Raw genomic sequence first — 63,766 nt, forward strand, 5'->3', positions numbered from 1 at the left:
TTATTCCTTAATTTGTTAATGTGGTATATGACATTGATTGATTTGTGTTTATTGAAGAATCCTTGCATCCCTGGGATAAATCCCACCTGATCATGGTGTACGATCCTTTTAATGTGTCATGGATTCTGTTTGTTAGTATTTTGTTCATCAGTGCATCTATGTTCATCAGTGATATTGGTCTATAATTTTCTTTTTTTGTGATATCTATTTCTGGTTTTGGTATCAGGGTGATGGTGGCTTCAAAGAATGAATTTGAGAGTGCTTGTCCCTCTGCAATTTTTTGTAAGACTTTGAAAAGGATCGGTGTTAGGTCTTCTCTAAATGTTTGATAGAATTCAGCTGTAAAGTCATCTGATCCTGGACTTTTGTTTGTTGGAAGATTTTTAATTACGGTTTCAGTTTCATTACTTATGATAGGTCTGTTTATATTTTCTAATTCTTCCTGGTTCAGTCTTGGAAAGTTGTACCTTTCCAAGAATTTGCCCATTTCTTCGTGGTTGTCCATTTTATTGGCATAGAGTTGTTTTGTAGTAGTCTCTTATAATCCTTTGTATTTCTGAAGTGTCAGTTGTGATTTCTCCCTTTTCATTTCTAATTTTATTGATTTGCGTCCTCTCCATGTTTTTCTTGATGAGTCTGGCTAATGGTTTATCAATTTTGTTTATCTTCTCAAAGAACCAGGTTTTAGTTTTATTGGTCTTTGCTATTGTTTTCTTTGTTTCTATTTCATTTATTTCTACTCCAATCTTTAAGATTTCTTTCCTTCTGCTGACTATGGGTTTTCTTTGTTCTTCATTCTCTAGTTGTTTTAAGTGTAGGGTTAGACTGTTTATTTGAGATTTTTCTCATTTCTTGAGATGAGATTGTATTGCTATAAACTTCCTTCTTAGAACTGCTTTTGCTGTGTCCCATAGGTTTTGGATCGTCATGTTTTCATTGTCATTTGTTTCTATGTATTTTTAAATTTCTTCTTTGATTTCTTCAGTGATCTCTTGGTTATTTAGTAGTGCACTGTTTACTCTCCATGTATTTGTGTTTTTTACAGTTTTTTTCCCTGTAATTGATTTCCAATCTCATAGCATTGTTGTCAGAAAAGATCCTTGATAAGATTTCAATTTTCTTAAATTTACTGAGCCTTGATTTGTTACTCAAGATCTGATCTATCCTGGAGAATGTTCCATGTGCACTTGAGAAGAAAGTGTATTCTGCCACTTTGGGGTGGAATGTTGTATAAATATCAATTAGGTTTATCTGGTGTGTTGTGTCATTTAAAGCTTGTAGCTCCTTATTTATTTTCTGTTTGGATGATCTGTCCATTGCTGTAAGTGGGATGTTAAAGTCCCCTACTGTTTTCTTACTGTTGATTTCTCCTTTCATGGTTGTTAGCATTTGTCTTATGTTTTGAGGTGTTCCTATGTTGGGTGCATAAACATTTATTATTGTTATAACTTCTTCTTGGATTGATCCCTTGATCATTATGTAGTGTCCCTTCTTATCTCTTGTAAGAGTCTTTATTTTAAAGTGTATTTTGTCTGATACAAGTATTGCTACTCCAGCTTTCTTTTGATTTACATTTGCATGGAATATCTTTTTCCATCCCTTCACTTTTAGTCTGTATGTGTCCCTAGGTTTGAAATTGATCTCTTGTAGAAAGCATATATATGAGCCTTGTTTTTGTATCTCTTCAGCCAGGCTGTGTCTTTTGGTTGGGGCATTTAATCTATTTACATTCAAGGTTATTATTGATATGTATATTACTATTACCATTTTCTTAATTGTTTTGGGTTTGTTTTTGTGGGTCTTTTTCTTTTCTTGTGTTTCCTGCTTAGAGAAGTTTCTTTAGCATTTGTTGTAAAGTTGGTTTGGTGATGCTGAATTCTCTTAGCTTTTGTTTGTCTGAAAAGCTTTTGATTTCTCCATTGAATCTGAATGAGATCCTTGCTGGTAGATTAATCTTGGTTGTACGTTTTTTCTCTTTCATCACTTCAAATATAGCCTGCCAATCCCTTCTTGCTTGCAGAGTTTCCATTGAAAAATCAGCTGATAACCTTATGGGGATTCCTTTGCATGTTATTTTTTGTTTTTCCCTTGTTGCTTTTAATATTTTTCCTTTGAATTTAATTTTTGCTATTTGATTAATATGTGCCTTGGTGTGTTTTTCCTAGGGTTTATCCTATATGGGACTCTCTGTGCTTCCTGGGCTTGATTAACTATTTCCTTTCCCAAGTAAGGGACGTTTTCAACTATAATCTCTGCAAATATTTTCTTAGACTCTTTCTTTTTCTCTTCTTCTTCTGGGACCCCTACAATTCGAATGTTGGTGTGTTTAGTGTTGTCCCAGAGGTCTCTGAGATTGTCTTCAATTCTTTTCATTCTTTTTTTCTTTATTCTGCCCCTCGGCAGTTATTTCCACCATTTTGTCTTTCAGCTCACTTATTCGTTTTTCTGCATCAGTTATTCTGTTATTGATTACTTCTAGTGTATTTTTCATTTCAGTTGTTGTGTTGTTTATCTCTGTTTCTTCTTTAGTTCTTCTAGATCTTTGTTAAACATTTCTTGTATTTTCTCAATCCATGCCTCCATTCTATTTCCAAGATTCTGGATCATCTTTACTATCATTACTCTGAATTCTTTTCAGGTAGATTGCCTATTTCCTCTTCATTAATTTGGTCTTGTAGTTTTTTTACCTTGCTTCTTCATCTGTGATATATTTTTTGCTGTCTCTCTCTCTTTTTTTTTTTTAATGAGTGGGATTGTGTTCCTGTCTTACTGTTTTTTTGGTCCAAGGCTTCCAAAACTGGGGTTTGTAAGCTATTGGGTAGAGCTGGGTCTTGGTGCTGAGATGAGAAACTCCATGAGACTTCACCCCGATGAATATTCCCTGGAGTCTGAGGTTCTCTGTTAGTCTAGTGGTTTGGACTCAGAGCTCCCACTGCAGGAGCTTTGGCTGGACACTGGGTTCATGAACCAAGATCCTGCAAGCTTCCTGAGGTGGCAAAAATAAATAAATAAATAACAAAGTAAAAACTAAAATTAGACTAGGAGACTAACAAACATGTTGGAAGAATATAAAAATTAAAATATAGATGAGTTGACAACTGGATGGTACATCAGTACCACAATAGTAAAAAAGAGGAGGAGAGAAAGAAAGAAAAAAAAAGGGGGAGGGATGGAAAGGCCTTGGCTGTGTTGGGCAGGGCCAATGCTCAGGATCCACAGGGCTGGAAAAGGCCCTGGGGGCTGTGGGGTGTGGGGCTTAGGCTCAAGGAACAGAAGAGACCCTGGTGTGCCCCCAACCCATGGTCTCAGCGGGCAGGGGACCTCACCTGGGAGCCCAGCAGGTTTATTGGGCTCTAGTGGGTGGGGCAAATGCCCTCCTCTCCTCTCCTTCTCCTCTGGTCTGGGAGGGCCCCTCCTGTCTGCCTCTCCTGATCTCCCTGACCTCCCTCCTATGCCCCCAAGGACCCATGCAGTCCAGAGGGGGCTTTGGAGGGCAAAGAGCTGGACTGGAAGCTCAGCAGTCTCCCCAGCCCAAGTGGGCCAGGCAATCGCCCTCCATTCCTCTTCCGCTCTTCCTGGAGAGTCCCTCCCACCTGCCTTTCCTGATCTCCCTGGCGTCAAGGGCACCAATCCTGCCTGGCCTCCACTTCTCCTCCCCCCTCAGTCACCCTACATCCTACCAGTTCACTTTGGGGTTCCTTCCATCTCTTTGGGCATCAGAGTCTCCCACCAGTGGCCAGCAGGTGCCCTAGTTGTAGGGAGAAGCTAACTCCACATCTTCCCACACCATCATCTTGACTCTGCCTCTCTAAGACCCCTTTTATAAGGGCACTAATTCCTTTTATGAGGGCTCCAGACTCATGATCAAATCATTTTCCATGGCCCCCACCTCTTAATACTGTTACATTGGGGGTTAGGTTTCAACATATGAATTTTAGGGGGACACTAACATTCAGTTTATAGCAACCATTTAACATACATATACACCAAAAGTGTATAAAAGTTCTAGTTCCTCCATAATCTTGCCAACATTTGGTATGGTGAGTGTATTAGTCAAGGTTCTCTAGAGAAACAGAATCAATAGAATATATACATATATAACTAGAATGAGACTTATTATAAGGAATTGACTCATATGATTATGGAAGCTGTAAAGTCCCACAGTCTGCCGTCTGCAAGCTGGAGAACCAGGAAAGCTGGTGGTGTAAATTCCAGTCTGAGTCTGAAGGCCTGAGAACCAAGAACACTGATGGTGTAAATCCCAGTCCAAGGGCAAAAGACAAATGTCTTAGCTCAAGCTGTCAGGCAGAGAGAGCCAGTTCAACCTTCCTCTACCTTTTTGTTCTATTCAGGCCCTCAACAGATTGGGTCATGCCCAATGACAATGGGGAGAGCAATCTACTTTACTCAGTCCACCAATTCAAATGCTAATCTCTTCCAGAAACACCGTCACAATACATTCAGAAATAATGTGCAACCAGATATCTGGGCATCTCATGGTCAAGTTGACATAAAACTAACCGTCACAGTGAGTATTTTTAATTTTAAAGGATGTTTAAATGTATCTCATTGTAGTTTTAATTCAATTTCCCTAAAGATTAATGAAGTTGAGCATCTTTTCATTTGCTTAGTTGACAGCCTTATATCTTCTTCGATGAAGTGTCTATTTAAACTTTTGTCCATTTATTTTATTGGGTTGTTTGTTTTTTTATTATTTAGTTTTGAGATTGCTGTATTTTCTGGATATAAGTCCTTTGACAGATACATAGTTTGCAAAAAATTCCTCTCTGTGGCTTTTCTTTTCATTCTCTTAACAGTGTCTTTTGAAAAGCAGAAGTTCTTAATTTTGGTCAGTTCGGATTTGTCAATTTATTCTTCTGTGGATTGTGATTTTGGTGGTGTGTCTAAGAAATCTTCATCTGCCACAAAATTAAAAATATTTGACAAATATGTTCTCTTATGTTTTCTTCTAGAAGTTTTATAATTTTAGGTTTTACCTTTAGGTCACGATCTATTTTGAATGGATTTTTAAAATATGGTACAATGTATGAATCAAAGTTATTTTTCTATTTTTTCCTTTCCTTTCTCTCTCTCTCTCTCTCTTTTTTTTTTTTTTTTGACTGCATTGGGTCTTCATTGCTGCACACAGGCTTTCTCTAATTGCTGCGAGTGTGAGCTACTCTCTATTGCAGTGCACAGGCTTCTCACTGCGGTGGCTTCTCTTGTATTAGAGCATGGGCTCTAGGTGCATGGGCTTCAGTAGTTGTAGTGCGTGGGCCCTAGAGCATGTGGGCTTCAGTAGTTGTGGTGCATGGGCTCAGAAGTTGTGGCACACAGGCTCTAGAGTGCAGGCTTGGTAGCTGTGGTGCACAGGCTTAGTTGCTTCACAGCATGTGAAATCTTCCTGGACCAGGGATTGAACCCATTTCCCCTGCACTGGCAGGCAGATTCTTAACCACTGCACCACCAGGGAAGTCCCTCCTTTCTTTTCTTTCTTTCTATTTCTTTTTCTTCCTTCCTTTCTTTATCTTCTTTTTCATATGGATATTCAATTATTCTAAAATAATTTGTGGGGAAGACTGCCCTTTATGCACCTCATTTCTTTTGTGCTTTCATCAAAATCCATCTGTCCATATATGTGTGAGTCTGTTTCTGGACTCTCTATTCTATTCCGTTGATCTGTTTGTCTATCTTTAAACCAATACTACACTCTTCAACTCTATATTCATAATTATTATTTGTACCTCTCCAATTTTGATTTTCTTTTTCATAGTTGTTTCACCTATTTAGGTTTTTTGCATTTCCATTTTAGAATCAGCTTGTAAATTTCTGTTAAAATCCTGCTGGTTATGAGTAATTATACAACTACAAATTAGACAACTTAGAAGAAATGGATAAATTCCTAGAAACATACAACATACAATGTACATATATACATACAGTGTTTCTTCATCATGAAGAAATAGAAAGTCTGAACAAACAAATAGTGAATAAGGAGATTGAATTAGTAATCAACAATTTTCCAACACATAAAACCCCAGGACCAGATGACTTCACTGGTGAATTCTTCCAAGCATTAAAAGAAGAATTAATATCAATCCTCAATCTCTTCCAAAAAATAGAACAGAGAATACTTCCAAACTCATTTTACAAAGTCAGTATTACCCTGATACCAAAACCAGACAAGGACACCAGAAGAAAAGAAAATTACAGAACAATATCCCAGATGAACATAGATGCAAAATTCCTCAACAAAATTTTAGAAAACCAATTCAACAATACATTAAAAAGATCATACACCATGATCAGGTGGGATTTATCCCTGGAATTCAAGGGTGGCTTAACATCTGCAAATCAGTCAGTGTGACACATCACATTAATAGAGTGAAAAGTAAAAATAATATGATAATTTCAGTAGATGAAAAAAATTTTGGAAAAATTATCATTAATTCATGATAAAAATTCTCTAAAAAATGGATATAGAGGGAATGTACCTTAACATTATAGAGGCCATATATGACAAGCCCACAGCTAGTGTCATACTCAACAGTAAAAACATAAGTTCCTCTAAAATCAGGAACAAGACAAGAATGTCCACTCTCACCACTTTTATTCAAGGTAGTACTAGAAAACTTAATACTAACCAGAGTATTTAGACAAGAAAAAGAAATAAAGGCATTCCAATTGAAAAGGAAAAAGTAAAGTTCTCTCTGTTTGCAGATGACATAATATATGTAGAAAACCCTAAAGGCTTCACCAAAATACTCTTAGAAGTAATAAGCAAATTCAGTAAAGATACAGGGTACAAAACCAATCTGCAAAAATCATTTGCACTTATATACACTAGTAAACTATCAGAAAGAGAAATTAAGAAAACAATCTCATTTACAATTGAATCAAAAAGAATAAAATATCTAGGAATAAATTTAATTAAGGAGGTGAAAAGTCTGTACACAAAAACTATAAGACATTGATGAAAGAAAGTGAAGAAGACACAAATCAATGAAAATGTATTCCATGCCCATGAATTAGGAGAATGAATAGTTAAAATGCCCATACCATCCAAAGCAAACAATAGAGTCAATGCAATCCCTACGAAAATTCCAATGACATTTTCACAGAAATAGAAAAAACAATATAAAATTTATATGAAACCAAAAAACACCCTGAATAGCCAAAGCAATTCTGAGAAAGAAAAGCAAATCTGAGGCATTACAAGTCCTGTTTTCAAACTATATTACAAAGCTATAGTAATCAAAACAGTATGATATTGGCGTAAAAACAGACACATAGATTAATAGAAAGGGTAAAGAGCTTAGAAATAAACTTTATGGCCAATTACTTTGTAACAAAGGAGCCAAGAATGTGCAATGAAGTAAGGATAGTCTCTTCAATAAATTGTATAGGGAAAACTCGATATTCACATGCAAAAAAATGAAACTGGACCCCTAGTTTACACCATACCCAAAAATCAACTCAGAATGGATTAAAATATAAAACCTGAAACCATAAAACTCCTAGAAAAAAGCATAGGCAGTAAGCTCTTTGACAGCAGTCTTGGCAATGATTTCTTGGATTTGACACCAAAAACAAAGGCAACAAAAGAAAAAAATCAAACTAAAAATCTTCTGCACAGTGAAGGAAATAATCAACAAAATGCAAAGAAATCCTAAGGAATTCGAGAAAATATTTGAAAAACACATATATTATAATGGATTAGTATCCAAAACATGTAAAGAACTCATACGAGTCAATAGCAAAAAAACCCCAAACAATCCAATTTAAAAATAGGCAGAGGTACTAACTAGAAATTTATCCAAAAATGGCATACAAAAGGCAAACAGGTACATGAAAATGTGCGTAAACATATCTGATATTTTCACAGTAAGAATCTTTGCTGCAAGCAGTTTCATCACAGCAGTTTTGTTGCCCAACTAGTTAGCCATAAGACAATTTTGCCATAAAAGAAAATAACAAAAACAAATCAAAGACAGACATAAACAAAGACATAATGAAACATGAAAAATCAATAACAAAAGATTTTATTGTGAAACAAATGAACCTGTCTATGAAACAAAAACAGACTCACAGACATAGAGAACAGACTTGTGGTTGGCAAAGGGGAGGGGGAGTGGGAGAGGGCTGAACTGGGAGTTCAGGGTTAGCAAATGCAAACTATTATAAGTAGAATGGATAAAAAACAAGGTCCTAGTGTATAGCACAGGGAACTATATTCAATACCCTGAGATAAACCACATGGAAAAGAACATAAAAAAGAATTATAGGTTTTGTGATGAGAGAGGAATAGTGGTAGTTCAGAGTACAGATCTCGAGATACACCAGAAATACATCTGCATGTGGAACAACTCCTACAGAACACCCACTGAACGCTGGCAGAAGACCTCAGACCTCCCAAAAGGCAAGAAAGTCCCCACGTACCTGGATAGGGAAAAAGAAAAAAGAATAAACAGAGACAAAATGATAGGGACGGAACCTGCACCAGTGGGAGGGAGCTGTAAAGGAGGAAAGGTTTCTACACACTAGGAAACCCCTTCGCGGGTGGAAGACTGCGGGTGGTGGAGGGGAAAAGCTTCGGAGCCGTGGAGGAGAGCACAGCAACAGGGGTGCGGAGGGCAAAGCAGTGACATTCCCGCACAGAGGATCAGTACCTACCGGCACTCACCAGCCCGAGAGACTTGTCTGCTCACCCGCCGGGGGCGGGTGGGGCTGGGAGCTGAAGCTCGGGCTTCGGTCAGAGCGCAGGGAGAGGACTGGGGTTGGCGGCATGAACACAGCCTGCAGGGGGTTAGTGCCCCACGGCTAGCCGCGAGGGAGTCCGGGAAAAAGTCTGGACCTGCCGAAGAGGCAAGAGACTTTTTCTTCCCTCTTTTGTTTCCTGGTGCGGGAGGAGAGGGGATTAAGAGCGCTGCTTAAAGGAGCTCCAGAGATGGGCGCGAGCTGCGGCTAACAGCGCAGACACCAGAGACGAGCATGAGACGCTAAGGCTGCTGCTGCTGCCACCAAGAAGCCTGTGTGCGAGCACAGGTCACTATCCACACCTCCCCTTCTGGGGAGCCTGTGCAGCCCACCACTGCTGGGGTCCCGGGATCCAGGGAAACCTTCCCCCGGAGAACGCACGGTGCGCCTCCGGCTGGTGCAACATCATGCTGGCCTCTGCCGCCGCAGGCTCACCCCGCATCCGTGCACCTCCTTCCCCGCGGCCTGACTGAGCCAGAGTCCCCGAAGCAGCTGCTCCTTTAACCCCGTCCTGTCTGAGCGAAGAACAGACGCCCTCCAGCGACCTACACGCAGAGGCGGGGCCAAATACAAAGCTGAGCCCCGTGAGCTGTGAGAACAAAGAAGAGAAAGGGAAATCTCTCCCAGCAGCCTCAGAAACAGTGGATTAAAGCTCCACAATCAACTTGATGTACCCTGCATCTGTGGAATACATGAATAGACAACGAATCATCCCAAATTGAGGAGGTGGACTTTGAGAGCAAGATTTAGGATTTTTTCCCCTTTTCCTCTTCTTGTGAGTGTGTAAGTGTATGCTTCTGTGTGAGAATTTGTCTATATAGCTTTGCTTCCACTATTTGTCCTAGAGTCTTATCCATCCGTTTGTTTGTTTTTCTTCTTTTAAAATAATTCTTTTTTTCTTAATAATTATTTTTTATTTTAATAACTTTATTTTATTTTATTTTATCTTCGTTCTTTCTTTCTTTCCTTCCTTCCCTCCCTCCATCCTTCCTTCCTTGCTTCCTCCCTCCCTCCCTCCCTCCTTTCTTTCCTTTTCTTTCTTTCTTTCTTTCTTTCTTTCTTTCTTTCTTTCTTTCTTTCTTTCTTTCTTTCTTTCTTTCTTTCATTCTTTCTTTCTTTCTTTCATTCTTTCTTTCTTTCTTTCTACTTTTTCTCCCTTTCATTCTGAGCCGTGTGGATGAAAGACTCTTGATGCTGCAGCCAGGAGTCAGTGCTGTGCCTCTGAGGTGGGAGAGCCAACTTCAGGAAACTGGTCCACAAGAGACCTCCCAGCTCCATGTAATATCAAACGGCGAAAATCTCCCAGAGATCTCCATCTCAACACCAGCACCCAGCTTCACTCAACGACCAGCAAGCTACAGTGCTGGACACTCTATGCCAAACAATTAGCAAAACAGGAACACAACCCCACCAATTAGCAGAGAGGCTGCCTAAAACCATAATAAGTCCACAGACACCCCAAAACACACCACCAGACGTGGACCTGACCACCAGAAAGACAAGATCCAGCTTCATCCACCAGAACACAGGCACTAGTCCCCTCCACCAGGAAGCCTACACAACCCACTGAACCAAATTTAGCCACTGGGGACAGACAACAAAAACAATGGGAACTACGAACCTGTAGCCTGCAGAAAGGAGACCCGAAACACAGTAAGATAAGCAAAATGAGAGGACAGAAAAACACACAGCAGATGAAGGAGCAAGGTAAAAACCCACCAGACCTAACAAATGAAGAGGAAATAGGCAGCCTACCTGAAAAAGAATTCAGAATAATGATAGCAAAGCTGATCCAAAATCTTGGAAATAGAATAGAGAAAATGCAAGAAACATTTAACAAGGACCTAGAAGAACTAAAGAGGAAACAAGCAAATGCTGAACAACACAATAAATGAAATTAAAAATACTCTAGAAGGGATCAACAGCAGAATAACTGAGGCAGAAGAACGGATAAGTGACCTGGAAGATAAAATAGTCTAAATAACTGCTGCAGAGCAAAATAAAGAAAAAAGAATGAAGAGAACTTAAAACAGTCTCAGAGACCTCTGGGACAACATTAAACGCACCAACATTCGAATTATAGGAGTCCCAGAAGAAGAAGAGAAAAAGAAAGGGACTGAGAAAATATTTGAAGAGATTATAGTTGAAAACTTCCCTAATATGGGAAAGGAATTAGTTAATCAAGTCCAGGAAGCACAGAGAGTCCCATACAGGATAAATCCAAGGAGAAATACACCAAGACACATAGTAATCAAACTGTCAAAAATTAAATACAAAAAAAACACATTAAAAGCAGCAAGGGAAAAATAACACACAAGGGACTCCCCATAAGTTTAACAGCTGATCTTTCAGCAGAAACTCTGCAAGCCAGAAGGGACTGGCAGGACATATTTTAAGTGATGAAGGAGAAGAACCTGCAACCAAGATTACTCTACCCAGCAAAGATCTCATTCAGATTTGATGGAGAAATTAAAACCTTTACAGACAACAAAAGCTGAGAGAGTTCAGCACCACCAAACCAGCTTTACAACAAATGCTAAAGGAACTTCTCTAGGCAAGAAACACAACAGAAGGAAAAGACCTACAATAACGAACCCAAAACAATTAAGAAAATGGGAATAGGAACATACATATTGATAATTACCTTAAATGTAAATGGACTAAATGCTCCTACCAAAAGACACAGATTGGCTGAATGGATACAAAAACAAGACCCATATATATGCTTTCTACAAGAGACCTACTTCAGACCTAGAGACACGTACAGACTGAAAGTAAGGGGATGGAAAAAGTTATTCCATGCAAATGGAAACCAAAAGAAAGCTGGAGTAGCAATTCTCATATCAGACAAAATAGACTTTAAAATAAAGATTATTACAAGAGACAAAGAAGGACACAACGTAATGATCAAGGGATCAATCCAAGAAGGAGATAATAACAATTGTAATTATTTATGTATCCAACATAGGAGCACCTCAATACATAAGGCAAATACTAACAATCATAAAAGGGGATATCGACAGTAACATATTCAGAGTAAGGGACTTTAACACCTCACTTTCGCCATTGGACAGATCATCCAAAATGAAAATAAGTAAGGAAACACAAGCTTTAAATGATACATTAAACAAGATGGACTTAATTGATATTTATAGGACATTCCATCCAAAACCAACAGAATACACATTTTTCCAAGTGCTCATGGAACATTCTCCAGGATAGATCATATCTTGGGTCATAAATCAAGTCTTGGTAAATTTAAGAAAATTGAAATTGTATCAAGTATCTTTTCCCACCACAACGCTATGAGACTAGATATCTATTACAGCAGAAGATATGTAAAAAATACAAAAACATGGAGGCTAAACAATACACTACTTAATAACGAAGTGATCACTGAAGAAATCAAAGAGGAAATAAAAAATACCTAGGAACAAATGGCAATGGAGACACGAAGACCCAAAACCTATGGGATGCAGCAAAAGCAGTTCTAAGAACGAAGTTTATAGCAATACAATCCTACCTTAAGAAACAGGAAACATCTTGAATAAACAACCTAACCTTGCACCTAAAGCAATTAGAGAAAGAAGAACAAAAAAACCCCTAAGTTAGCAGAAGGAAAGAAATCATAAAGATCGGATCAGAAATAAATGAAAGAAATGATAGCAAAGATCAATAAAACTAAAAGACTCGTTCTTTGAGAAGATAAACGAAATGGATAAAACATTAGCCAGACATATCAAGAAAAAAGGGAGAAGATTCAAATCAATAGAGTTAGAAATGAAAAAGGAAAAGTAACAACTGACACTGCAGAAACAAAAAAGATCATGAGAGATTACTACAAGTAACTATATGCCAATAAAATAGACAACCTGGAAAAAATGGACAAATTCATAGAAATGCACAACCTGCCAAGACTAAATCAGGAAAAAAGTAGAAAATATGAACAGACCAATCACAAGCACTGAAATTGAAACTGTGATTAAAAATGTTCCAACAAACAAAAACCCAGGACCAGATGGCTTTACAGGTGAATTCTATCAAATATTTAGAGAAGCGCTAACACCTATCCTTCTCAAACTCTTCCAAAATATAGCAGAGGGAGGAACACTCCCAAACTCCTTCTACGAGGCCACCATCACCTTGATACCAAAACCAGACAAGGATGTCACAAAGAAAGAAAACTACAGGCCAATATCACTGATGAACATAGTTGCAAAAATCCTCAACAAAATACTAGCAAACAGAATCCAACAGCACATTAAAAGGATCATACATCTTGATCAAGTGGGGTTTATTCCAGGAATGCAAGGATTCTTCAATATACGCAAATCAATCAATGTGATACACCATATTAACAAATTGAAGGAGAAAAACCATATGATCATCTCAATAGATGCAGAGAAAGCTTTCGACAAAATTCAACACCCATTTATGATAAAAACCCTCCAGAAAGTAGGCTGAGAGGGAACTTTCCTCAACATAATAAAGGCCATATATGACAAATTCACAGCCAAAATCATTTTCAATGGTGAAAAACTGAAAGCATTTCCACTAAGATTAGGAACAAGACAAGGTTGCCCACTCTCACCACTATTATTCAACATAGTTTTGGAAGTTTTAGCCACAGCAATCAGAGAAGAAAAGGAAATAAAAGGAATCCAAATCGGAAAAGAAGAAGTAAACTGTTTGCAGATGACATGATACTATACATAGAGAATCCTAAAGATGCTTCCAGAAAACTACTAGAGCTAATCAATGAATTTGGTAAAGTAGCAGGGTACAAAATTAATGCACAGAAATCTCTGGCATTCCTATATACTAATGATGAAAAATCTGAAAGTGAAATCAAGAAAACACTCCCATTTACCATTGCAACAAAAAGAATAAAATATCTAGGAATAAACCTACCTAAGGAGACAAAAGATCTGTATGCAGAAAATTATAAGATACTGATGAAAGAAATTAAAGATGATACAAATAGATGGAGAGATATACCATGTTCTTGGATTGGAAGAATCAACATTGTAAAAATGACTCTACTACCCAAAGCAATCTACAGATTCAATGCAATCCCTATCAAACTACCACTGGCATTTTTCACGTAACTAGAACAAAAAATTTCACAATTTGTATGGAAACACAAAAGACCCCGAATAGCCAAAGCAATCTTGAGAACGAAAAAAGGAGCTGGAGGAATCAGGCTCCCTGACTTTAGACTATACCACAAAGCTACAGTAATCAAGACAGTATGGTACTGGCACAAAAACAGAAAGATAGATTAATGGAACAGGATAGAAAGCCCAGAGATTAACCCACGCACATATGGACACCTTATCTTTGATAAAGGTGGCAGGAATGTACAGTGGAGAAAGGACAGCCTCTTCAATACGTGGTGCTGGGAAAACCGGACAGGTACATGTAAAAGTATGAGATTAGATCACTCCCTAACACCATACACAAAAATAAGCTCAAAATGGATTAAAGACCTAAATATAAGGCCAGAAACTATCAAACTGTTAGAGGAAAACATAGGCAGAACACTCTACGGCATAAATCACAGCAAGATCCTTTTTGACCCATCTCCTAGAGAAATGAAAATAAAAACAAAAATAAACAAATGGGATGTAATGAAACTTCAAAGCTTTTGCACAGCAAAGGAAACCATAAACAAGACCAAAAGACAACCCTCAGAATGGGAGAAAATATTTGCAAATGAAGCAACTGACAAAGGATTAATCTCCAAAATTTACAAGCAGCTCATGCAGCTCAATAACAGAAAAACAAACAACACAATTCAAAAATGGGCGGAAGACCTAAATAGACATTTCTCCAAAGAAGATATACAGACTGCCAACAAACACGTGAAAGAATGCTCAACATCATTAATCATTAGAGAAATGCAAATCAAAACTACAATGAGATATTATCTCACACCAGTCAGAATGGCCATCATCAAAAAATCTAGAAACAATAAATGGTGGAGAGGGTGTGGAGAAAAGGGAACACTCTTGCACTGCTGGTGGGAATGTGAATTGGTTCAGCCACTATGGAGAACAGTATGGAGGTTCCTTAAAAAACTACAAATAGAACTACCATATGACCCAGCAATCCCACTACTGGGCATATACCCTGAGAAAACCAAAATTCAAAAAGAGTCATGTACCAAAATGTTCACTGCAGCTCTATTTACAATAGCCCGGAGATGGAAACAACCTAAGTGTCCATCATCGGATGAATGGATAAAGAAGATGTGGCACATATATACAATGGAATATTACTCAGCCATAAAAAGAAACAAAATTGAGCTATTTGTAATGAGGTGGATAGACCTAGAGTCTGTCATACAGAGTGAAGTAAGTCAGAAGGAAAAAGACAAATACCATATGCTAACACATATATATGGAATTTAAGAAATAAAAATGTCATGAAGAACCTAGAGGTAAGGCAGGAATAAAGACACAGACCTACTGGAGAACGGACTTGAGGATATGAGGAGGGGGAAGGGTGAGCTGTGACAGGGCGAGAGAGAGGCATGGACATATATACACTAACAAACATAAGGTAGATAGCTAGTGGGAAGCAGCCGTATGGCACAGGGATATCGGCTTGGTGCTTTGTGACAGCCTGGAGGGGTGAGTTAGGGAGGGTGGGAGGGAGGGAGATGCAAGAGGGAAGAGATATGGGAACATATGTATATGTATAACTGATTCACTTTGTTATAAAGCAGAAACTAACACACCATTGCAAAGCAATTATACTCCAATAAAGATGTTTAAAAAAAAAGAATTATATATATATATTTATATAAAATTATATATATATATAGAATTTTGCTCTACAGCAGAAATTAACACAACAGTGTAAATCAGCTACACTTCAATTAAAAATATTTTATTGTGGAAAATAAAAGTACAAAAATATTTGAAAACATGTTAAATGTGTAGATTCATGATTGTAGCTGTATTTAGGTGTATCTTAAATTGAAGGATGATACTTCCTTTCTCAAGGTCAGCCATTAAGGATTCAGGATCCAATGTTGGATCCAATGTAAGTTGTTTATAATATAAGAAAGTCTGCTGTAAGTCTCTTCAGATTTCCCTAGAAGCAAAATGAACAGATGAGGAATGTTGTTATCTCTTATCAATGCATATAACCTATACAACTGGTAGAACACATCTGGACTACATTTAAATGTTCCATCACATGCCCAGTCCTCATATTTCACCAAATCATCTAAGCCATATTCCATGCCAAATGCAAAAATCTACATCACATTCTCCACTCTCAGGTAGAAAAAATTTCCACTATTTTCAAGAAACTTATACTCATCAGGAATCTTGTAATTTGGCAGGGGTAGGGAAAGTTTGATTCTTCTGTCATCTCCAACATCTAATATTGCTTGACACATTTGGTAAAGATGAGATTAGAGAACAAGTGGATGTATCTAAATCAGGCAAAGAATTGATAATTAATGCTCTTGAAGACTGTTGTGAATTACTAACCACCTCTTTTATATTTGCTATAGTTTGGTAAACTTTTCGTTTTGTTGGAGAGAGGGATGACTGTGCTCACCAAAGGATTTTTCAGTTTTAGTTTTTGCCACAGGTTTTCTCCAGATAGTATAGTAATCATCACAGTGATTATGAAGAACTAGGCTATAGTAGGGTCTACATGTTTGTAATTATTACTTGTTTAATATAATTACAACATTTTATTATATGTATTTAGAGAAATTTATTTACTAAATAAAACAAGTGTCTTACAATGTTCAAAAACAAAAATACCTACTGGGATTTTGAGTGGGATTTTGTTGGATCTATAGATCAATCTGGGGAGAACTAACATCTTAACAATATTGAATCTTCCAACACATCAATAGGCATTCCTTCCCACTTATTTCTAGTTTCCAGTATCTTTTGTCAGATTTATCCTTAAGCTTTCATCAAATTTATCTGTAAATATTTCATATTTTTGATCTCCTCTCTACTTCAGTTTGAATAGTTTTTATTGTCTTGATGTTCACTGACCCTTTCTTCTGAAGTGCTTATTCTGATATTAAGTCCATCTAATTAAATTTGTTTCATATATCATATTTTTACACTTTAGAATTTCAAGTTGGTTCTTCGTTGGGATTTTGATTTCTCTCTGGAAACAGGCCATCTTTTCAAAGTTTCAACACATTTTCCTGTAAATTCTTCAAAATATTTACAGCAGTTGTTTTAAAGTCTTTACCTGCTATTTCTCAAACCTGCTCATCTGTAGTTTATTTCTATTGATTTAGCTTTCTCCTGATTATGAATCACATTTTCTTGCTTCTTAACAATTCTCATAATTTTTATTGTATTCAAATAGTTGTATAAAAGAAAATATATTGTTAAGTATAATGCTTTTTTTGTTTGTTTTACTTTATTTATTTCCCTAGGAATGCAATCCCTTCCCTCTGCCTGTCATTTTGAGTGAGAAGGTGATCATTAATATTCTCCTTAGAATTAAATTGAGCTGGGATAGTGTCATAGCTTTAATTAGATTCAGTTCACTTACAGTTAGCCTAACCCCCAACCTCCTTCACCACCACTGCCTTTCAGATCTTACTAATATTTGAAGTGGGAAGGGGTTGGGCTGTAGTTTCATTATTTTTGGTTCATTTTTATATTAAAACTCCAACTACATGTGTCATACAATCTGTCTCTGTTTTCCAGATCCTTCTCAGTGCCACTTTCTCAGCAAAATTCTGGAGGGCATGGGAAATGTTGGACAAAAAGAATTTGTTTTTGCACTGGAGGCTTTTCCAGATTCCAGCTTGTCCTGCCATCCCACAGGGTCACCTAAGTTTTATCTAATCTGTCTGTCTTCTCAAATTTTCTGTCTGTCGCAGACTCTCTCTTCTATTGGTCTGTACCCCAGACTGGCCTCCTGCCCCAGATCTCAAGCTATTTGGCTCTTTGCTCATCTACAAAGGGCACATCAAGAGAAGAAGTCTCAAAAGCTAGTATCTTCTTGATAAAAAAAAATACACTATTGTGTGGCAGGTTAAGGCTGAAAGACAGAGATAAGACACTGGTTCAAGCTTAAGAGAACATAAGTCCTTGAGTAAGATACCAATATAGGAGTTCTTGTCTATGGCCATATCACCCTGAATGTGCCGTATCTCATCCAATAAAGGAGTTCTAAAGACATACACATGAGACCAAGCAAGAGTTTTAAATGCAAGAGACGAAGAAACATTTTTTCAGAGACTGAGGAAGGGAAAAACAGGATACAAAGTCAGGTTTCCAGCAGCTCTTGGCAACTTCATAGTCTTTCTTCCTTCTCTGTACAACTAATACAAGATAGATGTGTGGTTTTGCAAATGTATTAATTACATATTTCAGGAAGATATTCTTGCTAAAACTGTGAAAGTAATATGGTTTTATCTTGTGAAAGGAAAAAATAAAACTGGGAAATTTTATTTTTATTTTAATCCTTCTTTGGTCTCAGCTTCCCAGTTCACTATATCTACATAAAGGCACTCAACTATTCAATAATGAATAAGTATATATGGAGAATGAGGAGCAGGATTGTTTTATGAATGACTCCAGATGCTCAGGACCCCTAGAAATGAGCTAGCTGGCTGAGGGAAAGGCTGCATAAAATCTTACTTCCCCAGGTCTCAGGACCTATCTCCTCAGTTTTCCCAGCACTTCCCAAAACATCTGGGTCCAAGTTCAAACTGCTTAGCATCTGGTCCCAAATATTTACTCATATTACCACTCTCCAACACACCCCACACAGACAAGATCCTTGTTATACTTCTAACAGGGATTGGCTAGGAGCATAACTAGAGGAGTATCCTAGAAGTATACTAGAGAACAGTCCTGTGTTACATCTAGCTCAATCATAACATATTTATACAAATTATACATTATATATATTATTTATGTATATACATATATACATTAAAATGTATAATATGATTTATATATTATCTGATAATATACATTATATTACTATTACATATAATATAATTATTATACAGTATAAATAATTTTACAGTTATATACAATTATAAAATTGTATAATAGAATTATAAATATTATTATTACATGCAACTATAATTATGTAATATTAACTGCTACCACTTATTAAGCTCCTATAGTGTTAACACATTCTTCCTATTCATAATCCCTACCACCTTTCTCCTAATAATGTTAACTTACTCTTCAGACCTGACTCAGCTTTGTTGTCAGTTCCTTCAGGAAGCCTTCCCCACACTGTCCTAGTCTGGGTTAGAACTCCCCGCTGCCCTCTCAGTTCCCATTATTTTCTCTTTGGCAACACTTATCACACTATATTGCCTGTTAATATTGATCTCCCCAACAAGAATATGAGCTCCATGAAAGGAGGGTGATCAATTGCTTTGTTGTTCTTTATATTGCCAGTGCCCAGAAGAGTGTCTGACACATAGTAGGCATTCAATAAATATTTGTTGAAAAAATAACTAATTATACAATAGAAAAAAAAAACTAACATGTCCTTCATCAGCTAACTCACTTCCTTTCTGCAATGCCTACTATAAAAAGGGGCATGAAAACAGAAGTGAGACTGATTCTCTGCTAGAAGAGAGTCATACTTTTACACAGAAGTTTATACTCTGGAAGAAGATGGCTCTTCACCACCTATGGATCTTGCTCCTTTGTCTACAAACCTGTGAGTTCTGACCCTTGATGATCCCCTCCTAATTTTCTGTTGTTTTAGAAATTTCCCTTAAGGAAGACATTGAATTGCCCTTTTGATCTGCTTTAACAGAAACACCCTGGGTCTCAAAAGGAATCCAACTGACTGGGGAGAGACCTAAAATCCAAACCTAACTGTTTTTCAGCTTTAGAGTTTATATTTCTGAATTTTATTTGTATTCAGTCTCTAAAGATCTGAGACAAACCATTCTGCTCAGAAGAGTCAGCATATGGTAGACCTGCCCAGAAAACCAACAGAGGAACAGATAATCCAAAACCTTGAAAAACTTAAAAGCAATTTTCTTTTGGTGTTAGAATGTGTTATATAGACTTTAACAGAGATAGACCCTTCTCAATTATTTCATTTCTCCAGCAGATTAGAGAGATGCATGACTATAATTATCATTGTAAAAATTTCATTGTTATAAGCCCCCTTTATTTTCAAAGTAAATTCAGAGCTATTGCTCTGCTTCTGTCCTCCAAAAACCCTAAAATAAATGGAGAAGAGATTATCATCCCTGTTCTACAAATAAGTTAGTTCTCAAAAAAGAAACAGAGAAGTTGAACTGAAAATTCTGTTTTTCTTACTTATGGCTTAACAGTAAATTATAAAGGTTAAATGCATATTGGTTGTTGTTAGTACAAAGAAAACTTATGTAACATCAACATAGTTCTGGAAGTGCTTTGTCATTGCATATATTATCTCATTGAATCCTAACAATTGCCTTATTTATGTAAAAACTGACTATATTTGGCATTTCTAAATCTACTTATAGTGTCTCTTACCAGCTTTGGAAATGCATTAGCAAATTCCTGGCATAAGTTAGAACACAGAGAATCTAGTGGGTTAGGATTTCTTGAAAAGGTAGAATCCATGCACTTTGGTGTCTCTGGTTCCCTTAACCATTTAAAACTGTGGCTCATTTAATGTGAGCTTCATAGGTATTGTATCCACTGGGCAGGTCAGGGTTTTAGAGCCTATGTTAGTCATCCGGACATACAAGTAGAAGATGCAAGTAGATGGGGAAAAAAGTTGAATAGAACCTAAGTGTAAATCTAGGGATGTCCCCAATCTTCCAAAGAAGGGCTGGACAGGGTGGTACTTGATACCACTTAACTTGGAAAGCATTTTACAATTTTTATGCCCACATTCTTTTGTGATACATACTAAAATCATTTAAATAAGCAAGATAGATATTATTAATTCCATTATGCAAAAAAGTGTAATCTAAGATTCAAGTTAAACAATTCACCTGAAATTTCACAACCTGAAATTGGTAGAGCTGGAAATGGACATTTGTTCCGTTAACCCCAGGGCTATAGTTCTTTCTGCTGCACACTTTTCTGACCTCTTCACTCATTCAGTTTCCACGTCCTTGATACTCTTCAAAGGGCAAAACATGCTACGATGAAAGGCAGCTCTAAGATACACTTGCCTCATCTACTGAAACTGAAATCGAAGTTGTCAAATCAGCTAGCAGTGAATCATTCATCCATTAGTTTTAGGACTTTGGGAAAGTTATATAAACTCCACCTGTTGTCAGGAAGAGGACTATTTCCCCTCTTCCCCCTCTTGAGTTCTTGTGGCTGGACTAATAATAAAATTGACACAAGACAAATTGTAGGAGAAAAGAGACAAATTTTAATTTGTGCACACAGAAGTCTCATAGAAATTAGACCTAACAAGTGGCCAACACAAACAGCTTTTATACTTTTTAGACAAAGAAAAAATAAACTTGTGAAGAATCAACAGGACAAAGAAGCTTAGGCTTTGGGTGCTCAATCAGTGAAGAATGTAAACAGAGTTTGGGCTTGAAGTAGTAAATTAAAGTAACAAGGTTTGTTTATACAAGCTCCTTGCCCCAAATTCCCTGTCTCTGGTGATAAGGATGTCCTTGTACCTCCAGATATAGGGAGTGCACCTTTCATATGGGAGATTTATTTTCTGCTTTCAGGGGGACAGAGAAGAGTCAGAATTTCCCTCTTGCATTGGCTGCTTCTTAAGGAACTTCAATTCAAAATAATCAACATTGGGAGTTACCTGGTGGCCTAATGGTTAGAATTCGGGCTTTCACTGCCATGGCCCGGGTTCAATCCCTGATAGGGGAACTGAGATCCCTGCAAGTGGCACGGCCAAAAAGTAATAATAATAATCAATATGCCATTGTGGCATATTTGGGGACAGCCCATCCTGGGCCCCAAAAATGTTATTTAGATTTCAAAATGGGAGAACTATTAGTACAATAGGATTGTTTTGAGAACCAAAATGATAATCCATGTACAACACTTGGCACAGTATCTGAATATAGTAGGTGCTTAACAAATATTAGCTAATGCTGTTGTTTTTCACACTTGCTTTTCACGTGGTTTTAGGAGGAGCCAGGGCTTTCTTGCACTGAGATCCTGGGCGAGACTCCTCTGTTTAGGATGATCCAAGGAACATGAGCAGATGAAAAGATGGTGGGAATTTGAGCTTGGGTGTGGGATTTTGGGGTTCCATAAGAGAAAACCGGGGATGAAATATTCATTTTGTCAGGGATCCATAAATGAGGGGTGGGGACTTGTTTTTATAGCAGCAAAACTAAAAGTACTTTCAGGTACAATTTGCCTTTGCTGAATGGATCTGTTTACCTTTTAAAATTTATTCCACCAACATTTCCTGAGTCAAAAATATACCCGAAATCCCTCCTGCTGCTATTCCTGGCAAAGGTGGTCCCTTATATTTAGCACTGGGCTTAGACATCAACACTGACTTTACTTACTTCCCTGGAATTCAGAGCAGTGGAAGCAGCTGAAATGCAGTGGGAAAAGGGGGTTGGAAATCCCATTTTCCCTTGAAATCACTGAAATAAGAGGAGTCTGAGTGTGCAAAGCTCATGACCATTCCATGTTGGAAAAGTTTTCTCTAAGAACCAAGACTCACAGTCTTATGCTCTATAATCTCAACTTCCTCATCATGACCTGTGAACACTGTGACTCTGACTGTCCCTCCAAGTATTCTGCTAGCTACCTACCCTTTGGGGTAGAAAACAAGAATCCACTGCTTTTGCTTCATGCTCCTCTATGTGCTCTTTCTCACACTCCTTTAATTCTTCCTTTTCTCCATACCTTTCTCACTTCTCTTTCTTCAGCCCCTCCACTTGCTCCCTTATCCTCTCTCCTGTCAATAATAGTAATAATTAACCATTTATGAAGCAATCACTACATGTCTGGCATTACTCTAAGTAGCGTATGTTTGTTATTTTGTCTAATCCTCACAACACCTTATGAGATGGATACTATTAATATCCCAGTTTACAGATGAAGACATTAACACAGAAAATCAGAAGTCATTTAGCCAAAAAGTGGGGGAAGTATGATTTGAACTCCAGTGTCTTTAGGCTTAACCACTGAGCAGTGCTGCCTTCACCCACTTTGATGCTGAAGTGGAATTGTCCCTGAGATTGATGGTTATCCCACTTTGGGATTTATCATGAATGGTGATTTATTCCCAACAAGAAAGGATTATTCAGCAGAAGCTGGGCCTATCTCTATACCTACCTACAGAAGAGGATGGGGGTTAGAGGCCAGACCTTTGCCAATATCAGAAGTTTAGGCAGGCCAGCAAGGCAGAATATCCAAGGAAATGACCATATCCAGACATGGTTCAGGTATCATTCACATGAACATGGTTATGTGTTGACTTGAATTTTCTTCTTCAGAACAAACAAGGGTCCAGTATCAACAAGGTCTTGATGTCTTGTTGAATGTAGAGCACATCATGGTGTGTTCCAGCAGGTGATACTTAAAAGTACAAGAGAAGTGAGCGGGCCCCTCTGGATATCTGTTCCTGGATAAGTAGGCCCCAACCATCATCCTGGGGGTTAGGGAGAGGACTTCATGCCTGAAGAAGGGTCCTGGCAAGAGTCAATTTGCCACTAGTCCAAAGTCCTAATGAAGAGGGGCCTTCAAGATAAAGACCAAGCCTCTGTTCTAGAAAGCGATTTGAGCAGACTACTACCATAGACACTCAGAAAGGGCTTAAAAGCAAAAGCCCAAACTAACACACCATTGTAAAGCAATTATACTCCAATAAAGTTGTTAAAAAAGAAAAACAAACTACTATGTATAAAACAGACAAGCAAAAGGGTGTATTGTATAGCACAGGGGAATATAGCTATTATTTTCTAATAATTTTAAATGGAGTATAATCAATAAAAATATTGAAAAATATAAATAAATAAAGCAAATCATTGTAAAGATTCCATGATACAGAGCTTAGCACAAATGTCTGGCACATAGTAAGTGCTCAATAAATATTGGCTATTGCTCAAAAAAAAAAGAGCAAAAGCCCAGTTATAGACAAGAAAAAATATATTAAGTATGGGGAAAACTAGGTGTCAGGACATTAGCTTAAACATCCAGTCTCCAAGTAGAGGCTCGAAGCTGCATACTTGTGACAACACAGGACTCCAGTAGAGGGGGTAGTGACCCACCACACCAACCCAATCCACAAAGCAGCCCTAGAGACCAATATGGTGACCCACAAAGCAACCAGAGTGCCTTCACAACAGGAGCCCAAAAGTCAGTGCTAGGCCACTTGGGTTACTCAAGTATTTTCTAAATCAAACCTTTCTTCTCTTGAACCTAAGAGAAGGATGAATCTGTAAGTTTGGGGGTATCTAAACTCATCTACGTGGAAGTTGGAAAAGAAAGAGGTGTGAACAATCAATTGGGGAGCTGATGTTAGTAGAGATATGTACCCACATTTCCTTTGTTATACTCGATTTTTGATTATATGCTTACAGTGCTGAGTAGTGATAAAACAATGGGTGGTCAGGACCCCATCTCTGTTTTGAGAATCTGTGTGTGTGTGTGGGTGTGTGTGTTTTGCAGAAGTGGAATCAAGTCAACCCAAATCTCAATAAAGATAATATAAAGTAAAGAAAAAAAAATCCAGCAGAAAATAGCATACTATTGTATGGGGGTGGTAGGTTCCTTTTTTTTAAAACCTCATAACCAAGGACTTTCCATGCTCATGGAGAATAACACAAAACTTCTGGCTGCTAACACTTTGTTTCCTCTTTGTCTGCTACTTCACTTCACTCACAATAACTGGTTACAACCACCTCTCTTCTGGGTGCCATTGGGTGGTGCTACGTCTGGTCACCCTTCCAGGCCTGGAATATTCAGGCAGGCAGTGAATGGGAGGAGAGGAGGGGAAGGTTAGCTGGAGTCAAAAAAGGACAAGAAATACTGACTTGAAGAATCCTAAAGAAGTGAGGGGGTTTGGGTCACTATTAAGCAAGAGTCTACCCTTCCTTATTTCCACTCCCATGAATAGCTTCATGTTGGCCTTCTCTAACATCTCCCCAATACTGCAGCTCTTCTTTTGGAACACATAAAAGTTGTCTGGGGATATTATCTTAATCTCTGTAATAATGCTTTCATTTTACATAACAAACACATATGGTGCCTAGTATATGCAAGGTACTTTTCCAAAAGGCTTACAAATATTAACTTGTTTAACTCTCATAACGCTTCTATGAAGTAAGTGCTACTATTAGTCTATTGGCTTCATTTAGAAGCTGATAAAACTGAGACACAGAGAGGTGATTAAATTTCCCAAAGTCTCATGGCTAGAACCTGGCAGAAGCAGGATTCAAGCTCAGGCAGTCTGGATCTTCATCACTAAGTCATGGTGCTTGACACAGGGGCAGAAAGAGGGTGCTCTTCATGGCAAGACTCACTTAGGGGGTTCTAGATCCTTCTCTGTTGATATATACATCTGAGAGCACTCTAGTGTCATTTGTTTTTGGAATTTTTGAATTTTATTTTATATTTTTATACAGCAGGTTCTTATTAGTTATCCATTTTATACACATCAGTGTATACATGTCAATCCCAATAGCCCAATTCAGCACATCACCATCCCCAAACCCCCGCGGCTTACCCCTCTTGGTGTCCATACGTTTGTTCTCTACATCTGTGTCTCAACTTTTGCCCTGCAAACTGGTTCATCTGCACCATTTTTCTAGGTTCCATGTACATGTGTTAATATATGATATTTGTTTTTCTCTTTCTGACTTACTTCACTCTGTATGACACTCTCTAGATCCATCCACATCTCAACAAATGACTCAATTTCATTCCTTTTTATGGCTGAGTAATATTCCATTGTATATATGTGCCACATCTTCTTTATCCATTCATCCATCGATGGAGATTTAGGTTGCTTCCATGACCTGGCTATTGTAAATAGTGCTGCAATGAACATTGGGGTGCATGTGTCTTTTTGAATTATGGTTTTCTCTGGGTATATGCCCAGTAGTGGGATTGCTGGGTCATATGGTAATTCTATTTTTAGTTTTTTAAGGAACCTCCATATTGTTCTCCATAGTGGCTGTATCAATTTACATTCCCACCAGCAGCGCAAGAGTGTTCCCTTTTCTCCACACCCTCTCCAGCACTTGTTTGTAGATTTTCTGATGATGCCCATTCTAACTGCTGTGAGGTGATACTTCATTGTAGTTTTGATTTGCATTTCTCTAATAATTAGTGATGTTGAGCAGCTTTTCATGTGCTTCTTGGCCATCTGTATGTCTTCTTTGGAGAAATGTCTATTTAGGTCTTCTGCCCATTTTTGGATTGGGTTGTTTGTTTCTTTAATATTGAGCTGCATGGGCTGTTTATATATTTTGAAGATTAATCCTTTGTCCATTAATTCTTTTGCAAATATTTTCTCCCATTCTGAGGGCTGTCTTTTTGTCTTGTTTATGGTTTTCTTTGCTGTGCAAAAGCTTTGAAGTTTCATTAGGTCTCATTTGTTTATTTTTGTTTTTATTTCCATTTCTCTAGAAGGAGGGTCAAAAGGATCTTGCTGTGATTTATGTCAAATAATGTTCTTCCTATGTTTTTCTCTAAGAGTTTTATAGTGTCCTGTCTTACATTTAGGTCTCTAATCCATTTTGAATTTATTTTTGTGTATGGTGTTAGGGAGTGTTCTAATTTCATTCTTTTCCATGTAGCTGTCCAGTTTTCTCAGCACCACTTATTGAAGAGACTCTCTTTTCTCCATTGTGTATTCTTGCCTCCTTTGCAATAGATTAGTTGACCATAGGTGTGTGGGTTTATCTCTGGGCTTTCTATCTTGTTCCATTGATCTATATTTCTGTTTTTGTGCCAGTACCATATTGTCTTGATTATTGTAGCTTTGTAGTATAGTCTGAAGTCAGGGAGTATGATTCTCCCTGCTCCGTTTTTCTCCCTCAAGACTGCTTTGGCTATTCGGGGTCTTTTGTGTCTCCATACAAATTTTAAGATTTTTTGTTCTAGTTCTGTAAAAAATGCCATTAGTAATTTGATAGGGATTGCATTGAATCTGTAGATTGCTTTGGGTAGTATATTCATTTTCACAATATTGATTCTTCCAATCCAAGAACATGGTATATCTCTCCATCTGTTGGTATCACCTTTAATTTCTTTCATCAGTATCTTATAGTTTTCTGCATACAGGTCTTTTGTCTCCCTAGGTAGGTTTATTTCTAGGTATTTTATTTTTTTCTTTACAATGGTAGATGGGAGTGTTTCTGTAATTTCTCTTTCAGAATTTTCATCATTAGCGTATAGGAATGCAAGAGTTCTAATTTCTATTGTGGTCAGAAATGATGCTAGATATGATTTCAATTTTCTTAAATTTACTGAGGCTTGATTTGTGACCCAAGATGTGATCTATCCTGGAGAATGTTCCATGCGCACTTGAGAAGAAAGTGTAATCTGTTGTTTTTGGATGGAATGTCCTATAAATATCAATTAAATCTATCTGGTTTATTGTGTCATTTAAAACTACTGTTTCCTTATTTATTTTCATTTTGGATGATCTGCCCATTGGTGCAAGTGAGGTGTTAAAGTCTCCCACTATTATTGTGTTACTGTCGATTTCCTCTTTTATAGCTGTTAGCAGTTGCCTTGTGTATTGTGGTGCTCCTATGTTGGGTGCATATATATTTATAATTGTTATATCTTCTTCTTGGATTGATCCCTTGATCATTACGTAGTGTCCTTCCTTGTCTCTTGTAGCATTCTTTATTTTAAAGTCTATTTTTTCTGATATGAGTATTGCTACTCCAGCTTTCTTTTGATTTCCATTTGCATGGAATATCTTTTTCCATCCCCTCACTTTCAGCCTCTATGTGTCCCTAGGTCTGAAGTGGGTCTCTTGTAGACAGCATATATATGGGTCTTGTTTTTGTTTCCATTCAGCAAGCCTGTGTCTTTTGGATAGAGCATTTAATCCATTCACACTTAAGGTAATTATCGATATGTATGTTCCTATAACCATTTTCTTAACCTTTTTGCATCTGTTTTCGTAGGTCCTTTTCTTCTCTTGTGTTTCCCACTTAGAGAAGTTCCTTTAGCATTTGTTGTAGAGCTGGTTTGGTGGTGCTGAATTCTCTTAGCTTTTGCTTCTCTGTAAAGCTTTTGATTTCTCCATCGAATCTGAGTGGGATCCTTGCTGGGTAGAGTAATCTTGGTTGTAGGTTCTTCCCTTTCATCACTTTAAGTATATCATGCCACTCCCTTCTGACTTGTAGAGTTTCTGCTGAGAAATCAGCCGTTTACCTTATGGGAGTTCCCTTGTATGTTATTTGTCATTTTTCCCTTGCTGTTTTCAATAATTTTTCTTTGTCTTTAATTTTTGCCAATTTGATTACTATGTGTCTTGGCGTGTTTCTCCTTGGGTTTATCCTGTATGGGACTCGCTACGCTTCCTGGACCTGGGTGCTATTTCCTTTCCCATGTTAGGGAAGTTTTTGACTCTAATCTCTTCAAATATTTTCTCTTGTCCTTCCTCTCTCTCTTCTCCTTCTGAGACCCCTATAATTCGAATGTTTGTGCATTTAATGTTGTCCCAGCAGTCTCTTAGGCTGTCTTCATTTCTTTTCATTCTTTTTTCTTTATTCTGTTCTGCAGCAGTGAATTCCACCATTCTGTCTTCCAGGTCACTTATCCGTTCTTCTGACTCAGTTATTCTGCTATTGATTCCTTCTAGTGTAGTTTTCATTTCAGTTATTGTATTGTTCATCTCTGTTTGATTGTTCTTTAATTCTTCTAGGTCTCTGTTAAATATTTCTTGCATCTTCTCGATCTTTTCCTCCATTCTTTTTCCGAGGTCCTGGATCATCTTCACTATCATTATTCTGAATTCTTTTTCTAGAAGGTTTCCTATCTCTACTTCATTTAGTTGTTTTTCTGGGGTTTCATCTTGTTCCTTCATCTGGTACATAGCCCTCTGCCTTTTCATCTTGTCTATCTTTCTGTGAATGTTGTTCTTTTTCCACAGGCTGCAGGATTGTAGTTCTTCTTGCTTCTGCTGTCTGACATCTGGTGGATGAGGCTATCTAAGAGGAATGTGTACGTTTCCTGATGGGAGGGGCTGGTGGTGGGTAGAGCTGCCTAGTGTCATTTAATCTTCATAATTCCTCAAAGTGGTAGAGGAATTTTATTTCATTTACAAACTAGAATCCTGAGGTTTAGCAGGTAAGTGACTTAGTCATGGTCATTTAGCTGGTTGGCAACAGAGCCTTGACTAGAACATGTTTCTTGATCCCTAGTTCAGGACACTTTTACTAACCATGCTATGAAGCCCCAGCCTCTGGACCTATGCAATTTTTTTGTTGTTGTTAACAACATGAGAATATTGGAATGGAAAGTAGTTACAATTAGCCAACTGCTCCTTCTTATTAATCAGTTTACACCATGGACCTTCCACACCAAGACCCAGAGACCAGTAGAGTTATCTCTTGCCCTCACTCTTTCTTGCTCTGAGTTTTCTACCTTGCTTTTTATTGCTAGAAAAAGGGCAACTGGGTCAGTAGCCAAAAAAGTATTTAGTTTTTCAACAAATATTTAATAATCATCCATTAATTGTTAGGGAAATACTAGTGACCAAAAAAGACAAGGACTGCATGGCAATTATATTCTCATGGGGGTGCAAAGTGGGGAAGACAATAAGTAAATATGCACATACAATGCTTTAGTAGTCAAAACTGCTATGAGGAAAAATAAAGTAAGGCAAGGCCATAGGGAGTGATGGGAAGGAGACTGCTACTTAAACATGGTGTTTAAGAAAGCTCTCTCTGATAAGATGACATTGGAGCAGAGTTTCACAGTAAGGGAGTGCCAGAAACAGTGTAGAAAAGGAGGACAGCAAGTATAAAGTCTCTAAGGCAACAGCAGCTGGTTTGAAGAATGAGGAAGTCAGTGTGGTTGGAGTGAGTAGGGGAGAGAAGGGTAGGAGAGGAGGCAGGAGAGCAGGGGCAGACCAGACAGGATCTAGCAGATGGTGGCAGTGTATATGAAAGGAGGCTAGGGAGACCCTCAAAATCCCAAATGTACACTGTCTTTGTTTTTAATAGACTCTAAGGAGAACTATGAGGTTTAAGTCTAAACACCCTCTTTGTTGTCATCAATATTTGATATTTCAAAATCTCTTTAGATTCCACCCAACACTTCTTAGTAAGTTTCCCTTGCTCAGCTATGAAGAATTTGGATAATTCCCTCCTTACCACCCTTCCCCCACCAATACCTTCTATTTTAAAACAAAACCAAATAGTAGTTTTGCTTGACCCTCTAGCTATTATTCTATCTTATAACATTTCTTTCACTATTAAGCTTTTCCACTTCTTTACCACATATTCTATCCTCAATCCTCTGTACTCTGGGCTCCATTTGAATCATCTTAACTTGCACTACATTCTCAAGCACCATCAATAACCTCCTAATGGACAAATCTAGGGATCATTTTCAGTCTTTATCTTACTTGAAGACTCTGAATCATTAGACATCAGTTACAGCCCCCTTCTTGAGATTTTTTTGTCCTCCTGGATTTCATGATATTGTCCACTGTTGGTTCCTCTCTTGCCACTCCTACCACTTCGTCTATTCAGTTTCTTTTGACAGTGCCTCTTTTAGAACTGTGAGCACTGTTCACAAGGCTCAGCCTTGGACTTCAGCCAACTCTTCCTGAGTGACCCTCTTCTTCAATCATCTCCTCTCCATAGATGATTCCTAAACCACTTGAATTTCAGTTTGATGGCAAATGACAGAGACTCAAAAAAAAAAAAAGAATTCCTTAAAGAAGAAAAAAGTTTATTTCTTGCTCATGTAAAATGTCTGGAGTTGGCAGTTCGGTTGGTAGAATAGTTCACAAGGTCATCAGGAATCCATACTTTTTCAGTCTTCCTGCACCACAATTCTCAGTACTTGGCTTCCTCTTCTTGATCCAAAATGTCCAAGATCCAGTTGTCATGGCATTCCAGCCTGCAAGAGACAAGGAAGAGATGAAGAAAACAAAGCATCCTCTTCTTAAAGATATAAAAGTTGATACAATACTTTCAGTTTCATCCTATGGACCTGAACTTAGTCACATGACCAAACTGAGCTAGCAGAAGGCTGGGCAATGTAGTCTTTTTTTTTATTTTTTTAACATCTTTATTGGAGTATAATTGCTTTACAATGGTGTGTTAGTTTCCACTTTATAACAAATTGAATCGGCTATACATATACATATAACACCATATCTCTTCCCTCTTGCATCTCCCTCCCTCCCCCCCTCCCTATCCCACCCCTCTAGGTGGTCACAAAGCACCGAGCTGATCTCCCTGTGCTATGCGACTGCTTCCCACTAGCTATCCTTATCTTTCTGCTGCATGCTATGGTTTTGCAGCTGCCTTAGACCTCAGATGGAATGTCCAAAGGTGCATATTATGTTTGTGCAAGCCCTACACCTTTTCTCAGCAAGCCCAGGAATCTCATCCCCAACACCACAGCACAAAATAGCAACAGGGCTTCCGCTAGCTTAATGTATCTGCCACCCCCACTGCCTTATCCTTTGATGCCCCAGCATCACTTCCTGAATGACTTGCTGCAGAAGACAAGACAAACTTCAAAAACAACACCACACACCAATCATTTTGTGACCACACAATTGTGTTCCTATTAAGAAAGCCTCAGCCTTAGCAAACTTCCCACCACTTCCTGGGGTTTGATAAGAGAATTATGAGTCTTCTCACACTGAACCTGAATCCAAAGAACAGAATGGAAATTAGGCACAAGGACCTGACTAAAAAAAAAAAATCCTTATGAGACGTGGGAGATCTGGCACCAGGACCAGCCATATAATTTGTGGAACCCAGTAGAACATGAAAATATGGGGTCCCTTCTTCAAATAATATTAAGAAGTTCAAAGTGACATGGCAGCATTAAATCAAGTTCAGGTCCTTCTGAGCTCAAGGCTCTGTACGACTGCACAGGTCACATGTCCATATCCGGCACATCCAAGAATTCAGGCTGGGAAACTCTAAGTGCCCCTCTACCCGACCTTATCAGCCCAGCGGAAGAGTTTTTCTGGGGAGAATTAATGTTCAAGGAATAGATTTTAATAAACTCTGACTCCTGTCACTGAAGGCAAGCTTAGTTTCTCCTGTTCCCCTAGTGGTTTGTTCCTTTTGCTTTTACCATTTAGTACTCATCATATTGTATTATTGTTTACTTGAATGCTCATGTGTCTTATTCTCTGGGCTGTGAGCTCCTCAGGGCTGCCACCATGTTCTATTCATCCCTGAGTCCCTAACACAGCATCTGACACTTAATTAGCACTTAATAAATGTTTGTAGATAGGGATCATTTGTGTCGCTCTTTCCCTCAGGGCCCTGTTATGTCTCATTCTGTACTTAGCCCACCCCACCTAAGTCACCACTCCTTGCCTGGGATATTCCTCCTAAGGGAAAATCTTGGATGTTCTGAAAGGAAAGACGTTTATATTAGAAGTCCCTGGCTCATTAAGTAGTTACTGTGTTGGAGAGCGGGGGTGGCCATAGTGAGACAGCACCATCAGGTTAAGAAATATCTTTGCTTTTCTGACACTTCAAAATGACTTGTATTCTCAATGACCTTTATTCTTGACCTCTTTTCTGTTTTTAATTAATTTATTTTTATTTTTGGCTGTGTTGGGTCTTCATTGCTGCTCATGCGCTTTCTCTAGTTGTGGCGAGCGGGGGCTATACTTCGTTGTGGTGCACAGGCTTCTCATTGTGGTGGCTTCTCTTTGTTGTGGAGCACGGGCTCTAGGAATGCGGGCTTCTGTAGTTGTGGCACATGGGCTCAGTAGTTGTGACACACGGGCTTAGTTGCTCCATGGCATGTGGGATCTTCCCAGACCAGGGCTCGGACCTGTGTCCCCTGCATTGGCAGGCAGATTCCTAACCACTGTGCCACCAGGGAAGCCCTATTCTTGCCCTCTTTATGCCAAGCCTGGATAAAATTTAGTGTCAGCCTGAACTCACTTACATGGGAAACTTTTGTTCTGTTCTTCGTGGCTTGCATGCAACCAGTACTCATCAGAATAGCCCTGTTACTCTTTATGGCTGAAGCCCTACTTGATTGGTCAGGGCCTGTATTTATTGGTTATTAAGCAGTTTGAACATCATACATGCTGGCTTAATACACTATTTCACACTATATAGCTCAGTGAGAATAACAAAGTGATGAAAGAATAGAAGGAAAACGAGAAAAAACACCCTATAATTATATTGCCTTTCATTTTACAAACTATGTATTAAATCAATTTATCTTCATAAGGTAATAGAGGAGAAGAGAAAAAAATAAACATTTCATTTTTTTCCGTGTTAGATTTTAAAAGCATTCATCCTTCAGCTTTTACCCGAAAGTATTGCTGGATTCCCAGAACAAATCAAGTCCCCTTCTTATTCTCTCTCAAAGTACCATAACACCTAATACCATTTGCACTTATCCAATCAAACCAGTTCTCTTCATTTAACTGTTAAGTTCCAGAGAGCAGGAACTACGTCTATTTTTACTCACCATTGTACCCCCATCTCCTTACATCATGCTTTAAGGAGTAGATGCTCAACAAACTTTTGTATTATAATTAAATTAATAAATACCTGCCATAGTATCTGGAACAAAGCTGACCTTGAATAAATACATTCATTCATTCATAAAAGTATAAATGAATAAACAAAATTTGCTTACTTCAGAAGTTGCTCCAAAAGATCCTAGGCAACACATAACTTAATTCCATTTATTAACTCATTCCACAAATATTTACTAAGCGCCCACTATGTGTCAAGTACTTGTCTAAAGACTGGGGATATAGCAATGAACAAAAAAGCCCCCCCAAAATCACCAGCTTGGGGAATATTTACTCCAGAGCCTCTAAAGCACTCTCTGCCTATATCTTCTAGGAATAGAGGCATACGTGTAGCTCTTTATTTGCAAAGACCACAGTAGCCATCGTAGGCTCTTGTCCCAGCTCTTTGACCACTTGGCAATATGACTTGGGAAAGAAAGAACATTTAATATCTCAGACCTCATGGAAATTTATGACCTTCATCTCTCAAATTCCATCTAGCTCTCAGAGTCTATATGTCTAGATAAATACATTTTTTTTTTTTTTTTTTTTTTTTTTTTTTTGCGGTACGCGGGCCTCTCACTGTTGTGGCCTCTCCCGTTGCGGAGCACAGGCTCCGGACGCGCAGGCCGAGCGGCCATGGCTCACGGGCCTAGCTGCTCTGCGGCATGTGGGATCTTCCCACACCGGGGCATGAACCCGCGTCCCCTGCATCGGCAGGCGGACTTTCAACCACTGCGCCACCAGGGAAGCCCGATAAATACATTTTAATGAAATGGATCGCTTAAAATTCACTGGGAAACTTAGTTTTTGAAAGAGAATCCTTTAGAATATTTAGCCATCATATTAAATATATTTAAAGCAGAATGCCCCCGCAAAAAAGAAGATATCATCAAGAAACTGGATGAGCTGCTCCTTGGGGAGATTCAAGCCTGGGGAAACAGGGAATTCTAAAAGGTGCAACAGTCAAATGGTTATGATTTTCTATTTATGTCCTCAGGTCTGGAAGCAGCTGGAAGTGACACAGACATCTTCATGGTGAATGGGATTCTGGGGGAGTTAGTTACTTTCCCCTTAAATATCCAACAATCAGAGAAAGTTATCAGCATTTCTTGGAATTCCAAAACATCTGTCGCCTTTGTAACACCAGGAAACTCAGGAGCAGCACCCACAATTTCCATAACCCACCAAAATTACCATAAACGAATAAATGTCTCAGGTCAAAACTATAACCTGGAGCTCAGAAATCTGAGGTTGGAAGACTCAGGGATCTACAAAGCCGACATAAATGTAAAGACCTCTGAAATAATCACCACCACCAGGTGCTACAATCTTCAAGTCTATCGTAAGTTGTGGGAAGACAGAGGGCTTGTTTTTTTATTTTTACTTTGCAATTTGCTGTCTAAAGAACACTTTTATTTCTGACAGCTGGGTTCTCTAAATCTTTTTATACTTATAAGTACTTACATAAATATATCAGTACTTAAGAGGATGTGGCTTTGTTTGCTTTTAGCTATGTACTCTTCCTGTGGACCTTGTTTCTCTTTTCTATAAAATGTAAATAATCATACTATTTATTTCCCATATTTATTGTGAAGATCAAGTAAGACAGTGTATGCAAAGTACTTTTTAAAAACCTTTTTATTTTGAAATAATTATAGTTGCATAGAAAGGTGTAAAGAAATGTATAGGGAGGGCCTGTGTGCATTTCACCCCCACCTCTCCCAATGGTAACATTTTACATAACTAGAGTACATTATCAAAACCAGGAAATCGACATTGGTACAATCTGTAGAGCTTATTTATTGAATAGATTTCACCAGTTATATAGGCACTTATTTATGTGTATGTGTGTAGCTCTGTACAATTTATTCACATAAATAGCCTTATGTAAACACTACCATAATCAAGATACTTAACTGTACCGATGTCACAAGATTCCTTCATCCCTTTATAGTCACTCATTGCCACACCCTTTCCCCTCCCAAACTCCTGGAAGACATTAACCCATTCTTCATATCTAAAATTATGTTACTTCACAAATGTTACATAGATAGAATCATGCAGTATGCAAGCTTTGGAGATTGGCTTTTTTCATTCAGCATAATTTCTTTGAGCCATCCTAATTGTTGCAAGTATCAATAGGTTATATATTTTTATTGTTGGATAGTATTTCATGGTACAGATGTACTACTTTGTTTAACTATTCACCTATTGAGGGATATATTAGTTGTTTCTAGTTTGGGGGTTATTACAAATAAAACTGCTATGAATATTTGTGTACAAGTTTCTGCATGAAGTAAGTTTTTGTTTCTTTAAGATAAATGTCCAAGAATGAAATCATATGGTAAGTCCATTTGTCTTTCTTTAAATGGTTTATTGTGATAAAATATACATAACATTTAACATGTTAATCATTTTTAAGTGTAACATTCAGTGGCATTAAGTACGTTTACATTGTTGTGCAATCATCACCACTTTTCAACTCCAGAAATTTTTTTCCCCTTTTAGATAGATTCTATTTTTTAGAGCAGTTCAAGGTTCATACAAAAGTTTAGTAAAAAGTACGGAGTTCCCATATGCACCCTGCCTCCTACGACATACATAGCCTCCTACATTATCTACATCCCCCACCAGAGTGATATATTTATTACAATTAATAATGTACATTGATACATCGTTAGCAACCAAAGTCCACAGTTTACATTAGGGTTCACTCTTGGTGTTACACATTCTATGGGTAATGACAAATATATAATGACATTTATCCACCATGACAGTATCATTCAGAATAGTTTCACTGCCCTAAAATCCCTCTGTGTTCTGTTATTCATCCCTCCCCCCAAGCCCTGGCAACCACCGATCTTACTGTCTCCATGGTTTTGTCTTTTTCAGAATGTCATGTAGTTGGAATCACACAGTATGTAACCCTTTCAGGTTGGCTTCGTCCACTTAGTAATATGCATTTAAGTTATCTTTGTATCTTTTCATGGCTTCATAGCTCTCTCCAGAACTTTTGAGTCATTTTTAGTGTTAAAAGGATTGCCAAATTATTTTGCATTCCCACCAAAAATGTACGAATGATCAGTATCTCCACATCCTCACAGCATTTAGTGTTGTCACTGTTATTTTGGTCATTCTGATGAGTGAGTAATATATTTCATTTTGGTTTTTAATTTTAATTTCTCCAGTAGCTAATGCAAAATGCCTTTAAAAGGTAAAATATTAGTACTGTTATCGTCACTAAAATTACACAGTTCACTAGGAGACGTGTGTGGTGTGTTACGCAATGCTACTCAAAGTGTGGTCTGTGTGCTGGCAGCATCAGCATCACCTGGGAACTTATTGGAAATGCAAATTCTCAGGCCACAATCCTTACCATTGGTGGTGAAGCCCAGGAATCTGTGTTTTAACATTCTCTCTGAACTATTCCTATGTGTGCTGAAGTTTGAGAAGTGCTAATCTAGACCTGCTCTGTCCAACATGGTAGTCAGTAGCTACATGTAGCTATTAAGTATTTGAAATGTGGTGAGTACAAATTGAAATGTGCTCTAAGTGTAAAATACACACTAGATTTAGCATCAATAAAGAAACCCATAAAATATCTCATTAATCAATTTTATATTGGTTCCAGGTTAAGATAACATTTTGGATATATTGAGTTAAATAAAATACATTATTACATCACCTGTTTATTTTCACTACTTTTAATGTGGCTATTAGAAAAATTTAAATTACATAAGTGATTAACATTTTATTTCAGCACTAATTTATAGCATAGAGAATATTTGAGCCATGTCTCAAGGATTTTACTGTCCATCTGCCCCACAGCAGAAAAACACAGAAATGCGACTAATAGATAAAATTCAGGTATACAGTTAATCCACTAAAGTTCAAGCTCCATAAAGGCAGAGACTGGTATATGATACACTTCATGTTCCCAGCTCCTACCTTGCCAGGCACATAGTGGGTGCTGCAGAAGTATTTGTTGAATGGAAAAGTGAATTAATCATAATAGTCCCAGGTCCTAATACAGTGCCTGACAATTGTAAGTGCTCAATTAATATAGCATAATTCAATCAGGTTGCATCTGGATAGGACGCATACTGTAAAGAGCATTAATGTCAGAATTAGAACCCTTGCCAACTGTGTGACCCTGGCAAAGTTGTTTACCTTGTCTGGGCCTAAATTTCCTTATCTATAGAATGTAGATTGTAATAGGTGGGATTAATTGAGATAGTGTTAGTTGAGCTCCTAGTACAGTGCAAGCCTTAAAGTAGATGCTCAATAACTAGCTGTTGTTATTAATTTTTTAACCCTTGTCCCCTTTTTAGATTCTAGTTAGGAAGAACTTCCTAGATGAAGAAGGCTCTGAACTGGGCATGAGCGACAGAGTCAAAGAACCATACCCAAGTGTGGACACTTCAGAAAATATGACTCATTCAAGAACTTTGGCTGAGAAAATATAGAGGGCGTTCAATTTTATGATGTTTGTTTTCATCCCGTTATATGTTTAGTTTTACCCACTCAGTCTTTAGGGGGTGTTAAACCATCTGCAATTAGGGCAGACTACTGTAAAATCTTAGAGAAAGTCCATACAACAAAATCTGCACTTTCTGGGTAGTTAGCTGAGAAGATAAAGAGAAAGAAACTGACATTTAATGAACACTATCTATTTGTATGGCATTCTACCACCTAATTTTTTAAAATACATAAAGATTATACATATTTAGGCAATATATGCACAAACAGAGCAAAAGATAATACAATGAAATGCAACTCTTCCTTTTCAGAGGCAGTCACTATTGCCAGTTTATTTTGTTTCTTCAGTAGAAAATTAAAGTACATATAAGCATAGATAGATTGATGCTGGATAGATAGATAGATAAATAGATAGATGATAGATGGATAGTAGAGTGGTCTTTATATATAATAGCTCATCTAATCCTCACAACCACCCTAGCTAGAGAAAATTGTTGTCCCCGTGTTATAATTGAGGAAACCAAAGCTCAGTGCAGCTGGATACCTTCTCCACCATTCCATAGTTAGAGAACAGTGGAGCCTGGATTCTGAACCTAGTCTCCAATGGCTTCTCCACACTTTTACTTGGGAGCATGAAGGCCTGTCAGCCACAACCCTGACCTTCTCTGCCCATCAGCTTTGTGTAGGTAACATCTCTGTTCCTGCAGAGAAAAATGAGATGGAATCCTATTCTTAACCACTATCCCCCACCTTGACACCCACAAAAATAAGTCTTTTTAAAAATAAGTGAACAATAAGCAGAGACTTAAACACTGTTGTAAATCAAATTTCTACGGAAACACACACACACCATTTGGTTCCTTTTTCACTATACATATCTGTATCTATCACTGTTATAGCTAATCAAGGTCTTTACTCCAAACTTGTTTAGAAGCTCTTTGGCAAGTTATCACTAATTCTGATTTGGAATGTTTCCCTCTAAGAGACTCTTAGGACCAGAGTATCTGGTTAGGTTGGAATCAAAGACTTTACAGCTCTTAGTTCCCATGTTCTACTCCCTCACATGTACAGACAAATGGTTCCTATATTTACAGTGCTGAATTTATTGCCTTTACAGACTTCACATTAATTAGAAAGTTATGTGTCAGTTCCTTCCTCTATTTCCTCTCTCACATGGCAATAGTGGGAGGAGCAAACCACATTGCAGCAGTTTTGACAAGAATGAACTAAACTTATCAGCTCTGAATGTAGTCCTTTTCTTATTTCCTGGTAAAAGGTTTTTCCTTTCCTTCTGCCAGCTCCAGATCTAGATATTGTCTCAACTTATATAATAATTGGGTTTTTGGTAACCCTTTACTACCTACAACTTTTATCATTTACTTTTTCTTTGCTTTAGTAAAAACATTTTTTAAATGAACTTTTATTTTTTTATTATTTAAACATCTTTATTGGAGTATAATTGCTTCACAATGGTGTGTTAATTTCTGCTTTATAACAAAGTGAATCAGCTATACATATACATACATCCCCATATCTCCTCCATCTTGCGGCTTTCTCCCACCCTCCCTATCCCACCCCTCTAGGTGGTCACAAAGCACCGAGCTGATCTCCCTGTGCTATGCGGCTGCTCCCCACTAGCTATCTATTTTATGTTTGGTTGTGTATATATGTCCATGCCACTCTCTCACTTTGTCACAGCTTACCCTTCCCCCTGCCCATATCCTCAAGTCCATTCTCTAGTAGGTCTGTGTCTTTATTCCCGTCTTACCCCTAGGTTCTTCATGACATTATTTTTACTTAGATTCCGTATATATGTGTTAGCATACGGTATTTGTCTTTCTCTTTCTGACTTACTTCGCTCTGTATGACAGACTCTAGGTCCATCCACTTCACTACAAATAACTCAATTTCGTTTCTTTTTATGGCTGAGTAATATTCCATTGTATATATGTGCCACATCTTCTTTATCCATTCATCTGTCGATGGACACTTAGGTTGCTTCCATGTCCTGGTTATTGCAAATAGAGCTGCAATGAACATTGTGGTACATGACACTTTTTGAATTATGGTTTTCTCAGGGAATATGCTCAGTAGTGGGATTGCTGGGTTGTATGGTAGTCCTATTTTTAGTTTTCTGAGGAACCTCCATACTATTCTCCATAATGGCTGTATCAATTTAAATTCCCACCAACAATGCAAGAGGGTTCCTTTTCTCCACACACTCTCTAGCATTTATTGTTTGTAGATTTTTTTGATGATGGCCATTCTGCCTGGAGTGAGGTGATACCTCATTGTAGTTTTGATTTGCATTTCTCTAATGATTAGTGATGTTGAGCATTCTTTCACGTGTTTGTTGGCAATCTGTGTATCTTCTTTGGAGAAATGTCTATTTAGGTCTTCTGCCCATTTTTGGATTGGGTTGTTTGTTATTTTGATATGAGTTGCATGAGCTGCTTATAAATTTTGGAGGTTAATCCTTTGTCAGTTGCTTCATTTGCAAATATTTTCTCCCATTCTGTGGGTTGTCATTTCCTCTTGTTTATGGTTTCCTTTGCTGTGCAAAAGCTTTGAAGTTTCATTAGGTCCCATTTGTTTATTTTTGTTTTTATTTCCATTTCTCTAGGAGGTGGGTCAAAAGGACCTTGCTGTGATTTATGTCATAGATTGTTCTGCCTATGCTTTCCTCTAAAGTTTTATAATGTCTGTCCTTACATTTAGATCTTTAATCCATTTTGAGTTTATTTTTGTATATGGTGTTAGGGAGTGCTCTAATTTCATTCTTTTACATGTAGTTGTCCAGTTTTCCCAGCATCACTTATTGAAGAGGCTGTCTTTTCTCTATTGTATATTCTTGCCTCCTTTATCAAAGTTAAGGTGACCATATGTGCGTGGGTTTATGTCTGGGCTTACTATCCTGTTCCATTGATCTATATTTCTGTTTCTGTGCAAGTACCATACTGTCTTAATTACTGTAGCTTTTAGTGTAGTCTGAAGTCTGGGAGCCTGATTCCTCCAGTTCCGTTTTTCTTTTCTGAAGATTGCTTTGGCTATTCAGGTCTTTTGTGTTTCAGTACAAATTTTGAAAATCTTTTTCTAGTTCTGTGAAAAATGCCATTTGTAATTTGATAGGGATTGCATTGAATCTGTATATTACTTTGGGTAGTAGAGTCATTTTCACAATGTTGATTCCTCCAATCCAAGAACATTGTATATCTCTCCATCTGTTTGCTTTTTTGTTTGTTTTTTTTGTTTGTTTTTTTTGCAGTACGCAGGCTTCTCACTGTTATGGCCTCTCCCATTGCGGAGCACAGGCTCTGGACGCGCAGGCTCAGCGGCCATGGCTCACAGGCCAGCCGCTCCACGGTATGTGGGATCTCTCCGGACCAGGGCATGAACCCGTGTCCCCTGCATTGGCAGGCAGACTCTCAAATACTGTGCCACCAGGGAAGCCCTCTCCATCTGTTTGAATCATCTTTAATTTCTTTCATCACTGTCTTATACATTTCTGCATACAGATCTTTTGTCTCTTTAGGTAGGTATATTCCTAGGTATTTTATTCTTATTTTTACAATGGTAAATGTGAGTGTTTCCTTAATTTCTCTTTCAGATTTTTCATCTTTAGTGTATAGGAATGCAAGAGATTTCTGTGCATTAATTTTGTATCCTGCTACTTTACCAAATTCATTGATAGCTCTAGTAGTTTTCTGGTGGTATCTCTAGGATTCTCTATGTATAATATCATGTCATCTGCAAACAGTGACAGCTTTATTCTTCTTTTCTGATTTGGATTCCTTTTATTTCTTTTTCTTCTCTGATTGCTGTGGCTAAAACTTCCAAAACTATGTTGAATAATAGTGGTGAGAGTGGACAATCTTGTCTTCTTCCCACTCTTAGAGGAAATGGTTTCAGTTTTTCACCATTGAGAACTATGTTGGCTGTGGGTTTGTCATATATGACCTTTATTATGTTGAGGTAAGTTCCCTCCATGCTTACTTTCTGGCGGGCTTTTATCATAAATGGGTGTTGAATTTTGTCAAAAGCTTTTTCTGCATCTATTGAAATGATCATATGGTTTTTCTCCTTCTATTTGTTAATATGATTTATCACATTGATTGATTTGCATATATTGAAGAATCCTTGCATTCCTGGGATAAACCCCGCTTGATCATGGTGTATGATCATTTTAATGTGCTGTTGAATTCTGTTTGCTAGTATTTTGTTGAGGATTTTTGCAACTGTGTTCATCAGTGATATTGGCCTGTACTTTTATTTCTTTGTGACATCTTTGGTTTTGGTATCAGGGTGATGGTGGCCTTGTAGAATGAGTTCATCAGTGTTCCTCCTTCTGCTATATTTTGGAAGAGTTTGAGGAGGGTAGGCATTAGCTCTTCTCTAAATGTTTGATAGAATTTTCCTGTGAAGCCATCTGGTCCTGGGCTTTTGTTTGTTGCAAGATTTTTAATCACAGTCTTAATTTCAGTGCTTGTGATTCATTTGTTTATACTTTCTATTTCTTCCTGGATCAGTCTCAGATGGTTGTGCTTTTCTAAGAATTTGTCCCTTTCTTCCTGGTTGTCCATTTTATTGGCATATAATTGCTTGTAGTAATCTCTCATGATCCTTTGTATTTCTTCAGTGTCAGTTATTACTTCTTTTTCATTTCTAATTCTATTGATTTGAGTCTTCCCCCTTTTTTTCCTGAATGAGTCTGGCTAATGGTTTATCAATTTTGTTTACCTTCTCAAAGGACCAGCTTTTAGTTTTACTGATCTTTGCTATTGTTTCCTTCATTTCTTTATCATTTATTTCTGATCTGATCTTAATGATTTCTTTCCTTCTGCTAACTTTGGAGTTCTTTTGTTCTTCTTTCTCTAATTGCTGTAGATGTAAGGTTAGGTTGTTTATTTGAGATGTTTCTTGTTTCTTAAGGTAGGATTGTATTGCTATAAACTTCCCTCATAACACTGCTTTTGCTGCATCCCATAAGTTTTGGGTTATCGTGTTTTCATTGTCATTTGTTTCTAGGTATTTTTTGATTTCCTCTTTGATTTTTTCAATGATCTCTTGGTTATTAAGTAGTGCATTGTTTAGCCTCCATGTGTTTGTATTTTTTACAGATTGTTTCTTTTAATTGATATCTAGTCTTATAGTGTTGTGGTCGGAAAACACACTTGATATGATTTCAATTTTCTTGAATTTACCAAGGCTTGATTTGTGACCCAAGATGTGATATATCTTGGAGGATGTTCCCTGAGCACATGAGAAGAAAGTGAAATCTGCTGTTTTGGGAAGGCATGTCCTATAAATATCAATTAAGTTCATCTTCTTTAATGTATCATTTAAAGCTTGTGTTTCCTTATTTATTTACATTTTATATGATCAGTCCATTGGTGAAAGTGGGGTGTTAAAGTCCTCTACTATGATTGTGTTACTGTTGATTTCCCCTTTTATGGCTGTTAGCAGTTGCCTTACATATTGAGGTGCACCTATGTTGGGTGCATAATTATTTACAATTGTTATATCTTCTTCTTGGATTGATCCCTTGATCATTATGTAGTGTCCTTCTTTGTCTCTTGTAATATTCTTTATTTTAAAGTCTATTTTGTCTGACATGAGAATTGTTACTCCAGCTTTCTTTTGATATCTATTTTCATGGAATATCTTTCCATCCCCTCACTTTCAATGCATATGTATCCCTAGGTCTGAAGTGGGTCTCTTGTAGACAGCATATATAAGGATCTTGTTTTTGTGTGCATTCAGCCAGTCTATGACTTTTGGTTGGAGCATTGAATCCATTTACATTTAAGGTAATTATCCATATGTATGTTCCTGTTACCAGTTTCTTAATTGTTTTTGGGTTTGTTATTGTACATCTTTTCCTTCTCTTGCGTTTCCTGCTTAATGAAGTTCTTTTAGCATTTGTTGTAAAGCTGGCTTGGTGGTGCTGAACTCTCTTAGCTTTTGCCTGTCTGTAAAGCTTTAAATTTCCCTGTTGAATCTGAATGAGATCCTTGCTGGGTAGAGTAATCTTGGTTGTAGGTCTTTCCCTTTCATTACTTTAAATATGTCCTGCCAGTCCCTTCTGGCTTGCAGAGTTTCTGCTGAAAGATCAGCTGTTAACCTTGTGGAGATTCCCTTGTATGTTATTTGTTGTTTTTCCCTTGCTGCTTGTAATATTTTTTTCTTTGTATTTAATTTTTGATAGTTTGATTAATATGTGTCTTGGCATGTTTCTCCTTGGATTTATCCTGTATGGGACTCTCTGTGCTTCCTGGACTTGATTGATTATTTCCTTTCCTGTATTAGGAAACTTTTCAACTATAATCTCTTCAAATATTTTCTCAGTCCCTTTCTTTTTCTCTTCTTATTCTGGGACCCCTATAATTTGCATGTTGGTGCCTTTAATGTTGTCCCAGAGGTCTCTGAGTCTGTACTCAATTCTTTTCTTTCTTTTTTCTTTATTCTGCTCTGAAGTAGTTATTTCCACTATTTTACCTTCCTGGTCACTTATCCATTCTTCTGCCTCAGTTATTCTGCTATTGATTCCTTCTAGAGAATTTTTAATTTCATTTATAGTGTTGTTCAACATTGTTTGTTTGCTGTTTAGTTCTTCTAGGTCCTTGTTAAATGTTTCTTGTATTTTCTCCATTCTTTTTCCAGGATTTTGGATCATCTTTACTATCATTATTTTGAATTTTTTTTCAGGTAGACTGCCTATTTCCTCTTCATTTGTTTGGTCTGGTGGGTTTTTACCTTGCTCTTTCATCTGCTGTGTGTTTTTCTGTCTTCTCATTTTGCTTCACTTACTGTGTTTGGGGTCTCTTTTTCACAGGCTGCAGGTTCGTAGCTCCCATTGTTTTTGGTGTCTGTCCCCAGTGGCTAAGTTTGGTTCAGTGGGTTGTGTAGGTTTCCTAGTGGAAGGGACTAGTGCCTGTGTTCTGGTGGATGAGGCTGGATCTTGTCTTTCTGGTGGGCATGACCGCATCTGGTGGTGTGTTTTGCAGTGCCTGTGACCTTATTATGATTTTAGGCAGCCTCTCTGCTACTGGGTGGGGTTGTGTTCCTGTCTCGGTAGTTGTTTGGCATAGGGTGTCCAGCACTGTAGCTTTCTCATCATTGAATGGAGTGGGTCTTAGCATTGAGATGGAGATCTCTGGGAGAGACTTTGCTGTTTGATACTACATGGAGCTGAGAGGTCTCTGGTGGACCCATGTCCTGAACTCAGCTCTCCCACCTCAGAGGCACAGACGTGACACTCAGCTGGAGCACCAAGACCCTGTCAGCCTCATGGCTCAGAAGAAAAGGGAGAAAAAAAGGAAGAACGAAAAAATAAAATAAAGTTATTAATATAAAAAATAATTATTAACATTAGAAAAAATTTAAAAAGTAATAAAAAAAGAAAAAAAAAGAATGAAAGAAGAGAGCAACCAAACCAAAAAACAAATCCACCAATGATAACAAGCACTAAAATCTATACTAAAAAAAAAAAAAAGAAAAGAAAGAAACCGGACAGACAGAACCCTAGGTCAAAGCTATACAGACAAGATCACACCAAGAATCATACACATACACACTCGCAAAAAGAGGAAAAGGAAAAAAAATACATATATCTTTTGAGAAGTCTGAGGTCTTCTGCCAACGTTCAATAGCTAGGTGTTCTGTAGGAGTTGTTCCACATGTAGATGTATTTCTGATGTATTTGTGGGGAAGAAGGTGTTCTCCACGTCTTACTCCTCCTCCATCTTGAAGATCTCCCCCCTTTCAAATGCTTTGTTGAGCATTTATATCCCTAGCCAACATATGGTTGCAACTGATGAAGGAACAAACATGAGGAGTGGATAAACACAACCAACATATATTGGTCGCTATTTTCATTTAAGTTCAGTAATAAGAAAAAAGTGATTGAACAAAGACATATATTGGAACTTCACTTGTTCATCAATGACGTGAGCAACTTCTTTGCTGAACTGGATAGTGGTTTTCAAATGCTGGAAGAACATTTCCAATTTTTTGTGTGCTATTCACAATATAATGGCTACAGACAGGATGCATTGTTATTTTAATCTGCTTCAGTACCCTCTCCTCCATTGCTTTCTTAAGTCTAGTGTGACAATCAAGAAAACAATAAGTCAAGCCCTAGTTTGCAGCATTTGCCAATTTCTTTGGTGTAAATACTCCCACTTTGGCTGATTTTAAGACCTTCAGAGTTGGGAAGGCTTTGTATTGATACATCACTACAAGGGATAGATACAATAGATGTAAATAACCTCTAGAGCATAGATTATAGTAAATTGTCCAAAAAAATCAGTAAGTGATGAGTTTTGAAGAGTTATTAGATTGTTTCTAATATAATTTATTTCATTGTAAGTTTTTAACATCCATCATGAAAATTTCTGAAAATTTAATGGTTGGCTTGCACAAGCTGGTATAGGCCAGCTCCAGCTTACCACTGGCTCATGTGTTTTCTCCTCATAGGTCGGCTTGGAAAGCCAAAAATTACTCAGAGTTTAATGACATCTGTGAATAGCACCTGCAATGTCACACTGACATGCTCTGTCGAGAAAGAAGAAAAGAATGTGACATACAGTTGGAGTCCACTGGGGGAAGAAGGCAATGTTCTTCGAGTCTTCCAGACCCCTGACAACAAAGAGCTGACTTACACGTGTACAGCATGGAACCCTGTCAGCAACAATTCTGACTCCATCTCTGCCCAGCAGCTCTGTGCAGGTAACCATCTCTGTCCATCTCTCCTGGAGTCTCAGAAATCACTCTAACCTGCTGCAAAGCCTGAATCAGCCCTAGTTCTCCAGGGAAAGGTGCCTCCCTTATGCCAGGGCTGGACTCAGGGGAATTCTCTTCCCAAGAAGCCCTGGAAAAGAATCCAAAGCCTTCTGGGTGATGCCGGGCATTTCAGGGTGTTCTGAGGCAGCCCCCGCTCAGCTCCCCAATTCCGTTTCTGATCTTGACCTTTAAAAGCAGGAAGTAGAGTTTCCCTCGGAGCTTTGGCACTCCCCTCTATCCATATTGAGTGTCCTTCAGGGGAGTGCCCTTGAATGTGGACAAGCTTTCCCAGCCTCTAAGACCTATTTCCTGAGAGTCAAGTCTCACCACATCTTCTATTTCCAGACATTGCAATGGGCCTCCATACTCACCGCACTGGGCTGCTGAGTGGGCTGGCTGTGCTCTCTCTGCTTCTAATCATTCTACCTTCAGTGATTTTGTTCCTTTTGCACAAAAGAGGACAAGGTAAGGTTTTCTCGGAAGTTAAAATGTGGAAATGCACCTGCCTTCTTCCTTCTTCCTGGGACTGAAGTCATTTATCTAAGGTGGGGTGGAAATGTCCTTTGTTCCAGGGAATTAGCCTTCCTAAAATCCCCAGCCCCTCACCTTACTATTTCCCAGAAAGATGGTCCCGAGGACTATATAACATTACCCTGAATGGTCTTCAAAATATGTTACTAGGATCACCAAGATGTGGTGGGCCCAGAACTTGGGTTTGAGTTTAGCACTGCCACTAACAAGCAGTGCTTCATGGGATACATATCTTTACCTCTCTGACTCAGTGTTCTCACATGTGAAATGAGGTTTGGACTAGGTCTCCAAAGTCACTTCCAATTCCATCAAAACTGTGACCTTTGAAATGTCATTGAGGGACATATACTAATTTTATATTCCATGGTTGTCACTAGATCCCTTTGGGTCCCTCTGGATCATTCTGTAATTGTAACCATTCTCAATTCAGAAAACCTGATCTGGGGCCCTAGTGGATCATTATACCCTCCTATTCCTCCTAACTCCGTGTCCACCCAAAATCTTGCTTTCCCACCGATCGTAATAACAAGCCTGTATGTAGCGAGGCTCTACATCTGATTCCATGTTCCTGACTCTCCTTTGTGTCTGATTCCTCAGATTCATACTTGAAGATCTTCAGTAAGAACCCTGGTAAGTTCTCAGCCACGAGTTTCCCTGTATGATGGAAGAGATGCATTCACAGCACAGTGATTAAGCCTAAGCTTGTACTTTGCAGGCAGTCTGGGATGAAGGTGCCAGCTTGACCATTTATCAACTACCAGTTATTTTATCACTGTCTCAGTTTTCTCAGTTGTAAAATATGCATAAAAATAGGATTGCTGCATATACTTATTAAACGGATTTAATGAATTACACATATAAAATACTTGGCCCAGTGTCTGGTACCTCGTAAGTACTCAGTCAGTGTTAGATACTATACTTACAATTGACCAACCTGGGCTTGGCACAGAAGGAGGCATTCTGGGGGCAGAGAGTTTGTGACATGAACTGTAACTCAAATGGCCTCATGATGGGGAGAAATCACACAACCTGCTGTAATATCACTCAGCTCAGGCTTGTTGTCTGCAGATATGTTGGTGCCCTGGAATATGAAGGCCCCAAATTCTGGCTATCTCTTTTCAACTTGACCCTCAAATGTTCCATGTTAGGAGCAAAGAAAAGCAGTACACTGGGAGGAATTCCCATGAATTCTTAAAAGTAGGGACTTATCTCTCTTGTCTGCTGCTCCGTGACCTCATACATAGCTTGGCATGTGGAGAGAGCTTAACAAATCTTTGACTCTGTGACTCAGTCAAGCAACAAATATTTGTGGAGCATCTACTACAGGTCTAACATTGAGGTGGTAAAGGAAAGGTGTGCACCAGAAGAGGCCAACACAGTGTATAACTAGAGAGAATCATTCTAGTCAAAAAATTAAGACCCTCACATGAAAAGAAAACTAGCCATGCAAGGCAGTGGATGCTAAGTGCCAGAGACACTAAGACCCTGGGTGGAAAAGCTACCTTCAGTGCCCCCACAGGGATTGGGGAGAATCTCTTTACCCTAATGTGGGCTTTGGAGCAGAAAAGAATTCCCACTGAGCTCTGGGTGAAACCTGAGCCAGGTGTCTCCCATATCACATGCCATTCCTAGAAAAGGAAAAGACAGTCAGGATCCAAGCATCCATCTCAAGAGGATGGGAGTCATTTAACTTCTTGGGGTTTTATTTCTTCATCTGAAAAAGAGAACATTAGAATAGATCACCTCGAAAACTTCATCCACATTTCACATACTGTGGTTCTATGTTTGTTTGTGACCCAGATGCTGCCTCAAAGAAAACAATATACACATACGTCACAGTTCCAAGAGACACCCAGACAGCAGAGCTCAGGATCTATGATGAAATCCCCCAGTCCAAGGTGAGGTGGTGCTACTCGTGGGTCTCCACCACAGGCCCCCAGGACAGGGAGTCATGGGCAGCAGGCACAGCCAAGAGCCTGATGGGGTCCAACCAGGAAATACCAGGTCAGGGAAATGATGCCATGAGTCTTTCTATGAGGACAAGAATGTGGTCAAGTGTCACCCCATGACAGCCTCCCGGGGTTGAAGCCTCATGCTTCCACATGAGAGCCTCACTCCAGATTAGATGAGAGTCATGACTAAGAGCAAAGCACCTTCTATAGGGGACCCACAACAGGGGAGTCCCTGATGTGAGGTGAGAGCTGTTATGTGGCCACTGACAGGTGAACAAGTTGCTAAGCGGGGTTCAAGGACACAGAACTGAGAGAGGTCCCCTTGAACTTGACTTCTTGGTCTGGCTGTAGCAACAGCTTGCTTTCCTCAGGCTGCTTCACTCTGTTCCACAGCCTCCCCTCTCGCCTGCCTTTTACCTGCCTGTCTCTCCCTCACCTCCACCCTGAACCAGGCTTCTACATGGTATTGCCTTTCTCTGTGCCCCCACCAGCCTGCTCTCCTAAAGTCTCCAAGGAGTGAAAGGGAAACTGAGGTCTGCCCGGTCAATCCAGCCTTGTACTTGGACTGATAGGTCAGCTGGGTCCATAGAGCCCATGGAAAGCTAAAATTCTGACTAAGCAAGACTCAGTCTGACCCCTCCTCTTGGCTCCTGAAGATTTTGCCCAATGGCTGCCAACTGTCCCATGCTCACCCCCACCTGAACCTGATCCTCTCCAAAGCTGGATGGAACCAAAGTTGAAGCTGGAGAGGAGGCCACCTAGTGAAAGTGCAACCAGGGAGGGCTGATGGGCAGAAGCAGAAGTAAGAAGGGGGACTCATAAGATTTTGTCTGGGCTCCCTCACTGAGGGAAGATGGGTGTTTTACAGGTGCTCCCCACCAAGGAGAAGCCAGTGAACGCGATTTATTCCATAGTGCAGTACTCTGATAAGGTAAAGACTTTCTGATTTTTAGCCCTGTTGTCCTGTCTATTCCAACCTTTCTGCTGTATCTTGTCCATCCAACCAGGAGTCAGCTGGTTCCCTTGGGACTCTATGCTTCTCAGGATTAATTGCTGAGGGCCTTGGTCTCATTCCACACATGCACACAGCCTTACTCCCCAGGTCCATGACCATCCACAAGCTGGCCTCCTTGATGCTGATCCCACACTTTGTATGCAGGAGCCCCTAGGCCTCTGAACTACAGTGTGGAAATTCCAGCCTCTATAACATCCAAGGCCATTGCTAGCTCACAGTGTGGAAATTAGAAAGCAGGTGTCCCCCACCTTCCCCCTACCCTGGGCAGACACAGGTCCACACCAAGTGCACAGTAGAACACAGGGGCAAGTAGAACACAGGCTGAACCCCAGTTCCCATTTGCTCCCTCAGCAGACCCTCACAGTGTGCAACATGCCCAACCATTTGTAGAGCTCTAGTGACACTCACATTCCCTGTGCCTCAGTGTCCTTCTCTCAATTATGCAAAGAGAGAAGGTAAGTCCTGATCTTTAACAGGACTTTCAGTTTGGGGAATCTGGTGAGGAGTTGATACTGTCTGAGGGTCCTGATTTCTGCTACAGTAAGGACAGCTCTGGGGTATCTGGGTGAATCAAATATTTTGGAAGTGTTTCTGTTTAATAGCTGAGCTAACAGGTAGGAAGCTAATCATGAAAAATAAATTTGAACCCGGAAGTCTCGGAGGAAAGGGATAATAATGATAACAAATGAAGAGTGAGAAGAAATATCGGGATACCAAAACGGAATGCAAATGAATCCATGAATAAGAATTAAGGGCTGATTCCATGAGGCATCTATGAGTTGGCCAAGTAGGAAGGTCGTAAGGGAACTCAATGCACAGGTCATTTTGAATGTAAAGATAAGCCAAGTGTCCTGGAGAACAAGATAAAAGGACCTTGACTTCCTCAGTGATCAGGAGATGAAAGGAGGGAGAAGGAAAAGAAGGAGGTGAGTGAGGAAAGAGGAGAAGGAGGGAAAAGGAAGGAGAAGCAGGAAGCGGGAAGCAAGGTGTCCACATGTTTGAACCAGGATTGGAAGGAGAGTGGGAGGAAACAGAGAAGAAAATACCACTGGAAAAGACTAGACTTGAGGGATTAATCAGGGACTCTTGGATTGAGACATCTCAAAGTAAACCCTCTAGACAAGTTGGATGACAATTATTAATTTGGATAATGTGTAATTTAAAACCTAGGACTCTGCAAGCCAGTGGGAGGGTTGTCTGCAGTATTCTAAGTAACTAGAGCATATGACACCAGTGGAGGTGACTCACCACTAAATATAGGCCAAGGTGCAGTTACCGGGGTACAGAAGGAATGAAGGCTGAACTAGGAACATGGAACATGGGTAGCTTGAGCCTGGATGCTGCCTCAAGCCTATAATAAAAATCAGTGCAGATATCCACATTCTCTACTGCTGCTTTTTCTAAGCTAAGAAGTTGATTACCCAAGGGCTTCCAAATTGGGTGGCTGGAACAGAGGTGAGGGACTCAGCAAAGGGCAAGGCCTTACTACCCCAGTTTACCCCAGAACCAGGGAAATCTAAGGCATCGGTCTGTGACATTTGCATGACTCTAGAGGGCTCCTCGTGGGACTGGAATTCCCTACCAGCACCTTTCAGTCAACATGTCCTCCTCCCTTTTGTGCAGATGGGGAAAACCAACACGCAGGACAGCAAATCTCCTGGGACTTCAAGCTATGAAATTGTGATCTAGGCTCCCAGATGGAATTCTCCCCATGGAAACTGAGCTACAACCATACCTACTGGCAGATGCTCCAGACCTAGACTTGCTCTGCCCAGAACTTACCTGGAGATTGCAAATCACCAGATCCCAACACGTAAGCAAAGAAGCAAACACTTTGTTGCTGGGCATAGCTCATGCCTAGATAAGCAAATGGATACATGCCCTTTCTGAAATTGCTCCCTTCCTGATGAATGACAAGGAATGTCCTTTGACACAGTGCTTCCCACCCTTCTTCACATCGCAACACATGGAGAAAATATTTTTGTGGCCCAATGGGGTAAACAGTCAAGATTGCTCATGGCTGGAAGCTGTGTATGACCAGAGGTGATGACTCTTCCCAGCAACCCCATATGTGAAGGATCCACATTTTGCACACCTGTAATCTGCCATGACACACCACTTAGGAGCCTCTTCTCACACTCAATATATGGGAGGAGCCCTGGTCCATGGCTTCCCCAATTCCACACAGCACCTTGGGCAGATGAGCCCCTCACTTGAGTACATGGCTTGGCGTGTACTGCATTTCAGTCTCTGTTTGTCCCTTTGCCTGGGAAACTGTTCAGGGTACACCTGGCTGGACCAGCCCAACCCTATATAACTGTGTGGCATGGGAAGCCATCAGAGTTGTGGCTCTCAGCTGTGCAGACACAGTCTCCCAATAGAGTGTTGGAAAATGCTCTTTCTGTAGAAACTAGACTGCTAGGGCATTTTTCTTCAGGCTCCACTTCAGAAACCTCATAATATATTTTTTCTGGCCAAGTTTTCCTTCTATATCACTCTGTGATTGTTAATTTTATGTGTCAACTTGATTGGACCATGGGGTGCCCAGATATCTGGTTAAACATTATTCAGGCTGTGAGTGTGAGGGAAGAGGTAAACATTTGAATTGGTAGACTGAGTAAAGCAGATTAATCTTCCCCTCCAGTGTAGGTGGGCATCACCAAATCCATTGAAAACCTGAATAGAACAAAAAGGCAGAGTAAGGGAAAATCCATTCTCTCTCTCTGCCTGTCTTTGAAATGGGACATCAGTCTTCTCCTGCCTTAGGACTTGCACATGGACTGGAATGTCCACGATCAGCTCTCCTGGTTCTCATGCCTTTGGACTCAGACCGGAACTATACCATCACCTCTCCAGCTTGCTGACTACAGATCTTGGAATTTTTCAATCTCCATAACTACATGAGTCAATTCCTTCATAGCTATTTCCTGTTAGATCTGTTTCTCTGCAGAACCAGGCTAATAGACACTCCAAACAGCCTCATCAAGAAGAAGAAGCCAGGGCTTCCTGGTGGCGCAGTGGTTGAGAGTCCACCTGCTGATGCAGGGGACACGGGTTCGTGCCCCAGTCCGGGAAGATCCCACATGCCGCGGAGCGGCTGGGCCCGTGAGTCATGGCTGCTGAGCCTGTGCGTCTGCAGCCTGTGCTCTGCAACGGGAGAAGCCACAACAGTGAGAGGCCCGCGTACGGCAAAAAAAAAAAAGAAGTAGAAGCCATATCCAGTAACCTCATTCTCTAAAAGGAATTGCTAAGCTATATTTCTGGCACTTTAGGGGAACTCAACCATCAAAACAATAGACCTGGAAGGAAGCAGTCATTCTCTAGAGGGAACTTCGTAGATGACAGTATAGGTGATGAAATTGGATTCACCTCAGTTCCTAAGGCTCATCCCAGAAAGTCGTGGAGTTCAAGCTGATGTTAGTGACCCTCCCTCTTTCCCTGACAACACTAAGGAGGAATCACCTATGGCTGAGCAGAACATTGAAGTAAGCATTTGAAAAATTGTTTCCCTTAAGTGTTAGCAAACATAACCAGCTAAATCCTAAAACCCTATGAAAAATCCCAGGCTGGATAGCAGAAATAAACTGCATTTAGGCAGAATGAAGTTGTTAGTCCCCATTAATGGATCCATAGAACCACCTAGCCCTGACTCTCATTAGCACTGTGTTGGGGGTTGCAAGGCCTCCAAAGAGTAAGATGAGCATGATGTCTGCCCTGGTCTAACTACAGTACAAATACTACAGTTAAATTCTGAACTACATGCTACAGAGAGTGGCATGAGCTAGCACAGTCAGAAAAAATCTTACGGAGGAAGTGCTGCTGAAGCTGGACCTCAAAGGATGGATGGAATTTGGCAGAGAATGAAGAAGACAGAAGGCATCCAAATGAGGAAGGCATGAAAGAAAGAAAAGGACTGGATCTGTGTTATGTATTTGGGATACCTCCCCAGATATACCATGCATGTTCACAGTCTCTTGCCTGTGTGTGGCGCAGTGCTCAGCTGGAATGTATGCCCCCATCCCCTGTCCATTTACACATCCTTCAAGACCCAGCTCAAATGTCACCTCATCTATGAAGCTTTCCCTGGTATCACTAGTCAAATTAACTATGGTTCTTTTTGCACTCCTTCCCCCACCCCTTTGGTCTTTCTGTCATTAAAACTCATTTCATTCTACCTTACAGTATAGATTATTATTTGTTTCCCTCTATGTTGCCCATTACTTAAAGGCAAGGCCCGTGACTTCATGATCATGAAGAGGTAATAGCTTTATTCATCTCTGCATCTACCGCCAGCCAGCATGGTGTCCTGTACCTTACTTGTGAGCTATAAATGCTGTTGAATAGAATTGAAAGTGACCAGCCAGCTTGCAAAGAAGATACATATTGGAAATACTGATGGATAGGAGCCAATAAGCACAGTGGAATCGAATCATGGCAAGCATTACATATCAAGAGGCAGACATCAGAGGCTATTCCTAGTATAAGGACACTTTGGAGGGAGAAGATTTTCAGAGTTAGACAGACCAGCTAAGACATCAAGTGATGCAATGAACCAGGTGTGAAGAGGTGAAAGGCAGTCACCCTAGGGAAGGGTATGAAGGAGGAAATAAAAAGATGTGGTCCGAAAGGATGAAGAAGTTCCAAAGTCACACTAACAGGCTGTTTTTTCTAAAATAAAAGTACTCTTTTATGTGAGTTGAGGGATTGCTCCTGAATATCTTCATTCTGTAACTGCTGTCCCTGCCTTTCTCTGGTGTGCTCACTCAGTCACATTCTTAGTATACTAACACCCCAGTGGAAAGGTGGGGTGGGAGAGAAAGGAAAGAAAGAAAGGGAGAGAGAGAAAGAAATGGGGGAGGAAAGAAAGAAAGAAAGAAAGAAAGAAAGAAAGAAAGAAGAAAGAAAGAAAGGGAGAGAGAGAAAGAAAGGGGGAAAGAAAGAAAGGAAGGAAGGAAGGAAGGAAGGAAGGAAGGAAGGAAGGAAGGAAGGAAGGGGAAGGAAGGGGGAAGGAAGGGGGAAGGAAGGGGGAGAAAGGAAGGAAGGAAGGAAGAGGGAGAAAGGAAAGAAGAAAGGAAAGAACCAGAGATAAGTGTTCCTTAGGTCTTCCAGGAGAACTAACCTGGGATGGAACCAGTGCACAGAAATTCTTCAAGTGGACTTTGGGACTCAGGACCACCGTGTTTGATTCTTTCCTGTGAGTCTTCTGATTTATGAAGACGTAAGCTACTTACCCCATTCCCAAGGGCTCAGTTCTCAGATAATCCTTCTGTAAAATGACTGTGATCTTATTTTCCCCTTCACATATTTCCATACAACCTAGATTATGAACAACAGGTCTATAAAATCAAAGTATTCTTTCAATGGAGAGGATCTTGTATCAGACAAAGATGTGCTAGTTTAAAAATGTGCATTGAAATTGAAATCTCAGGGGCAGGGCCCTCTAGTGGAAAGCAGAGGTAAGACAGGACACTCCCTCGCAAGTCAGCGTGGGCTTTACGAGGGAACTGAGTTAATGCCTCTCAGAAAAAGAAAGTGAAGCTGATTTAAAATGAGAGTTTTTTAAAGCTATAGAACATTATGAACTGCACAGCCCACAAGAGAAGAGCTGGACTGGGCCACCTATGGAAAGTGGTGCATAGGAAGGAGCCTGGCTGGTCCAGGCTATGTAAACAGAGAGCACTTCTCATGGTTACTCCTGGAGAAAAGAAATGACCGGGCTATATTTTCTTCAAGATCCATTACTTTCCTTCTATTTGAATTTTCTCTGAATTTCACTTGATTTGTAAAATTTTCTCACATGTAATTAGTGACAATACCCATTGGCTGTAAAATGAAGCTTAAGGACACAATAGGAAAAAGTATAATGAGTGGTCACAAATGTGGGCTCTGATGCTAGAGCACCTGGGTCTGAATCCTGGTTTCTTAGATATGTGACCTTGGGCAAGTTATTTTAACCTCTCTGTGCCTCAGTTTGCCTATCTGTAAAATAGGGATAATACTGGCTCCTACCTTGTAGGGTTGATGTGGGGATTAAATGAGGTGTTCCATGCCTGCACACAGTAAAACCCTGGATCATTATATTAGCTGTTCTTATAGGCCTGAAACCATCATGAGATGCTAAACCAAAATTATGAAATAAGGTTCTTGCAACACAAATGTATCTGATATTGTGCTAGATTAACATGGTATATCAAACTTTTAACTCTCAATCCTCAACTCAATACCTGCTCCTATTATTTCACTTATTACACTACATCTTAATTACCTGATAGCATACCTGTCTCCTCAACTAGTGAGAGCACAGGGGCTATGTCTGAATAATAGTATTGGAAATAAAAAGCTATTTGAGGGCAGGGAGCCTGTAATAGTTAATTGAGGGCTTACTTTGTACACCAACTGCTACACTAGATGCTGTAAAATAGAAATTAACTCTTCTAGTTTACATTAAGGCTGAGGGAGTAAATACCTTAGCAAAGCCAGTAAGCTTAGGAAGACAGGATTTGAACTCAGGACTTCTTGTCATCAAGGGCTAAGTACTTGCAGTCTACCATGCTGCCTCCCTTTACCTGCTGTGGATTCCCAACACCTGGCACTTTGCTTCAAGTATAGCACACACCTGGCACTTTGCTTGACACATAATAGGTTGCCCACAAATATTTGTTGAATGAATGTGTACATATAATAATATTTTAAAGACAATAACTGCAGCTCCAAGTCAACATGTTCATATATTAATTCCATTGTTCTCTGGATAACCACCCAGCTTTCCTTTTGGAAACAGCCATTAAAGAAGCTTGGATAGAAGCCCTCTCTGCATTTTGGATAGAGCTAGTTTCCTAGCAAACAAGGAATCCAGGTCTTAAGCATTTCTGATGAGTTGTTACAAAATGAGAAAAACACAGTGTAAATTTCCGCTATTTACACCACAAGAAAAACAGGAACAGAAGAGGTAAGAACTGGGGAGTTGTGCTATACTAGTTCATGGTTAAGAAACAGCTACGCACCTTGAGATTTTAATGATCCTCCATCCAAGTGTGAGGAGCCCTTGATGGTTTTTCATATTAAAGTGTTAATACATTTTGACAAAGGCCCATTAGTAAAAGTCCTGAAGTTCTGATTTGAGGAAGCAAAGTAATGACTAGTACATTCTTTAGAGGCTTGTAGACTTTGAGAAATTTATTTAGAGGATGCATAAGAGAACTATCCTCTCTTCGGATGATAATTATTATCATCACTCTTGCTGGCTGATTGCCCAGGCAGTTCTGAATAGCCCTACACAAGCCTCTGGGTTTAGCTGCATCAACTCTGGGACCTGAAAGTGGCCATATCTTTGCAAGTGGGAAATAGAGATTTTTTTCTTATGAGGTTTTATCATAGGCAAATAATTACATAAATTATCTGTCAGGGAATTTTTAAAAATACACATAATCTCAATCACTAATTTATAATCTATATTTCCAACTGTTTATGGGTCATTTCTGCATGGATGTCAGAAGTCACCTTAAATTCAGTGTGCCCAAAATTGAACTCACAGGTCTTTCCTTGACCTCCCCAACTTGCTCTCTGTCTGTTTCCACTGTGCTAGTTAATGGCCCACCAAATCATAATAGCTGACACTTACTGAGTGCTTACTATGTACAATTCCCGCCCTGATGTTTTATATGTATTCACTCATTTAAAGCCCATAAGAAACATTAAAACTTATCTACCCCCAAAATAGTTGCAATCATCCTCCATTTTACAAGTTAAGAAACTGAGTCACAGAAAGGCTAAGTAACTCAGACAAACAAATATTAAAACCAGGAATCAATTCCTAGTCTTCCAACTCCAGGGGCTCTGTCCTGAACTGCTATTCTTCACTGCTTCACCAGTCAGCTGCCACCCAAAGCAAAGAAATCTTTTATCCTCGAGTCTTCTTTCTTTCTTCCCATCACCTCACCTCCCCACTACATCTAATCAGCTATTAGGTCCTGTCAATTCCAACTCCTCATCTGTCATACAGAGTGAAGTAAGTCAGAAGGAGAAAAACAAATACCATATGTTAACACATATATATGGAATCTAAGAAAAAAGAATGTCATGAAGAGCCTAGGGGTAGGATGGGAATAAAGACACAGACCTACTAGAGAATGGACTTGAGGACATGGGGAGGGGGAAGGGTAAGCTGTGACGAAGTGAGAGAGTGGCATGGACATATATACACAACCAAACGTAAAATAGATAGCTAGTGGGAAGCAGCCGCATAGCACAGGGAGATCAGCTAGGTGGTTTGTGACCACCTAGACGGTGGGATAGGGAGGGTGGGAGGGAGGGAGACGCAAGAGGGAAGAGATATGGGAACATATGTGTATGTATAACTGATTCACTTTGTTGTAAAGCAGAAACTAACACACCATTGTAAAGCAATTATACTCCAATAAAGATGTTAAATAAATAAATTAATTAATTTTTTAAAAATTCCAACTCCTCTATTTGGCCCCTCTCAACCATGTCTCCTCAATCTGTCTAATTCTCAAACACACCCTCCCTCTCTATCCCAGTCTCTCAGTTCATTCCTTTATCCTTTATTACCTGGGCTGCTATCACACAAAGAACAATCTTTCTAAAACATGGAAGTTATCACTTCATTTTCCTGTGGGACCAGACTCCTTAGCAATCTAACCTATCAGATTTTCCAGGCCCCTCACCTGCCTCTTCCCTGGGCTCCAGCCACATAGAATATCGTGGGTCCATAAACTCACCAAATCCTTTCCCACTCCCATGCCTTTGCCCATGCTGCGTCCCGCACCTGAAATGCCTTTCTCTCCATTCCATCTCTGGCTCTTTCATATTTCAAGGATCAGACCAAGTATCCCCTCTTTGTGTAGCTTTCCAAAACCTCCCACTCAAAGCTAAATATATAGCTCCTTATTTACACTCCTGCAGCATTTAGTACATAAGTGCATAATAGTAGCATTTATCATATTCTTTTATAATTATATAGCTGTGACATTTTTTTAACTGTCTCCCCAACTGGTCAATAAGTTGTTTTGGCTCAGAAGACTTTCTCCTCTTCTTTGTGTCCACAGTACCTAATAAACCTTGGATCCTCAAAAACTTGGATTAATTAATACAAGCATGAAGATTATGCTTACTAGTAGCAAATGCTGCTAAACCTATTTCAGAAGCCAGGTGCCGTGTTTGTAACAGGGTATTTTATCCTTTCTACATGTTACCTTTTATTTCATGTATTTGTAAATTTCCATTAATAAAGTATTGTCCGCACCTTGTAAGTGCCTAAGAGATGAGACTACAAGCTGCATTTCAGCAAGTAAACACACGAATATTTGATGATGCATCTATTCTGTTTGTGTCTTACTTGGCTTTTTCAGGAAAAGAAGAGATAAAATAAGTAGCTGAAACATCAAAAACTATCAACAATGTGATAAAGGCTCTGTGCAGCTGAGAACTCAGACCCTGAATAGACACAAAGTTACCATGGATTGAGGTAGTCAGACAGAGAATGGGGAAAAGGAAGTCTGCTGTGAGAGAGATGACCAGGATCCTGAGAGAAGGTGGAAAACCTAGAGATAAGGAGGACCAGGACCAGAAACAAGAAACCAGAGCACAGCAGATGCATATGTCTAGAGGTAGAGCAGGGAGTTCTGCCTTGATCATCCTAGAAACAGAGAAACTGGGCACTTAAATCATATGTTTTGGGGTCCCTCTCCCTCTAGTATAAGAGTTTTGTCTTATTCACCTTTTCAGTAAGAGCGCTCATCACAGAAGCCAATGCCTTAGGAGAGCTTAATAAATATTTGTTGATTCACCTTGTTATAAAGCAGAAGCTAGCACACCATTGTAGAGCAATTATACTCCAATAAAGAATAAAGATGTTAATAAATAAATAAATAAATAATTTGTTGAACTGAACTCGGATTGGGACCCAGACATCAAGAGTAGAATAGAAGTCCTGGAAACCACTTTGAGTCTGTTTCTAGGGACTTTGAGAGTAAGATTGTATAGGTCACCCACAGTGCCACTTGGAGAAAAGGGATAAAAGGACTAGGTTTTTCAATGACGAGACTAGGGTGTGGTTCCCTCAGAACTATGGGTGCAGGGCCTCAGGATGTTTTGTAAAACTTTGAAGAAATGACTTGCTAAGAGGTGGTATGTGAGACAGCAAACAGTATCTTCTAGATCTGAAACCACTTCCTTTACTCTCTACTTATCAAAGAAGCTTCAGATCCTCTGCTCTGAGCAACTCTTTGCAAATACGCTTGGGCTCCCAGCTCCCACAGTTACATCTCTTCATCCGTTTTTTGTTGGGCTGAAATGGAACCACTACCCAGAACAATTTCAGTGCCACCTGTGTAGCAACTTTATAAACAGATACAGATAATCTTGAGAAGATTTTTTTAAATTTTTGGTGGTGTTTTTCTAGTGCCCTCTGAGGTTCTGGTACATTTCATTTAATTTAATCTACACGTTAGCCTTAGGACTCTCCCTCTGTCTGAAATGCTTTACCACCCACTCCGTACCTTCACTACCTCTAATACACACTTCACTTAGTTAATGCCCAGTTATCCCTCAGGGCTCAGCTCAAATGTCCCTTCCTGAGGGAAGTCTTCCTGTTCTTCAATCCATGTCTGATGCCCATTTTTACTCGCATTATACTAGATCTCTTTCCACCACAGCAGTTTTCAAATTTTGTCTTTAAATATTTCTCCTTGTGATTATCTGATCAATGTCTCTGTTTCCCCACTAGACTGTGAGCTCCATCAGGGCACAGATCACACCTGATTTTGCTCATCATTTGTAACCACAATGTCTGATCCTGTGCAAGTTACAGAGGAAGTCCTCAATGTATAATATTTTGATTAGTGAAGATGCAAAAGTTTGTACAGCTTTTAACTGTCTTACCTTACCTGGAATGAGTAATTCTTTGGCACATGTCTCAATGACAAAACTATTTATTCCAAAGTATATTCCCTTAATAAGTTTCCAACCTTCAGATGGAAATGCAATAGAAAAATACTGGCTTTACTTCCTGTGTATAAAACATAGTTAGGAATTAGAAAACACAGAAAAGAGTTAACATTAACAATATGGGCCTAAGACTGCTATCCTTTGAAAGGTGTGCTTACAAGGTTGGCCCTTGGCTGGTGTCTGGGAACTTGGATTTGGGGAGAGTTCTACCATTCCCTGATAAGAGGGAGTCACTGAACTTAAACTGCTTATACAAACAATTTGCTTTGTGCTAAACACCTGCTTTCCTTCTGGGATCCTGAAATTTTATACATGCTAGGTAGATAGCGCCTGCATGACTACTGATAAAAACCCTGGAATCCTAGGCTCAGACAAACTTCTCTAGTAGAAAATATTTCACACATGTTGTCATCACATGTCACTAGAGGAATTAAGCATATCCTATGTGACTCCACTGGGAGAAGCCTCTTGGGAGCTTGTACCTTGGTTTCTCCTGGACACCACTCTATATACCATCTCTTTTTACTGATTTTGCTTTTTATCTATTCACTGTAATAACTCACAGCCATGCGTATAACTATATGCTGAATCCTATAAGTCCTCGTAGTGAACCATTGAACGTGGAAGTGGTCTTGAAAATCCCTGACATACCTCCTTGAATGTTTTTATAATCCATCCAACTCTTCTTCTTCCATCCAGCAGTAGCTACAGCAGTCAAGGCACTATCTTCTCTTACCTGGACAACAGCACTTTACCTCCTGAAGTCATACTTGCCGTGGTCGAATTCATTCTCTACACCACAGCCAGAGTGATCTTTTCAAAACACAAACAATGCCATCTTGTGGCAGGAAGAACAAATGGATTGCTCTGGTATATAGCTTTACACTTATAATAGTTCATAAGTTGAAAGGTTATAACTGGAAGAACTTCTTTAACCAGAGATAAAATGGAAAATATACTCAGTTATCTAATTCCCCAAGAGGCACCAAGCCTAGATGGTCTTATGAGCTAACTCCACCACCTTCAATGAAAGGATAATTTCTATGTAATTTTAACTGTTCCAAAGTGTAAAAACTAGTGGAAATTTTCAAAATTCATTGAGCACTATTAATATAGCACTGATTCCAAACTAGATGAGGACGATTCCCAAAAAAGAAAAATATAGACCAGGGATCAGCAAACTACTTCCTGTGGACAAATCCAGTTTGCCAAGTGTTTTTATATAGCTTGTGGGTTAAGAATAGTTTTTACAATTTTTAAAAGTTGGAAAAACTCAAAAGAAGAATAATATTTGGTGACATGCAAAAATTATATGAAATTCAAATTTCAGTGTTAATAAATAAATTTTTCCTGGAACCCCCCCAATACTCATTCATTTACATATTGACTGGGGCTGCTTTCATGCTACAACAGCGAAGTTGAATAGTTGCAGTGGAGACTGTACAGCCCCCAAAGTCTAAAAGTATTCACTATCTTGACCTTTATGGAAAAAATTTGTCAATTCCTGATATTGATCAGTCTCACTTATTAATATAATTGTTAAAAATGTTAATTCAAATTTTAGTAAATTGAACCAAGCAAGGAATGAAAAGGAAAAAAGTGCAATCAAGTAGGGGCTCTCTCCAGAATGCAGAAATTAGTTATCTTTAAGAAATCTTTAAAAAAGATTTTTTATTGAAGTATAGTGTATTTACAATGGTGTGCCAATCTCTGCTGTACAGCAAAGTGACTCAGTTATACTCATATAGACATTTTTTTATATTCTTTTCCATTATGGTTTATCATAAGATATTGAACATAGTTCCCTGTGCTATATATTAGAACCTTGTTGTTTATCCATCCTAAATGTAACGGTTTTCATCTACCAACCCCAAACTCCCAGTCCATCTCTCTCCCTCCCCACTCCCCCTTGGCAACCACAAGTCTGTTCTCTATGGCTATGAGTCTGTTTCTGTTTTGTAGATAGGTTCATTTGTGCCATATTTTAGATTCCACATATGAGTGATATCATATGGTGTTTGTCTTTCTCTTTCTGACTTACTTCACTTAGTATAATAAGCTCTAGATGCATCCATGTTCCTGTAAATGGCATTATTTTGTTCTTTTTTATGGCTGAGTAGTATTCCATTGTATATATGTACCACATCTTCTTTATCCATTCATCTGTCGATGGACATTTAGGTTGTCTCCATGTTTTGGCTATTGTGAATAGTGCTGCTATGAACATAGGGGTGCATGTATCTTTTTGAATTATAGCTTTATCCAGGTATATGCCCAGGAGTGGGATTGCTAGATCATATGATAATTCTATTTTTAGTTTTCTGAGGAACCTCCATAATGTTTTCCATAGTGGCTGTACCAACTTACATTCCCACCAACAGTGTAGGTGGGTTCCCTTTTCTCCACACTTTCTCTAGCATTTGTTATTTGTAGACTTTTTAATGATAGTCATTCTGACTGGTGTGAGGTGGTACCTCATTGTAGTTTTGATTTGCATTTCTTTAATATTTAGTGATGCTGAGCATCTTTTCATGTGCCTACTGGCCATCTGCGTGTCTTCTTTGGAGAAATGTCTATTAAGGTCTTCTGTCCATTTTTTGATTGGACTGTTTTTTTTTTGTTGTTGAGTTGTATGAGCTGTTTGTGTATTTTG

At 39.1% G+C, this 63,766-nt stretch overlaps 1 protein-coding gene across 1 annotated transcript; it reads left to right on the plus strand.

Annotated features, from left to right (window-relative positions):
- The first annotated feature begins 19,362 nt into the window (after positions 1-19,362).
- On the plus strand, positions 19,363-52,479 carry CD84 (CD84 molecule). The gene is made up of 8 exons (XM_060142254.1): positions 19,363-19,446; positions 34,385-34,729; positions 46,342-46,593; positions 46,993-47,112; positions 47,776-47,808; positions 48,979-49,076; positions 49,999-50,061; positions 51,769-52,479. The coding sequence occupies exons 1-8, from the start codon at positions 19,401-19,403 to the stop codon at positions 51,832-51,834; spliced, it is 1,023 nt and encodes a 340-aa protein (XP_059998237.1). The 5' UTR covers positions 19,363-19,400; the 3' UTR covers positions 51,835-52,479.
- Positions 52,480-63,766: the final 11,287 nt, after the last annotated feature.

The sequence above is a fragment of the Lagenorhynchus albirostris genome, chromosome 2 (genome assembly GCF_949774975.1).
Source record: "Lagenorhynchus albirostris chromosome 2, mLagAlb1.1, whole genome shotgun sequence".
NCBI lineage: Eukaryota > Metazoa > Chordata > Mammalia > Artiodactyla > Delphinidae > Lagenorhynchus > Lagenorhynchus albirostris.

Bases quoted from the DNA above. Each gene is read 5' to 3' on its own strand.
- CD84 (XM_060142254.1), top strand. From the start codon at position 19,401: ATGGCTCTTCACCACCTATGGATCTTGCTCCTTTGTCTACAAACCT. The intron at 46,594-46,992 runs GTAACCATCTCT...TTCTATTTCCAG, and splicing joins TGCCCAGCAGCTCTGTGCAG to ACATTGCAATGGGCCTCCAT. The intron at 50,062-51,768 runs GTAAAGACTTTC...CCTTTTGTGCAG, and splicing joins TAGTGCAGTACTCTGATAAG to ATGGGGAAAACCAACACGCA.